Source organism: Danio aesculapii, chromosome 16 (assembly GCF_903798145.1).
Source record: "Danio aesculapii chromosome 16, fDanAes4.1, whole genome shotgun sequence".
Taxonomy (NCBI): Eukaryota; Metazoa; Chordata; class Actinopteri; order Cypriniformes; family Danionidae; genus Danio; species Danio aesculapii.
Window position 1 is genome coordinate 32,143,758 of NC_079450.1, and position 72,089 is coordinate 32,215,846.

A 72,089-nucleotide genomic window follows, 5' to 3' on the forward strand; every position below is an offset into this window, starting at 1 on the left:
GTAAAAGGGCTAATAATTTTGACCTTAAAATGTTGTTTAAAAAAAATAAAAACTGCTTTTATTCTAACTGAAATAACACAAATAAGACTTTCTCCAGAAGAAAAAAAATATTATCAGATATACTGTGAAAATTTTCTTGCTCTGTTAAACATCATCTGGGAAATATTTAAAAAAGTAAAAAAAGTTCAAAGGGGGGCTAATAGGGGGGCTAATAATTCTGACTTACACATTCTGACTTACTTGTGACACACACACACTCTCACTCACACGCACATAAAGTACAATAACGACATTGGTATATATATATATATATATATATATATATATATATATATATATATATATATATATATATATATATATATATATATAGGTCATACCCATGTCATTATTCTACTTTATGTGCGTGTGTTTTGTAAATTGTAAGTAAAGCAGTTTACTAAGTTAAATTTTACATTTGTCTTTTTTGTCATTAAATTACTGAAATGATAACTAATAGTACCAAGAGGTACTTCATGATGTATAAAAGCGATTCGGCAAGCAAATAAGCAAACAAATAAATAAAAAGATTTTTTTTGGAAACACAAACAGCTTAATAGTCATTTTCTGGAGGCAAATAATACAATGAAAGAGTGGAGACATTGCATAACACAGTACAAGAAGGTGAAAAGTGATCAGTGATTTTAGTTCTTTTCAAATCATTTTGAATTGTATACATTTTATTCATGTTTTTTTTCTCCATATTTTACATAACTTGCATTAAAAGTTCATAAAGTAGAGCCGCTTTTAAATGTTCTTTTTAGGCGTTATATTCCCAGAATATCAGTATTTTTTCATCAGTCAGTTTCATCAGTAGCCCGTTAAATCCTTTAAATTATTCAAATATTTCACTGGGCCATAACATGTCAGTGTATGCATTATAAGAGGTAGAATATCAAGCTCTTGTTCAGACTTGGTGTCAGTGCTTCAAAAAGATGCAGAATGTGTGTGAGCTATAACGGTCCGTGCATCAATGATATTTACATATACAGTAACTGTATTAAAAGAATTAAGCAACATTGCTACCGATTCAAAGCCATTAACTAGCACTTCAAAAAATTGACAACTGCAGTGATTCCTTCAGATGTTCATGCATTTCCAGAACACAACAGAAGTCCATGGCTGTCTTTCCAGTGTGTTGAGCAGAACTCTCCAGAACATTGTTCACATTCTTGAACGTTGCAGTTTGACAGTTTGTTCAGATTTGCAGGTAACTTCCAATACAAGGTCCCAGTTTCCTTTAACATTTCAAGGTCCACATAACTGTACAAGTGTTTATTGCCAGAGAATCATCTTTATTACAAAATCCCCAATTCCCTCACACGTGTCTTTGCATTAGTGACATCTAGCTTTGTCACAAGCATGTTTGTGTAGCTGTGTGTGTTTGCAAAAAGAGAAAACAAGCCTTCTTAATGCATGCAGAGGCATTCTGTAAGAAAGTATTATTACAGACTGGGAAGCTGGACTCCATCGTGAGAGACAGACAGACAGACAGACAGACAGACAGACACAAAAAAAATCTCATTTTCAATCGAATTAGTTGTTTTAGAAAAACCATGCACTTCTATGAAAAAAGCCAAGGAATCCAAATATATCACTGCGGCATAAACCTCAGCATTTTTGTCGATTTGAGGTTAAAAAACATCTATATTATATATGCAAGATGATGTTTGGGTTATTAAACTGGTCTGCGCAATATAGTCAGTTAGTGAAGGAGTTTAGTGGTAAAGGAGTTAGAACCACAATAGACTGTGGGGTCATGCATTTTGCATGTGGAAGTTGTGTAACGACCAAGTCATTAAAATAGCCCAATCGTCATCATCCAATATTAGATATTTGTTCTCTTTTTTTAGGATGTCAAAATGGTAAAAAACTGTTACATTCATAAGATGAACTAACAATGTTGGACTATGTAAAACGTTTTATACTGGCCAAATGAAAGGTGAGGTGGAGCTTTAATGTTAAAAATGATCAAACATGAACTGCAGCATGATGCTTTAGTTTTTAGTTAAGAATGTTAGCTAACAACTAAAGTCTGCGTGAACCTGAAGAACTGAAACTGAATATTGAGTAGGGGGAGGGGCTTTCTTTTTGCGCATCATTACCTCATAGAAAACTAATGGTAAGAGTGGCGTGGTTAAGAATAGTTTGGTTAAAGGCACCAAACTGATGTCAACAGAGAAGGACAGCCAATCCATGTTCAGAAGCAACTGCTCAGACTTTTCAGAAGATCTAAAAACTTTAAATAAACTTTTTTTTTTCAGTGGATTAATTGTTCACCTAAAGAATAACAATGTGCGATAGCAAAATAATCAAGGTAAATTTTGACTTTAAATTGTCTTAAAAACAACTTTTTACTGCAGTATAATTGAAATGTTAATAAATCAACAGTTGTTTTGAATTTAAAATATTTAGAATGATTCATGTAATTCATTATTAAATGTGACAAGAAACATTATGTTGTTAATTTGCATTTTGTTTACATTATTCTGCATTATTCAAATACAACATTGGATTACATGAGGCGTTCCCTCTGAAATGAAAATCTTATTAACCTCGAAGAAAAGTCAAGCAGATTCTCTTTATGTGAGTGCTGGAACAAGATTTCTTAATCAGTTAGGGTTGAAAAACTCCTGTAAGGTGAACCCAACATTAGATAATAAGATGAAAACGCCCCTCCTGGGGGTGCTAGTGAGCAGGTATGGAATAGATTGTGTTTTGGGTGAGCTCCGCTAAATTTGATTAACTTAACTGTATTTTGAGCGTCTTGTTTTTGAAGTTCACGTTATAACATTATTTAATACTTATTATTTAAAACATTCCTTTCTGTTTTTGTGAAATGAGTGTTGTCGCAAACTGAAGACTGGGGGGCCGGGAAAAATGGGAGTGTTGGCACGTATGTATAAAAACAGACACTGAATTTGTACGACAGATATTCAACGTGCTTCAAAAAGACATTTATTACTTACTTTCTATTTCAACTTTATGAAATTTTTTTTGTAGAAATGGTGAGTAGATGACAACTTTAGAATTTGAAGACGCAACGATGTTGTAGAAAGCAATTTTTTTTCTTTAAATATCCATAATTATCTCCCTTCTTAGTTTATTATTTTGTTGCGTAAAACAACCATTCATTCATTCATTCATTCATTCATTCATATTCTTTTCAGCTTAGTCCTTTTATTAATCTGGGGTCGCCACAGCGGAATGAACCGCCAACTTATCCAGCACATGTTTTACGCAGCAGATGCCCTTCCAGCTGCAACCCATCACTGGGAAACATCCATACACACTCATTCACACTCACACACTACAGACAATTTAGCCTACCCAATTCACCTGTACTGCATGTCTTTAGACTGTGGGGGAAACCAGAGTACCCAGAGGAAACCCCCGCGAATACAGTGAGAACATGCAAACTCAGAAATGCCAACCAGCGACTTTCTTGCTGTGAGGCGACAGCACTACCTACTGCGCCACTGCGTCGCCCTGTAAAACAACCACATTATCTTTGAGTTAAATATAGTGAAATAAGTTTATACGCTCTATGTCGATGTTTGGTTTGTGTGTGCCTGCTACACTGTGATTTCTCCAAAACAAACACTTAAATGTGTGGAAACTTTCTCAGTGGTGTTGGGAGTCACTCTGTTCATTCGACTGATGTGAGGGTGAGTTTAACTGCACCAATTTTACATTTTCTAAATTACTTGATGTACTTTTTCTTTATTAGGTGAGAGGAGGGATTACTGCTTAATCATTTTCAAATGATTAATAAAATAAATAGGTCAGCAGGCTGCAACATTAATATTATTAGCTGGAATGTTAAGTCCCTAAATCACCCTGTTAAGCTAAGAAGTGTACTTTTGCATTTAAAACAACATAAAGTAGGGATTGCTTTTCTTCAGTTAACGTGTTTGCTTAAGATAGATCAATTTAGGTTGAAATGTGATTGGGTGGGTCATTTATATCACTCTAATTTTAATTCTAAATCCAGGGGAACAGCAATTTATAGTATAGGCAAACTTTATAATATCTCAGTCATCTTAGCTAATGTGTATGCACCAAATTATGACGACAGTGTTTTCTTCACAAATACCTTCTCTAAACTAGCAAATTTGGACACACACCCCTTGGTATTAGGAGGAGATATGAATTGTGTAATGTCATCTTTAGATCTCAGTTCTGTCAAAACTATTCCCTCATCCAAGTCAGCTGAGGCCATTAAAACATTTATAGATACATATGGGATATCAGATATTTGGCGATATTTCGTAATCCTGTGTCAAGAAGCTATTCTTTTTTGTCCATCAAACATATTCCCGCATAGACTACTTTTTTCTAGATAACAATCTTATACCTTTGATTAGTTATTATGCTATTGTTATCTCTGAACATGCACTTTATTAATGACGCTGTGCATTACCAGTCAAACTTGACAGATATTGTCCCTGCCGTTTAAATACCTTACTGCCTTTAGATGAAACATTTACTTACTTTATATCCTCTAAGATAAAAATATTTCTCGAACTCAATCAAACACCAGACACATCTTTCTCAGTAATCTGAGAAGCTATGAAAGCATGTCTAAGAGGAGAGATAATATGCTATAGTTCCTATATTAGAAAAAAACAGAGTCAGGCTTGAGGAATTAACCAATGTTATAATTAAATTAGATGCTACACTAGCCCTTACACCATCACCCACCCTAAATAAACAAAGATTATCACTTCAAACTAAATATAATCTTTTAAGCACCAAACATGTTGAGAATTTATTAAATAAAACACGTTATAGAATATACGAACATAGTGAGAAGACGGGTCGAATTTTAGCTCATCAGTTGAGACAAAAAGCAGCAGATGGCACTATTACCCAAATAAAAGATAAATTAAGCCAAAAACATACAGAGCATCAGCAGATTAATCTGTTCTACTCAGAATTATACACAATCTCCTAAGGACCCACATTTGCTCTCATCTTTCTTTGATAAAATAACTATTCCTTCAACTGAAAGAGACTGCAGCCGAACTTGAGGCCCCCTTTTCAGTTCAAGAAATAAATGCCTCAATATTGTCAATGCAAAACTCTTAGTCACCTGGCCCTGATGGGTTTCCGAGCGAATTCTATAAAAAATTTATGAATGACTTAACTCCACTGTTGTCAAATGTATTTGGGGAATCCTTTCATTCTGGCACTCTGCCTCCAACTATGCAAAAAGCAATCATATCCCTTATTCTCAAAGAAAAAGCCTCTCCTCCACTCATGGTTACGGATTTGCTTGTTTGTATTTTCATAAGTGCTTTGTAATGAGCTGTGAAGATAAGCAGCAGTGTCAGAGGTGCTGCATTCTTTCCGTATCTACGTAAACAGTGAGAAAAAGAAGCCCTATAATGAAAGAAAACACAAAACAGAAGGATCTTGTCTGGCACAGACAGCAGTGGGTCTGAAATGTTATTGTTATGCAATGTTGAGTCTTTTTGCTATGGCAAGAACAGCTAAAAACTTTTGAGATTTCAAAAAGCACATCTGCTTTTGCTTTCTGTGAATTCCTCATCTCAAATCTATTTCCCACCTGTTAACTTTTCTTCAGGGATTTATTTCAGAATCACTCGCCCTGTTTCAGAGGGCAGATTCTGAATAAAGCGCTCCTGATGACCCGTGTGGTGGGTGAAGCCGGCGCAGTGAGACCACTGATGTGGAGCTCAGGTCTCCGCAGCTGCGCAGGTGGATTCCTCTGGCTCTTACAGGGTCATCGTCATGGCGACGGGCATTATGGCGACTGTCACTATGGGAGTGGTGATGTCCACGGCAGTGGTGGTGGACGTGCTGCTGCTGCCCTCTATTGGCTCCCATAGAGTTACGAAGCACCTTCATTAAAACACAGACGCGTAATGGATTATTTTTTGTATTAAAAGTACTACACTAAATTCTAGCTGAACATAAAATTTTTATTTTTAGATCTGCCAATGTTTCACCTGTTCTAAAGGCAGATTTCCCTCTCCTCCAGTCCTCCTTTTAGGCCCCTGAGTACAGTTTGCAGTATGGTCAGAAGCAGGGGCTAAGTTACGTTTGGATCTCTGCAGGAAACGCTGCACTAAAACTCGGGTGACCTGTGAGGAAAATTGAAAAAATAAAAAACAAAGTCAGTCCTGGTATTACAAACCTGAATTGAACTGACATGTGTTTATGGTGGAATGGCCACCGACTAAAGATTTTCCAGGTTGACTTTGTCAGCGTTTCTCAACTACGTTCCTAGAGGACCACCAACACTGCATGTTTTGGATGTCTTCTTTGTCTGTCACACTCATTACAGGTCTTTCAGTCTCTGCTAATGAGCTGATGATCTGAATCAGATGTGTTTGGTTAAGAATACCTGAAAAATGTGCAGAGCAGGTGGTCCTCCAGGAACGTGGATGAGAAACACTGGACTAGGTCATTAACAGTAATCAGTCGACTAAATGGATGTTCATTAATAAACCATAATTTAAATCATAATAGTGAGCATTTAATTATCTACATAACCTAATAAGCGTTCAAGTGCACACATAAAGCTTGTCATAGTACACTGGCAGAAGTAATAATTGTGAATGTGTAAGGGAAAAACCCATATGGAGACTGCATTAACATTTTAATAACTTATAGACCCTTTCACATTTCCGGGTTTCTCAGTAGCAGAAGGTGTCATAGTTGGGTAAACTCAGAGCGCAGTGAATGGGAGAATACAACAAATAATTTTATTACAATCCTAATTACTGAAATAATAAAAGAAAAACTCCACAATGGTGTAATCAAGACTTTCAGAAGAAGGAAAAAATAGTGTGAGACTGCCAGAGGAGAGAGTAACGTCAAATTTTCTCTCAGCCCCATAGACGATGCATTAGAAACACCTTACGTAAGCGGTAATTCGTTTGTTTTATTTTATTTGATGCAAAGATGATATACTACATACATAACTGCATATAAATATTCAAACGTTTAAAAAAAATTATTAAAAACTGTCAAGGATTTAAAATTATTTTAAAGTTAAATACAACATAACAGTCTTGGGAAAGAATCCATTGATAAACTAGTTCTTTTTTTGTTTTCAGCTTAAGAGATGAAGTCACTTACACTGATTCGTCATCTCCACAGTACAGGAGATGACAGTACATGTGCCTGTAATTTTAATATGAATTACATAATCGAAGAGGGTGATGCGGTGGTGCAGTGGGTAGCGCTGTCGCCTCACAGCAAGAATGTTGCTGGTTCGAGCCTCGGCTGGGTCAGTTAGCATTTATGGGTGGAGTTTGCATGCTCTCCCCGTGTTCGCGTAGGTTTCCTCCGGGTGCTCCGGTTTCCCCACAAGTTCAAAGGCATGCGGTACAGATGAATTGGGTAAGCTAAATTGTCCGTAGTATATGAGTGTGTATGGATGTTTCCCAGGATGTTTTCTCCATTTTAACATGCATTCTGAGGGATCAGGTTTGACTGCCTATGGGCAAGAGACTGTCGTTTCTCCAAAATAATACAAATGATAAGTTTTAGGCATATCAGATCTGTGATACTGTGAAATACAGTATCATGTCTCCAAAGTAATGCATATTGTAAGTTCCAGGCACAGCTGTGTCTTTTATCTAACAAATAACAAGATTTAAGTTATAAATAATAAGAAAACAAGATTTTCTTCTGTTTTTGTTTCTATAATAATTACTGGCCACTAAATTGTGTATTTAACTGAATGCCAGCTGCAGTAGTCGAGATTTTTCGATGAACAACACAGTTTAAGGCGAGTTCTTATGAAAGGATTCTGCTTTGAAAATACCCAAAATTTCTCCTGGTTTGTCTTTTCTTCAATTCACAATAACTGCAAGCAGAGAGATGGTTTATCTAATTTCTGTCCAACTTCAAAATGAAAATTGATAGCCTGATTCACCTCACCATATCATGTGGATTCAAATGATAATTCAAAGTGATTATTCTAACTGATTAATTCTAAGTAATTAATAAAAGTTTGGTCGATCAAGCCTCTTCTATTCCACTAATGGTTAGTCGACTACTAGGGGGGAGCCCTACTTCATTGTATCATTGGGCATAAGGAATCTTCAGATTTCTGCATTGATGACATTAAAAAGACTAACCTTGAGGTCTCCAAGAGAGCGTGCACAGTCTTTGGGCAAACGCAGCGATGTAGCAGGGACCTGTTTGATGGGCAACCGGGTACTCAAAGCCTTTATGCTACCCTTTCTGGGCAGGGAAGCAGGAAGTGCCAGAGAGGAGCGAGGCAGCAAACCAGCTCCAGACAATACTCCTGAGTGACACAAATAAACCAAAGAATTTAATTATAGCGGTAGGGATTTAGGTTAGTTAGTAAATAATTAAATAAATAAATAAATAAATAAATAAATAAATAAATACAAAATGTTTGTTAATTGTATAAGTCAGTATTGTTATTTAACTAGTTTAACTTTTAACACATTTAATCCATTATCTAAAATTAGTCTCAACATTTGTTAATTTTTGTTATTGTTAGTTAATAAAACAATGAACCATTTATTAGTTCACTTTAGATCAGGTCCATTAAAGAGTACTAGAAAGAGTAATACATTTATTGTATTTATTACAATTATTAACAATTATAGTTAACTGCTATTAAAAAATGCAACCCTATTGTGAAGTGTTGTTTTTTTGATACTGTCTCTTTAAAAATATTGCATGAGAAATGAACTCCCTCGCCTGGGAGGCAGGTTTGTTGTTGAGTGTTTCATACAGTAGTTTTTATCTGCTCTGTTTTTCAACATCAGCCTTTTTGCCATGCCAGCATAACAGCTCTGAAAAGATTTAATCGATCAGGGATTTTGTTAAAAATAAAGCTAAAAATTGATGACTATTTGTAACACAAGTTGTATTCAGATCAATGCGGTTTTGCTGGTGCTTCACAGCCAAAATAAAAAGATCTTCTCACTGCTCTTCTGTTGTTCAGAAATCATGATATTTATCAAATGTCCACCTGACTACCTCACTGTGACTGAGTGAGAAGTTGCTAAACAGGAATAGTGGTTGCTGACATAAATGCGGGTGGATAAAAGCAGCTGGCAAATTTTAAGCTCAGAAGCCTGGAGATTACTCAACAACTCCATAAACAATTCAATTGAAAGCATCATTTTGAACTTTAAATGAACCTATTCGTCAAGATTTGATGTGGTATCACGGTTTGCATATGCATCACAGTTTCTATATTGTTACACCCCTAATATAAATAAAAATAAAGAGCACTTTTTATTAATCTTTCCAGACAGTGAGTTATAGGATTTGTGATCATTTTCAGACAATTATCATGGCCATAAACTTCACACATTGAAATTTAACTGCATCTGAATGTGAAAAACAGCTCTTTGGCAAGCATTACGGTGCACTCACACTATGCCATCCGAACTGTGCCCAGGCACGTTTCTCGATTCATTTGAGAAGTGTGAGTGCTCTGAATCGGGCTTAGGCGCGGTTTCCATTGGCCGGCCCTGGCCTGGTTGGAAGAGGTGTGCCAGAGTGCAGTTCACTTGCGCTTTGGCGGGGTACGCTTGTAGTGTGAGTGCAAAGTGCACCTGAGCCTGAAACTGAAGACGCGACATCACTTTTTGGGGACTGTTTCATTTGGATTTATTAATCATTCTTAATTTTCAATGAACACAAACTGTCGTAGTTTATTAAAGACGCAAAACCCCTCGCTGCATGTCAGCTGCATCTTCAAGAAACCTTATAATATGTGCAGCACGAGGACTTTTATGATAATTTATGAGCGTCAAAAGTGGTGGATCTGTTCGGCAAAGTGTTTGACAGCGTCTCACTGCATCCCAAACGACTAAAAATAACACAAAACAATATAACTAAAGCTATCTCCACTGTGCTGAGCAAGATCGTTTCTCTTCCTATTAAACTGAACAGTCGCATTATCGATGATGTAAGCATGCTCAGGTCCGGTTGGTAAAAATGCAGTGTGAGTGCAGGCCGAGGTGGAGAGGGGATGGGGACAAACGCGCTTTGGCACGGTTCAAGGCAACTGTACCTAATGTGAGTGCACCCTTACTTTTAGATTAGACTCAGAACAATTAGCAAAACATAGGTGGAACAGATATAGTGCATCTGCACTCCTAAAACTCACACAGCCGTGTACCTCTTTGTCAGATCAACATTTCGGCTGGACAAATTTATGTTTTGTACATATTTATGTATATTCTGTCAAAGGTCTGATGGTCAGGTTAGCGTACTTAATGTTTTTACTCTGATCTTTCCCAGCATTGTATTGCGGCTGGAAGGGCATCCGCTGCGTAAAACATAAGCCAGAGTAGTTGGGGGTTAATTCTGCTGTGGCAATCCCTCATAAACCATGCACTAAGTTGAAGGAAAATGAATGAATGAATGAATTCTGCTGCTCCTTCACTTGAATTTTGGATGCAAAGATTCTGTACTACTTCAAAAGACACACAATCCAGAGCGAGCAGAAGGGCTGCCAAAATCACTCTGGACCCCTCACACCCAGCACACTGCCTCTTTGAACTTTTACCTTCTGGTCTACGCTACAGAGCACTGCGCACCAGAACAGCCCGACACAGAAACAGTTTCTTCCCTCAGGCAATCCATCTCATGAACACTTGATGATAATAAGTGTGGAACCAACATCACTACTTGCTATACACTTTTATACACATATACACTTATTTAACAACACACTCTACATGCCAATTTGCACATAACAGCTGCACATATAACGTTGTATATAGTAATAAACATGTACATACACTTGTCAATCTGCATATTTGCATTCACAACTCACTTGTATTTTTTTTTTTATATTTATTATCTGTTTTTTGTCCTGTCTCTGTTATCCTTTCGCACTGTAGAAGCTCTGTCACGAAAACAAATTCCTCGTATGTGTGAACATACCTGGCAATAAAGCTCTTTCTGATTGTGACAATACGTCAATGGCAGGAAAGAGTTGTGTGACAAATGATTGTAAGGAAAGAGTTAATCATAACAATAAACACTTACCTGTTTCTGATGAGGTCTGCGACCCCCCCTCACTGACTCCTTTACTGCCTCCTGAGAGACTGAAATCCCCTGAGAAAAGAAGATGCGAAAACACACCTGATGTCACCTTGGCTTGCAGGCTCTCATAAATCCCAGACAATGCATATGGTGATTTCATACCTGTGTCTGTGGAAGAGCTTAGTCCTGGTTCACTGTGTGACCTAAGGAGAGGTAAGAAGCCATCGCTGTCTTTTCGATCCCGCACAATCTGCTCACGGAAAACTGGCCGTGGAGCGTTTGCCTGTACTGTGAGGTCTGGACGGTCCTGAGCTGGACCTGATGGGGCTGTGGAAGGCGGGTTGCTGAATACGGAGGAGGAGCCCCGTCGGGAGGGGGTGCAGGGGCGCACTCTAATTTCAGGGATGGAGGAATGCTGAGATCCTGTTAAGAACTCCAACTGAGAGCAGCTACTAGCCAACAGGGCTTGGCGCCGCAGGACTGGAGACCTGTGGTGGAAACAATGAAGCTAATTTATAACTTATTTATACTTATTTTATTTATAACCAACAAACGCCCACAGACAGCAAACAGACATTGAACCAATGTGTTACCCCTTGTTACCATAGTGTCAGCAGTGTCTGTTGGCATCTGTCTAAGCTCCTGTTCACTGATTGAACATGCTGAATTCACACTTGCCTGGTCATGGAAAATTCATGTCTTTCAACTATGTTGGTTATGATGCAACTATAGGTTTAAATACAGTTGGCTAACAATGCTTTTGGGAAAAAAACACCCCACAAGAAGAAACTAACAATCAATTTATGGACCCTTATGTTTGTTAAAATTCAAACTATGTGGTTAATCTTGTTACCAGCAGGCTTTGTTGGCAGGGACATTTCCAGGGACAGCTCATATGAAGAACAGGACACCAGAAACCAGGATTACCCTTGTAAAACAGGGGGCATCTGCTCACCCTAGCTTAGGCAAATGCAAGCTACAATGCTCAAATCAGTTTTCGATGGACAAAATTAAATTGCCCTACATTCGCTTTGTGTGTGGAAGCCATTTACCTCCATATAACTGTCACAATAGGGAAGAAAATAGTATAGCAGCTTTCGTTTCATGCTGACTTTATTGATGCTTACAAACAGTGGCACTGCTAAAACCAGATCAGAGAAAAGCAAAAGATTCACATTATCAGAAGCTTGCTGGCAGAAGACCAGCAGACAAACTAATGGAACAGACACTTTCAACAAGTTTAGTTAATGCGCTAAAGACAGAAGACAAACTGGGGCAAAGTCATCCCAAAAAAGGTATTACTTTTTTTTCACAGACAGAAAAGGGAATCACTCAATATCATGTACTTATTCTTGTAATGGGAGTACATTACCAATGTCTCACTTCCCTTCCCAAATACAACAGTTGCTTTCACAAACTCAGTTAACTGTAAGGTTTGTCTCTATCACGCTACACTCTATACTCTATAAAGCTACACTCTATACGCTACCTAGTATCACTACAAACTTCTACCTCATCAAAATAGTCACTGGTGCATTTCTTAATCTGAAATTCATTACAAAATAAGAAAATAACCTGAAAGATGTAGCAAAACCAATGATCTCTTGTGGGAGTGTCAAAATTAATAGATTCTATTGTGCATTGTAAGCTGTGTCTCTATCGAAATAATTCCATGTGCTGTTCCCAAGTATCACTACAAACATCTACCTCATCAAAATAGATTCTACAACCTGAAAGTTATGCCACAACCTGGTTTATCATCCTTTGAAAGTCACCAGTGCATTTCTTAATCTGAAATTCATTACATATTAAAAAATTATTCCGAAAGATGTAACAAAACCAATGATCTCTTGTAGGAGTGTCCAATTTAATAGATTCTATTGTGCATTGTTATGCAGAAGAGGATAATTTGGTATCGGTTTAGTAAAAATCCATAACCGTTTATGATGCAACAGTTTTCTGAAGGAATTTGTTGTGGTAAAATACATTGGCGAGAAAGGCAAGATGCACAGCCGAGTAGCATCTTGCGAGACGAGATGCAAGTGAAAGCATCATACTATTTTGGGAAAGGTGATACGCAAGTTTGAGTAATTAACCTTCCTGTTGTATTTGACCAATTTACAACTTAAAGCAATCTTAAATTTTGTGTTTTACATCTGATTGCCTCAAGGTCTTATGATACCCTCTATGCTACGCACTTGAACATATAAAAGTGATGATTACATTTTTCATTGAATTTTGAGTGTTTTAGTCAACCTTGTTACAAGATTGACAAGACTATATACATCCATCAGACAGAAAACATCCCAATATACTGTACTCCACCCCAACTCACTCACTCACCATTTGTATTTTCACTGCAGTTATTTTATGTCTAATTCTATAAATTCATTTTAAAAACTACTCTGAGACATTGTTCACAGCTAAAGAATGTTGAATAAAAATTTTGATGTGAATTTCTTTTTTGTGCTAATTTAAGAGCAGTTAAAACCAACCGGTTAATGTTGACCATGAACATTAAAGTAAGTGGCGGGAGTTGAACAAGACAGGAGGGTTAAAAATGTTTAAAAAACACATGTCTTTAACTCACACTGAAGGTACAGTAGAACCCAAGAGCCCCTGTGTCACTGTTAAGGGCACATGTAAAAACCTTGAATCTCTTCTACTCAGCATGTTTTCATTGAGCAGGTAAAAAATTTAAAGGTTTAGTTCATGTAGCTGACTACCTGTATTTAATATCAAAATTGTATGGACGTAAAGTGAAATTGAATACTGTAGATGCATTGCATTGTCAATCCATCATGATATCGAATTGAACTGAAGCAATGACATGGTAATTATAACCAAACCGAACTGTGAGACCACTGTAAGGTCAGTATCCTTTCAATAGGCCAAATTCACTAACAAGTTTAGCAGCACCTATTTGGTCTATGCAGTCATCAGTTCAATAAAGGGAAAACACATCAGATTTAGTGATCTGATCTAACACGGAAGTTGTTCCCACCTGTAGGTAGAGGTGTTGTATGTGCTCGGAGAGGAGCAGGAGTTGGACCTCTCGCCTCTGAAACAGCGTCGTCCGGTAGCAGCTGCCACCATTCCTTCAGGATGTTGTGGGGAAGAGCGGAAGTTGGCACACTCTCCCCCCTCCCCTCCCTCGCTGACCCCCCGCGATCGGGCCCGAACACCAACGCCAACCTCCATGAGGCAGGAGTCCTCAGACGGGGAGCTGTCATCTGGAATATCCACAATCTCAGACATCAACAGAGAGCCACTGTCCATTGACACTGAGAGAAAGAATATACAAAATATACACATATACACACAGATTCGTACATTCATCAGTACTCATATAAACCTGACAATACCTCATGAAAGATGTTACATAAAATCTGAACATTGGTGATTAGAGACTCATATCTTTGGAATATAAATCCTGCAAAGGATTGTTAGGCTGCATTAATCTGGGTAACCAGAGCCAGAAACCTGGAATTTCCTAAAAAGACACTGCAATTTGAGTGGCATCTATGCTCATTCTCATATGTCTGTTTCTGCTTAGGTCCACATGATCATTAATTCAACCTTTATACTGAGCAGATGGCTATTTTGGTCAATGATGAATCTAGAGTGTAAGACTGATTACTGCAAAGACCCAATTGGCAGACAAGTCTCCACATCGATCCCATCAACTAGTTTGAACACCCCCCCCCCCCCCCCCAAGTAACCTATTTGAACCTGCACCTTCTCTACAACTGATGTCCAATATATTCAAGCCTCCAACATCCAGACTGCAGCTCTGTCCAGGACATTTGGCCAGGGAAAACTGGTTGCAAACAGCTGAGCCTGGCTTCTTTCCAGGTTTTTTCCTTCACTTCTGTCAATTGGTGAAGTTTGGTTCCTTGTCACTGTCAGCTCTGGCTTGTTTAGTTTGGAATGATGCAGCTGCGCATCAGTGTAGTTCAGCTTAAAGGTTGATTTATACTTCGGTGGCGAGTGTCCAAGGCTTGCGTGTAGCTGTGCATTTATAGTTCTGCTTACTGTTTGTGTTGCTCTGCAATAACACTTCCGAAAAACTAGCTGGCAGTAGGCTTTTATGTTCCTCTGTGTTAAGTTTCTTCACGGGTGTTTTGTTTTTTCTGAATGCAACAAAGAGCTAAAATTCCCTCATTCAGAGGTAGGAGCTGGCAAACGTGCAACAACTTTAATCTTAAGTTGAACATAAAACAAAAGTTTCCATCTGGAGCTCCTTTCACGGGAATCGACACTTCTAAACACACACTCCATCGGGCTCGCAGCTCTCAGCACCACCCACGCTCATCACTGGTACCAAGCCGACCAATCGCAGAGCTTGTGCTACGCGTCGTTTTGATTTTTTGAGAGGTGTGCGTCAGCATTGGTGTCAGCCATGGCGAGGGCTACGCATTCACGTGAAGGCTGCGTCGGACCATACACGTGTGCTTGATGCAGAAGTATTGATCAGTTTTAAGTGGATTGTCCTTCAGCAGTGACATTTGGATTATACTGATCTGAACTAAACTCAACTTGAACAACAATGACATTTATACTAAATTGAACTGAATCAGTTTCGATTAAACTAGAACTACACAGGCATTCTACACTACTTTCATGCCTGCCTGAATTACTGGAATGTTCCACAATGTGAAAAATGATGGCTTTTACTCTCTTCTTCATCTATGTTCAGCTGTTTTAAATTGATCTACATTGTAGAAAGCACTATAGGAATAAAGATGAACTGAACTGAATTGAATATTTGAAATGCACGGTAATACCATGCACCTTGTGATCAGATTTTCTAAAATCACATCTTAAAGGACACCTCCATTTTTTAGGCCATTTCTCACAAACATTACATGAGACCTGCTTCCTTCGTGTCTGTCACTGTGCTGTTTATCTGACAGAGACGAAGACACACTGAAAGTCATGTGGGAACAGTGGGTGGGAAGAACTAGTATTAAAGGCACAGGCAACAAAAACAGCTACATTGTGTTTAGAGTTGTAAATTTCAATATTCTGAAAGGTCTTATAAATAATCTGATGGGTGTTTTGAGCTGAAACTTTACAGACACATTCTGGAGACACAAAAGACTCCTAAGAGAATCTTAAATCTTGAAAAAAGGGTTAAATAGGTGCCCTTTAGAGCCAGATGGAAACAGAAAAAACTCACCTTCACCACTAAAAGCTGTGGAAGTTCCTCTCTCTCCGGAGAGTTCACCAGCTTGGGTGTCATACACTGTGGCCTACGGACAGTGGTGGTGTCAACATGATGACAACAGTATTACAAATGATGATGGTTATAAAACAAAACAAAAGCTGAAAAGTATTAAACTTTGAAAGGTTTGAGGAGGCTCGATGCTTCTTTGTGTTTAAAGAAATTATTTATTCAGCAAGGTTGATCAAAAATGACAGCAACCACAACTAATGTTACAAAATAGTTCTATTTCACTGATCTGCTGTCTAAACTTTCTTTCTATTCATCAAAAAATGAAAGAAAGTTTCTTTATTTAAATATGTCTAAATAATAATAATTATCATAAAACATAATTATAGCCTATAATCACAACACATGTACCTGGCTAGGAGCCCTTTGACCCATCACTGCCTCATAAGGAGGAGGGCAGTCGGTTGGGTAGAGAGGCACTGGACTTTCCATTGATCCATTATATGTGACACTGCAGAAACATGCAGAAAAATCAGGCATGCAAAACAGCAGGAGACATAATATTGAATTCAGCAGCAGACTTCTTACACAAACCCAGAAAAACACTAGCCATTTTCTAGCTGAGACAGGAACAGTTGTGCTTTAAACATTAATTTTACAGCTCCTACTGCATCATATAACCATGCCACTATAGTCATCAAATAATCTGTCAGAGAATCTCTAGTAAGTAAGGAGCAAATACTATTTTTTAAAAAGTTTTCTTTAAAGGTTACTTACTTATTCCCAGGCCATCCACGAAATTGACTCAAACACAAACAATGTATAGAACAATGACCACTCAGTGTTTAGACAATGACTATGTTTTCATGGACATCAGTAATCTAATTATTTGCCTTAATCTGAATAAGACAATAGTATGATTAAGGTGTTAACATGAGTTGCCTTTTCTGTTTCCAGTTTAATGTTTCTTTCATGATCCCGTTTTACATGTTATTGTCAGGATTCTGCCACTTCCGTCTTGCTAACTCTTGTCTTGGTGACAGAGTCCAAACACTAGTTCTGTCTTGTCTAACATATTGTGCTCTGCTCGCGTATTCTCAGGTCGAGCACTCATTTTTTGTCGTTGTATTCGTCTTTGTACGAGTGCCTTCTCGTCCTGGTGTTTGTGTTTGTTCTGTCTGCAGTGAGGTGTTTCATTCTCTGCGTCTCAGTCTAGATGGTTTCGGTTGGCACTGGGATGAAACATGCACGTAGCATGTGTGAGTGCATGGTGTGTGTTTTTATTTAGCGTGTACTCGTGTCTTGCATTCAGTCTTCTGTTGGTGTTGTGTTTGGCATGTGGTTCATGTTTACATGCGCTGCGTGCTTTAGTGTTGTGTTTCATATGAACACACGGCTAATAAGTTCCCTCGTTGGCTTTGTGTTCTAGTCCTGTTTTATGTGAGCACATGGCTTGTGTTGTGTCTGTGTGTCATGTATCTCCTGTCTTTTGTCTAGTCCCACCCTCCTTGTTGACCCATTATTAGTTTTTCCTGTTCACCTGTCTGTTCATTAATTATTTCTCCTTTATAGTGTCCTCATATCTGTTGTCCTGTGCCAGTTTGGTGTTGATTATTGCCTTGACCTGTTGTGTCCAGCCCTGCTCTTCCCTGCCAGCCCAGTCTAGTCTGTTTTTGCCTTTTTGTTAATGTTTTCCCCCTCTGGGTTGTTTTTGTTGCTTTTTGTTTTTTTATAATTAATAAACCCATAATTTACTTCATTTAAGTCCTCACTTCCTTATCCTTCCTGAGAATGTGACATGTTATAGCACATAAATTGAATATCGTCATTGCGTCACCACCCTATCCACGTTTTCTGCAGAGTTTCTGCAGTTTGGCAGTTTCACTTCCATTCAGGAACATTTCATTCATGCCCCCGTGACAAACTGAGGTATTGGAAATGAGTACGAAGTAAGGGCTGGTGGAAGAGTGTTTTAATGAAATTTGATGGGAGAATGGGAGAGAAAAAAACCTCCGCATTGTCTGTGGTCCTTTACTGACTCAGTAGGTAAAGAAAAGAGTGTCAAACAGCCGTGTGTGCATACTGTCCTGTCGCAAAATGCAGCAAAAAGTCCTACATGATGGTAATAGTTTGATTGCAGTGTTTACAAAAACACTAAAATCGGCATACTCCACATCTTAATTCAATTTTTGTTTAGTTCGATTATGACCTTAATTGGATTAAAGTAATCAAAGATTTTTGTTTATGTGGTAGACTCTTAATCAGAGTTGTTGTCTTAATCATTTTAAAATCTGATTATTGGTGTCCATGTAAACATACTCAATGTTCATTCTCCACACCTTCCATCTCATAAACTTGCATGACATGGCTGGACCAAGATGAGAACTTCAGAAACTTCAGTGGAAATCACTGATTCTTACACTAGAGAACACTTTATTTTTCTGCTGGGTTAGTGTAGAATACTCTGCAGCTGCCAAATACGGAATTTGAACTGTATACATGTTTTATATAGCAAATATTATGGACAAATCCAATAAATGATATAGAAAAATCCTGAAGTGCTTTCATACAAAATCATAATTTGTGAAAAAAAAAACAGTTGTGTGTGTGAGTGTTTTCACCTCTGTGCATCAGTCTCAGAGCTGCAAGTGTATTCAGGAGGGTAGTAAGGTGGCGGAGGAATGGGTGGAACAAACTCCTCGAAATCCATCATGTTACTTAGAAATGCATCTTGAGGTGTAGTGCATTCTGGGTTGACAGAGCGAGAGCGATGAGGAGCCAGCTACAAAAAGGAAAGAGTGGAATGAGAGAATGGGTGAGGAGTCTATCTATGCACTGTAACATATGAAAGGAAAATACTATTTCAGTGTTTTGTATTTTGTCTCACCAGGTGCAGCAGGTCAAGAGAGAAGATATGAATGCTGCAGGTGACCGTGGACAGAGTGCAGATGATGGTGGACAAAATACTCAGGCCACATGCGCTAAACAGCAGATCCTGCACAAATACACAGTAGTTAATGTTAATAATAATGATAATAGTTAATCATGTTTAAATGAATGGTTCAGCCAAAAATTAAAACTTGCTGGTAATTCTATCTTACCCTTGGTGACTTATGAAATGCAAAATATTGGCATTTTTCTTCCAAAAACTGTTCGTTTCAAGAGCCATGGGTATTCATTTTGGGTAGCCCATATATATGTTTTTTTTACTCTTAAAGTGCTGGCAACTGTTGTTTTTTAGGAATCACGATTTCAGCTAGACATTTTCTTTAAAGGGCACCTATGATGCAAAATTGTCTTTTGGAAGCTGTTTGAACAGAACTGTATAGGTTTAGTGTGTCCACTGCTGTCATATTGAAGTGATATAAAAACAACAAGTCACTTTTCTTTTAAATTTCCTGACGTTAAAATGGGAGTGTGGTTTTTCCACCCACCAAATTGATTGACGTGCCCATTAACATGTCTCCATGGTAACGTGTATAAACATGTCCACAGAACAGGATTTACAAAGAAATTGGGATTAAAAGATCTGTGCCAACTCTCTGTGATCAGCTGCACCTCAAGAATGGGTTTTACAAGTTGAAATCACAACAGCCGTATTGGTGTCAGTAAACGTGCATTTGAGTCTCTTTGTGTGTACCACAAACATTGTAATGGCAGTTGTGTGTGACTTATTGTAGAAAGGCTTGAATAAACTTCAGCACATAAGCAGGATTTCTGCTTCATCCGCGTCTGTCTCTGTCACTGACTGCTGTTTATCTGACTTAATGCAGGAAAAGCAGACATGTGCGAATGGTGGGTGGGGAGAACCAGCTCATTTGCATTTAAAGGCACAGGCTATAAAAACAGCTACACTGATCCGAGGCCAAATTCATGTATTCTGCTTTGTATGATGGAATAAATAATCTGATGGGTATTTTGAGCTGAAACTTTACAGACAAAATCTTGTGAAAGGGGTAAAAAAAAGCCCTTTAATGATCATCTTGGATGGAATTAGACTTAAAAAGTTTACACCATTTTTCATTTTTGGATGAACTATTCCTTTAAACTCAAGCATATTCAGACACCTGAATGCAATGTATGATATGATAAAAGTTTAGATATCCCCATAAATACAAAAAAAATACTCTAAACACACCAAAACATTTAGCACAGTAAAACTAATACTGGAGTGTGTTTTAAAATAAAATACTATGAAGTTTGATGTATTGGAATGTATTGATGATATATATTCAAAATTCCATGTTGAATTCAATGTTTTAGTTGCCCTTTGTCTGTTCTTATTTGCAAATCTCAGCTCCAACAGAATAGTGGTCAGTACGTCCACATATAGCAGAACTGTGCTGCACATATCACAAAGTTTGAATCCTGATTCGCATGACTTTCAATTCTATGTCTGCGAATTTGTTTCCTGTCACCTTGCATTTCTGTCATAAATAAAAAGTAAAACTTCCAAAAATATTTTTTATATCAAAAAGAAATGTTGGATATGGCTGAATAATTCCCCACAAAGGCTCTGGAACAGGCTCAAGTAAACAGGTTTTCAAGTAAACTCATTGCGTCAGCCAATTAGAAAGCTGATGAAAGTGAGAAGTTGGTATGAAAGTGAGTTATAATACATTGCAACACTATTGACAATCAACCTTTTTTGCCCAATAAATTTTGCTGATGTGAACAAGCTGTTATAAGTTGTATCAAAGGCTCTGTCACTTTTCCCTTTTGTGTGTAAACCCACTTTTTCCATTTTTCAACCTTTCATTTGAGCCTTGAAATTAAATTTTCTTAAAGTTGTTTACAATTTGTCAAAGCACAAACCTTAAGCTGGTGGCGCACAGCATGGCAGTCTTTATGTTGGTAGAGCACTAGAGTATCATCTTCCTTTAGAGAGCACGACTTGGGCTCACAGCAAAGACACAGACGATTCTCCACCTGGAACAAACACGCGGATATTATTTGATGACAAGAAATAGAACAACAAGAAGAGCACGGTTCCCACTTTAAGCCAAATATCAAATTCCTTATTCCCTTATTACTACTGACTAATGGATGGAAAACAGGCAGCTATTTGCATAGTAATAAAACGGTTTTACCTTGAATAACATTGGATCACTTTAATAGCCATTATTAAAACAACAATAGATAATTACCTCAGATTAAAACAAATTGTTTCATGTCTGCAAAGTGCTTCATCTTCCATATTTGATTGCTAAACAGCAGGTTTAAAATTTTACATTTACCTTTTCTGCCATTTACTTTTAAAGTGCCCATTCTTTGAAATGGTCATTCTGAAGCTAAAGCTCTTAACATTAATATACAGGCATGATGGCCTTAAAGGTGCAGTAGGTGATTGTCTTCAGAAACATTTTTTGTTGTGCTAGTTGAAAGTCTCTTCACATTCTAATAGTAATGATTAAAGTAAATGATCTAAATGTATTTATATGTATTTTTATATTCTGGGTAAGACATAAAACAAAAAAAGCTCATCCAATTAAAATTTGTCAGACCGACAAATAACGCAATTATGACAGGTAACTCAAACTGTGTCAACAAATTTAAATTTGAATTTCTGCGCAGCCTCAAACAGATACGCCACTCGTGTGCACACGTGAAGCACGGATCTACCGCTGACAGAGGGACGTCATCAGGCAAACTCTACATCAACCTGAACTTCTTTCTGAAAGACCAAAGTGGCCTTGTATGCATGAAAAGAAAGATTGTTTCTGAAAGGGCTTTAAAAATGCAGAATCAAAACTTTTCTAAATCCTGAATCAATTACTTTATTACACTGGAGAGCAATGACATTATACAGTTCAAAACAACGATCTGAAGGGTGACACCACAGCTGAAGTATTACTGTTAGACAGGTATGTTTTTAAACTATTTTAGCCACACAAAGCTTATGTAGATTGTGTTTTTTGTTTATGAATGAGTTTATATGCACGGAAGTGTTGTTCAGCCACTGAAAATGTTCGGTAAAAGATTGGCTATTTTCAAGTTCATGGAGTACCTTTTACAGCATCGATAATATAGTCGGTTAAAAAAAGACCTAAGCATTCATTTAGCTGTTCAAGTGAAAAAGAAGCTCAACGAGCACATTTAAAAATGAAAAGTCACTCGTTGTATTGGTAACGTAAACGTAAGTGTAATGTAAAAAGATGACAGGATATTTCTGTTTTTAGCACTTCTTTTTTTCTGATCTAATTTTTATTTAGTTTAATAACAAAACATAAGTACCTAACCAGCTTTACTGAGGTGAAGTTTGACTTATATTCACACATTCGTTCATTTTTGAACTGCTTGTGACAGTTTTGGGGAAATATAATTCCTGCACCTGTGGCCTGTCAATAACAACGCCTGATAAGTTGAGTTTTCTAACTGGTGAATATCATGATCTAGTGTTATATCTAATCAGTGCACGTTCGCACGTTCATGACTTAAGGAGGCATGGCTTTGGACGGCAGGAGAGGATCATAAAATTTCTAAGCTATTATGCTAATGCTAGCATTCTGGCAGATCACCTACTGCACCCTTAATTAAAAGGTCCAGTCTGATGACTGCATTAAGGGATTTTCCTTGTCAAAATGCAGTTGATGAGAGTGAAAGGAATAAAACAGTGCTGAAATTAGCCTAACCATAAAACTATGTGTGAAACAGTGTGACATTAAAAATAAACGGACATTTTATGATTAACTAACTAAAATTTAAAAGAAAACGATACACTTTTTAATTGGACCAAAAAAAAAAATTGACTTTCGACATCTGAAATACACTATAATTCCACAATATTCCAGAAATTCCAGACTTTTGGGAACACAGGGAGAAGAGAAGGGAAGGGAAGTGAAGAGCAGAGCAGAGCAGAGCAGAGCAGAGCAGAGCAGAGCAGAGCAGAGAAGAGAAGAGAAGAGAAGAGAAGAGAAGAGAAGAGAAGAGAAGAGAAGAGAAGAGAAGAGAAGAGAAGAGAAAGCGGAGTGTACCTTACAGTCAACATAAGATTTGACCATCTGTGCATTCTGACATGAGAGCATGGAGCCAGCCAGACTGAGAATCACACACACTGCAGAGAGCAGCATGAACAGCGACACCTGAATGAATCAAAAACAGCATCACTGCAGAATCTAAGAGGAGCAGACGAACACACACACACATCCTGAAAGATGATGAAAGCACATACTACAAGAGTGAAGGGCCTCCTCCATGATATCACACCCTACTACTCCTGACGCCACTACCTGTTTGACAGAGAGATAAAAAAAACGATTTACTTAAGGAGCAGATCATTTATTAGCACTCATGCTACCATGCATGCTTTGAAGTTCCAAAGTTCCAAGTTCTTTTCATTGTACACAATCTATTTATTAAAACATTATGACATATAGGTTATGGGATTGACAGTTTTTTTTTGTGCAACAATGTTAATAGCTGATATCTCAATATAAGTGTAAATCACTGATACAATACTGCAGGCACAAAACAAAAGAATACATAAAAAGTATTATTAAAAAATCTTAACATCGCTCTTTGATTTACTCCCAAATATTAAATGATTCAGTCATTAAATTGATCAAATGGAAAAGCTGTTTTGACAATATTTGAATTTAAATAAAAAGCCAATGTTCTGAGATTTTCAGATCAACATGAGCTTGATGCTCTGTAGCCTATATTGTTTGTAGCTCATTAATGCATTCAATGTTTTCAAAAATAAATCTACAAAAAAGTAAATTTTTTTCTTATTTGTACAAATAATTAATATTTAATATTTTAAATAAATATGAAATATATACTTTTTAAAATACAATATTTTACAACTTTTAAATACATCGTATAGCTTTTATTCATTATACTAGCTCTTTGACATACATGTCACCTTTAAAGAGTTAATTCAACCAAAAAAATTGTACTTATCCACATATCAATCTTCACATCTAATCACTATTATATTTGGTTACCGTTTTTTCTAAGCATTTCACACAAATAAATAAATAAATAAATAAATAAATAAATAAATAAATAAATAAATAAATAAATAAATAAATAAATAAATAAATAATCTAACCATTTGAGGGACAGAAAAAAATGAACAATTAAAAAAAAAAAAAAAACATTTTAAATGGTCCGATGCGATTAATGAGAGCAAAATATAATGACGTAAAATATAGCATGCTTTACAGAAGGACACATGCAGCTGACATTACATGCTAATACGAATATTCACCAAATAAACAGTTAAAGAAACTTACGAAGAAGCCAGCCCAGAAAGGGCAGGACTGTCTGACCCGGGGTGATGAGGTGAAGGCGAGGCTGGTGAAGCTGAAGGCCAGAACCATTGCCCCGAGCGCAAGGTGACACAAGCCCAGGTACAGCAGCACCCGCGCGCTGGTCCTGCCAGACATTCCTCTGCGGCTCCCAGACAGAGCCCGAGAGCCGGACATCGAGGCCACGCTGCTGGAGTCCGATGGAGAGGGCATGATCTTAGACTAACTCGGTTATTGGACTCAGTTCAAAACATATACAGGCTATCTTGTGGAAGATGCTACTTTAAATATATGTGGTTAGGATCTGTTCAACAGTAAGCCCAGAGCTGATAAATCTGAACTCGGTGCACTTATGTTGTGTCAACATTTATTCTTGGCGTAGTACATCTGCATTCTCCAATATCCCCCGATCCCGCTCGTTTCATCGCCCCTGCCGTCTCTCTCTCCACATCCCCGTGGCATTGCGGTACCCGGAGCCTCAGCAGGCCGAGCGGCTGCCGCATCCGACACTTCGGCCTTCAGGCAACTCCGCGCGGAGCAGGACTAAACAAACAATCCCAGTTCAGCTCACATCCAACTGTATCTTCCCCGGGTTTCCACTAGAGAGCCGCTCGGCTCCCACCTGAGCCCGGAAAAGCCGTTTCATGAAGCAAAACAGAAAAAAAGGAAACAATCTACAGGAATGGGAAACGAAAACAGAGTCGCGGAGGCAGGCTGTGGAGCAGAACTCGCTACGGTAATGCCATGCTGTTTTGGGTAATAATCATAAAGCCAAGGTGTTCCCTGTTGAGGGAGCTTTATCTTAGATCCGGTCTCCTCTTTTTCCTCCCGCAGTCACGAGGCCCCCGTCCCGTCTGTATCCCGGACATGAGCATCACTACGTAATCGCGCCAGACCTGAAGTGTATTAACGTATGCCTACGTGTGTAATTCCTGACGTCATGGGAACGTTTCCCGATGGCATTTCAATTTTAAAAAGAAAAAAAAGGAAGGAAGCTCATTATGGAGCACGTGTCCGTAATAGGCTATTTGTTCAATGCGGCACCAAGAGGTACAGTATTGGTGCTGATGCTGCGCATGGCAACCTACCTCGACAGTCACAACGGTTGGCGACCTTTTTGCGCACGCGCAAAAGATATGACTTCGGTTTGTGACACTCACTAACAATAACTGAAAGAAACTAAGAGAAACTAAAGAAATATATTGTATTTAAACACGTATGGGTCTGCCACTAAATAATGAATCAAAGACGAAAATGGGCTTTTGTGCATCTATACAAAAACGTTCTGCAGATTTGACTCTGATTTACACTAAAACGCAATTCAGTAGTTTTACACCAGGGAAATTAAAAACAAGAACACTTTTATGACCTTAAAGGACTATTTAAGGATCACAGGCCTAGTGCAGGTCCAAAATACTAAATTATCATTCATCTTTATGTCAACATCCTTTAGAGATTTGCCATCAAGCATTCAATCATTTAAAATATAAAATTATGTATAACAAGTTTAATTTTTCAATTACAATGAAACACTGTTTTATCCATATTTTCATTTACTTATTTGTTTTTTTTACAAAAGTTATTTCAAATCCCGTCTATTGACTCTGAGTGCGACAGGTGCCATTCTGGTTCAGCTGTTTTGGTCCTGTCCTACCCTGCTTTGTTTTTAGAGGCAAATTTTTCTCTGGTTGACTGTTATTACCACTGTTGATATTCCACCTTGTACAATTATTGGTCTATTTGGGGTTCACCCATGCACCCGGCCACACTTTCCCCTTTCATTTTGTAGACTTTGTAGCCTTCTTAACCCTTCTGGCTAGGGGGTTAATTATTTTCAACTGGAAAAGCCTGTACCCTCTTTTTCACACTTGTTGGATAAGAAATGTTCTTTGTTTTATGAAATTAGAGAAAATTAGATACTCTTTTCACTGACCAAGCACTATTTCATTTACCTGTGGGAACCCCTTCGCAAATATGTCTAAACTTCCAGCTTGGTACTGGATACTATTTCTATAAGACTGCACTAGTGTTATTTATTTATTTATATTTGTTTATTGTTACGTTTATGTTGTCCTTTTTGTGTATTTTTGTAATGTGTTTTACAATGTATGAATAAAACGCTTTAAAAAAAGTTATTTCAAATAACATTTGCATCTAAGATGCTTTATATGTATTCAGAGTCAATGTAGTACATTTAATTCGACATGCAAAACACATGATCTCTTTTGACCAAATGCAAACACAATGTTGAACATTTTGAAATTTATTCAAAGCAGTTTGTTGTACAAATTCTGGAAAAAAATATGCTGTGAAAAAGATTATAGAAAAGTGAAATAGGAAGAAATAAAGAAAGTTGTTGCAAAAATGATGCAAAGATGAGCATCATCCCTTTGGAGAAACACACTGTGAACTTTCAGTAGAACATTATAATTTCCCCATTCATAATCCACCAATTACTTTCTCACACCACTCATCCGACATCCTTAACTCTCGCATCCATCCTTATTTTTGAAGTTATTTACCTTTAATAGCAGCGAACATACAAATCATTAACACAAAGTGCTGATTGGCTGACAGACAGGAATGTATTTTCGTTTTTATTTTACCTGAAGTTTCCATCCAGATCTTGTTTTACCAATTTGAAAGGTTTTTTGTCAACATCATCACCTGAAATCATGCTAAATGCTGAAAACATCTTGTGCAAGCAAAACCAACACTGTAGCCTAGTCACTGTTTCTGTTGTGTAGTGCAAAAATATAGACATTAAGAAAAATTGATTTTCCTCCAACTACATGAAAAGCTGTACCCTGATTGATTTTTCATATCTTACTCGTGCCATCATTCCTTATAAAACCACTTTCTAATAACCTCTCGTGTTCACTTAGTAAATGACCATCTGGCATTAACACTGCAGTGCTCCTGTATGTACTGGAAGTGTGTGCAATGAAGCCTGTCCTCTGGAAAATGGCTTGTCTAAAGAAGAAGACATTTGGAGGAGGACTTTTTCTCTGTGCTGGTAAGTCTGACCTCTCGTCCTAATGGACCCTGTAAAAACAGCAAATCAAAAGCTAATATGAAGTACGCAGCCTCTCAGGTGTATGGTGTTCTTGTTAACTTCCTTTTTAGGCATGTCTGCTTAAAAAAATCATGTGAGACTAGTCAAGATAAATCTGCAAGACGTTAATTACATCAGCACAGTGTGTAAATATGAACAAACAGTGATTAAATGCGTTTCAGGATGCACATGATGAGTGATCATGGCTTGTCACAGCAAAATTATCCGGCCCTGTTGATCTGGACAAAGTTTTATACACATCCTCTGGATTATTTTGATTTTATTTCGGCTAAAAGCAGTTAAAAAAGCAAAAACATTTTAAGGTCAATATTATTAGCCCTCTTAAGCAATATTTTTTTGATTGTCTACTGAACAAAAAATTGTTATACAATAATTTGCCTAATTAACCTAAATTGCACTTTAAACTGAATACTAGTATCTTGAAATACATTCAAAATCATCATTCATTCATTCATTTTTCTTCAGCTTAGTCCCTTATTTATCAGTGGTTGCCACAGTCGAATGAACCGCCAACTATTCCAGCACATGTTTTACGCAGCGGATACCCTTCCAGCCACAACCAAACACTGGGAAACACCCACACTCTCTCACATTCATACATTGGCCAATTTTGTTTACCCAATTCATTTATAGCATGTGTTTGGAATGCAGGGGAAACCAGAGCACCCGGAGGAAACACATGCAAACACGTGGAGAACATGCAAACTGTGTGTGTGGGTATTATATACTATCTTGAAACAGATCTACTTTAACAACAATTATATTTGCCTTCTTTTTTTGTCAAAAAAAGTTCATAAAACATGAACATCTGAAGACTGAATAACATGCTGTTTTTGTTTAAAAGCTGAGGCTTGGTTCTTTAATTTGATATATAATATGGTCATATTATATCAAAAATATTCTGAAGGCCTTAAAATGCTGAGAGTGGCTGACAACCTTTTTCTTTAAATGGTGGTGGGGTAATAGTTAAATGCTCTGCTTAATCCAAGTAACCTGCTATACTCAAAAAAACATATATATATTTTTTTTACAAACTACTTAATTTCAAACTACTTAATTAAAATGAGCTAAAACAACACAATTCTTGAGATTTCATTGGGACAACTTTATTTTCAATCCACATAAATTTGTTAAAAGTGTTAGGTTAAGTTAACTTAATCAATTTGTGTTGGGACAACATGAATGAATTGTGTGGAACCCTGCATTTTTACAGTGTACTACTGTTCAACAGGATATATGGTAACACTGAATGATAATATATATGATAAAATGATATATGCCACTGGCTTGCTTGGTTTGGGACTTGTAGAGTTGCGCATTGATGGATTTGCTCTTCAGTGTATGGACAGTGTTTCAGCTTTGAAAGTTAAACCACACTGAACTGAACTAAAGTGATTTTCAACTCTGAAAACTGGACTGACACAGTTTCAATGTCCTACAACTGTTAAGCAGCTTTGACACAATCTACATTGTAAAAGCGCAATAGAAAGAAAGATGAATTGAATTGAATAATACAAGTAGATTATTAATCAATTATTAAGTGAGAGTAAGGTTTAGAAGTAAAATAATTATTGAGATAGTTCAAACAAAAATTACATTTGTTTCCAAACGTGAGTAAAGGATTTTTTTTTCTGTTGAACACAAAATAAAATATAATGTAATATGTTTGAAGACTGTAACCATTGACTTGATAAGTAGGAAATACAAATACTATAGAAATCAATGGTTAAAGGTTTCCAACATTCTTCAGAATATCTTCTTTTGGGTTCAACAGGAAAAAAACAAACAAACAAAAACAAAAAAAAACCCAAACTGGTAAGTAAATAAGTAAAGAGTGAATTAATTATAAGAATTGTCATTTTTGGGTGATTCTCATTAAAGAATAAAACCCTTTCAAAGTACAACATGATGCCACAGGACTTTTTTAACTACCATTTCATTTGAACAAACAACTCCATCATTCCATACAAAACAAGTCTTATTTATTGCTCACACACATTGTAAAATAATTTAAATAAATAAATAGTAATTGTAAATCTAATCTAAGATGTTTTAAACAACTGAATCTTGCTAAAATGCAACATGCAATGCATTTCCTGAGTCCTGAATGAACAGCAATACGAGATCCACTTCACAATACTAATGATGAGCATAAACAACTGAGAGAATAATGAAATCAAGTGCTTTTATTTACAACACACGCTCACTCATGGCTGTATTATTTAATTCACATAAAGTTACATATTTAATGGGAGAGTATACTTGATGGATTTTCTTCCTGACTCTGCAGGTTTATTTCTATTTCTTGATGCAACATGTTTACAACATGTTGTTGTCTCTTCTCCCCCTAAAATTCTCAAAAAGCCCACAAGATAATGTGGATAATAATATCCTATTATGGTAAATCCTAAGAAAAGTATTGGTAAACCCATATATTGGCTGATATCTTCAAATCATAACAAAACACCTTCATTGTCGTTAATCTCTCAGGTAAGGGCAGGCACTGCCATTGGAACCTTATTGGCTCCAAACTTCCAGTCTCATCCACTTCCATAGCCATAAAAAGACATCTTGTTTTACTGCTTAATGTCGCAAACTTTTATATTCTTATTTTATTTATAATGAATTGTCATAAACGCAATTGATTGTAAAGCAAGTCTCATTGATCATTTTCTGTCGTTTATTGTTCCTAGTCATTTCCTCATAGGTAAAAGAATGGGAAGTTCTCAAACAAATCGCAGAGAAGAGTGCACTTCCACATTGCAGAGTAAAGTCAATAATCAGCATTTCAGTCTACACTTGATGCAGGGCAAGCAACAAACCTCTGACACTAAACAAAACACTAAACTGATCTTGTTCTATTTATGACATACTGACAGATGATAACGTAACGACAATTTGCAGTGCAGCTTTTGAATCAAAAACAACAACTGCATCCAGTGTCTTTCATAAATAATAATAAAAAATCATTCAGGGAGTAAATTCCCATCTTAGTCTCCAAAAACATATTTATAAAACAAATTTTTGACAGGAGTAGACATTTCTATATACCTACTGGCATTCCAAGTCCCATACGAGAACCTTTTTATAATGGAGTATATGCACACAGACTTTTAATTTCAGTTAGCCAGCCCCAGGGCTTCTGGTTAATTGTCCTCCCATACAAAATTGCCGTGTTTAAGATCTGATTTCTTAAAAAAAAAAAACAGCGATCTTAACTGCCTGCTTGAGATACGATATAAATTGGGTATCAGACCAAACAAGAAGCACTGCATTAAATTATATTTTTCTGCGCCATGTCTTTAAAATATGGAAATTAATTTTACCCCAGTTTTTTCAATGGAAATTGTGTGCTAGCATGCGGCTAATGATGGTGCCTGCATTTAAACATGGCATCTTTTGTCACTTTTTACTCTTTAACAACTAAATGGATGCTTAAGTCTATTTAGCTGATTATATTTGAATTACATTACAATATCGATGCTGCAAAAGGAACCTCATGAAATTGAAAATGGTCACAATACAGCCAGGTTTATACTTCTGCATTGAGTGATCGGTGTGACCCACGGTGCAAGCCTTGTGTGTTGCTGTGCATTTATACTTCTGCATGCTGTTTGTGTTGCTCTGCAATAACACTTCACAGCTGGCAGTGAGGTTTTTATCTTCCTCTGTGTCGAGTTTCTTCGCTGGTGTTTTTCTGAATGCTACCTTAATGTAGAAGTAGTTCAATCTTGCTTATTTTGAGACGGGATTTGGCGGACATGCAACAACTTTAATCATGAGGTAAACACAAAACAAAACTTTCCATCTCGAGCTTATTCACGGGATTCAACACTTGTAAAAACTCGCTCTATCAGGCTAGTGCGGCTCTCGGTTTCGCCCACATTCGTCAGCGCTACCAAGCCGACCAATCACAGCTTGCGCTACACAATGTTGCGAGGGCTATGAGTCCACGCGCAGACTGCATCGGAGCATACATGCACACGTAACGCAGAAGCATAAATCAGCCTTAAGCTTTTACCAGAAGTTCATCATTGGCTGAAAAACACTATGGATATAGCCTATTTAAAGACAATTTAAGGTTTAACTTGACAGTATGGTTTGTTTGTTAAACACAATGGGGAGCACATCATATTGGCATTATGATTTGTTGAATCGCCTGTCAATCAGCTCTTGGCAAAGGGTCAATAAAGTGATGCATGAATGATGCCATAATGCTACAGGAATACTCTTATGACTTATGAACCTAGTTAAAGTATAGCCAACAAAATGCCATCAAGGTTCATTTTCAATTTGATCTACTGTAGGTATAGAATCATAGAAAACTCACCGGCTTCTTATTGGACTTCAGCAAAATGTCTCGAGCAAGAGAAGTAAAGGACTACAGAGAGAAAGAGAAGTCTTGTCAAAATGTTGACCAAACATAAAATGTAACATTAAAATGCACAAAACTCTAGATGTTAAAACTCTCAATTTAAAAAATGTGTAAGAATACTGTAAGAACATGCAACAAACTACAGTGGTCAACATTTGAAATGGAACAAAACCTTTCATCCAATTTGTCCTAAACCTGTTAAATAACATCCATTCTTGTCTTAGAACAATTTTGAAAAACTTTTTTGATCCACTTTAAATGGTGACTTCTGTATACTGAAACTAGAAAACTGAAACTAGAAAAGGCCATTACTTCGTGAATATATCTGAAGTTCATACCTCCTCAACGTTGATGCTCGATTTGGCACTAGTCTCAAAGAATCGAATACCATGTTCCTTTGCGAGCTACAATGAATGAAATGATAACGATAACTTTCATGAAAATACGATGTGTTTGTTCTAAACTTAGAAAAGAAATGTTGTATCATATGTAACCCATTTAACGTGTCAAATGTCCACATAACGAAATTAGAGAGGAAGGCATGTATTGTGAACCTTCGTACACTCACCTTCTCACCAGTCTCTTTTGAGACTTTCCTCTTGGCTTCAATGTCACACTTGTTACCCAGTAACATTCGACTTACACCTGCTGATGCATTCTTAAAACAGAAAACAAAAATGCACTCACTTCCTCATTTTCCTCATAACTGAGACTTGTTTTTTCAACAAAAGGCCCCACTTGTATTTACAATGCACCTTTGTTGTGCTTTCTATGGCATTGTATTTGAAGAACTGAAACTTGCTTTTAATTAAACATGTTTCATTTTAAACATCTTTTGGTGGTGGCACCTGAAGTAAATGCTTTTAGTTGTGTTGTAGATATTAAATAAATAAATAAATAAATACGCAAGGAAGCAAAAGTCAAATCTAGCATAAATGTATGTTATCATTAAGCTTTACTGGAAGAAAGTTCATTCAATCATAAAAAAATAGTCATTACAATTTTCCTTTTTCTCTCTTACTTCTTTGATGCTCTTCATCCAGTTCTGAATATTCTCATAGGATTTTTCATCAGTTATGTCATACACGAGAATGATGCCCTGAAAGAGATTGTTAAAATAAAACCCCATTCTCATCATCATAGGTGGAGCGTGTGTAAGGCTGGGGAAGGCTTAGCCTCCCCCTGGCCAGAGACCATGGAGATAGCAGCAAAGAAAAAAAATGCACTGAAAAAATGTAACAGGTGTAAGGCGTAATATGAATGTAATTTAATGTTGATGATTAACACAACACTTTAGCTATTGTAAGTTGTCAATCAAATTTAAAGTCCCCCTCCGCACAAGAATGAAACTATCCAACCCCGCATGTTGCACTGAGGAGCGCTGTTTATTACTGGAGTTTGCAGCAGCTCTGAAAACCAAACCAAAAGTGCTGGCCAGCCGACTATTTTGTTTTGCTGGTCAAGGACATAAGTAATAAAACGACAAATGAGTTTTACGAGAGAGGTATTATATATTATTCTGGTTTAATTTGTTTTCAGCATTAAATTAGTAGTTTCATTGTACGTAGTCTAGCCTATAGAGTAGTAATCTTGTTTAGGCAATCGTTTGGAGTTTTATATTTTAAAGGTCAAATATTTATTGCTGAATTACAAGTTTGGTTTTCGATTGGCCTTGTAAAAAAGAGAATGATTTCATATTCTCGAGGCCGGCGAATCCACAGGCGACCTAGGTGGCCACCTAGGGTGGCAAAATAGTGAGGGTTGCGTCCGCGATGATGAGTTTTCAGCTTTATTTCTGTCTTCAGAGTCACACAATCCTTCAGAAATCGCTCTTATGAAGAGTAATAAAGTTATTACTGGTAATAGTAATAAAAGCAACAAATAGTAATAATTTCATTTGAAACTGCATACAGTAAGTAATAAATAAATATTTAATGAATAAGTATTTAAATTTTTTTTTAGATTTAATAAATGCCACCTTGATGAACAGAATAATATTAATTAGATTTTTAAATAAAAGTAATAATAACAAAAAATAAATAAACTGACCCCAAACTTCTGACCGGTAGTGTAGATCAGTGGGTGAGTTTAATAAAATAATTTAATGCGCGTGTTAAATATAATAGACGTTTGTTGATAGGCGGTGCTTTTGTTAAAACCTCTTCTTGGTCGGTCGCAAATCTTTTTAAATGCATTAAAGGGCAGCACATATATTAGCCTTACCCTGGAGTTTGTTCACCCTCCGCCTATGCCCATCATGTGCATGAATGCCATACTTGATTAAATGTCATATTAATATTGGTTTCACAGTAATACGATATTATGTAGATTTAAATTATAATGTAGTATTTCTGCTTGTTGTCTCACCATGGCCCCTCTGTAGTATGCAGTAGTGATGGTCTTAAACCTCTCCTGTCCTGCTGTGTCCCTAATAAATACAAGCATTTGCACACATAAGACATTTTTAGCACAAAGGAGGACCGCTGGGAAAGAAAAGTAAGATAGGTGACTTATTTAACAACATTCAGTTGATTATGTGTAATTTGCATGTTTTATATCAGATGGACTTTGTACTTCCGGCTCTCAGCTCTGTTGGACTCCACCTTTGGCATATTGACACTGAGCTTACAGATTTCACAGAAACAGAAGCTGAAGACATGTCTTGTTTCTTTGTGTACACAGCATATTTACACAGACATTGTGTACACTTGTAAAGAGTTTTCACTGAATGGATTTAATAAAGGACAATTTCACTTCTCTGATTTATTAAATAAGCAGGGTGTACAGCCAAAAAATAAATAAATTGTATGTATATAAACATATAAACACACAATTAAAAAAAAACTGTAACAAATATATAAATACTGTTAAATACTATTTTTAAACCACTGTTTCTTAAGCATATATATTTTAAAATGCAATTAATTCTGGTGATTCAAATCTAATATGGCAGCATCATTACTACAGATTTCAGTGTCACAATTCCAAAGAAATATGATGTGCTCAGTAAACATTTCTGATTATTATCAACAGTAAAAAAAGTTGTGCTGCTTCATATTTTTGAGGAAACTGACAGCAATGATTATGAAATGAAAGACATGTATAATTTTACAAAAGTTGTGTTTTACATACCTGCTGGTATTCTAAACATTCTGTTCAATAAATAATGCTGACATAAGTCACATGTTTCATGGTTTTCACAAAAAAAATATGAGGCAGATTATTTCATTTAAACTAATTTACGTCAGGATCAGGGGGAGGCCAAGCCAGCCTCTCTCCAATCCCTGGAGCTCTGTGATGGTTGTGGAAATTTCAAATTGAACCAAAACAACAATTACAATTAGTTTAAGATTGGCAATGAAAATTCAAAAATGTGCTTCAAAAGTTAAATAACCATTTATAAAAAGATAATTTGCATTAATATTAAAGCATCTATTATATGGTTAATAACTACAAAATTGACCTAACGCTAAAATATGTCTTAAAAACATTAGGATATTGTTATTGTCTGTTTGTTTTATATATACACTGAGAATCAACTGAATGGAAATGTTGTTAAGAACTCTAAACTAGCATGAGTCACATTTATTAGATTACTGTTCTACAATCATATATGAGCAATCCTATGCATGTCAACCTTGCCATAAAAAAATTAAGTTTTCACCAAAACTTACAGAAACCGTTTTTAATTTTTTTGAGTAAACAACTATTTTACAGTACTTTAGAAATACTCAAAAATGTCTCATGTCAATGTTTTCAAACTATTATATTTGATTTACCAAAGTCACAAAAGTGGCAATTTCACATCCGTCACATCCATAACAAAGCTTTTTCCTCATAAATGCAAAAATCATAAATAAAATAAAGCCAATCATTTTTGTTCTATAGAGAGAGAACTATCCTTTTGATTAGCATTGTTTCTTTTGGGTTGTGGAGTTTAATTCAGAGAATGTCTACAAAGTATGTTGTATACTGTAAATTCGCTGACTTTTTTGGCCACATCCATAACGCATGTATATTTTCCTCATTTAAAGTAGAAAACATGTTTACAGACTGATATTTTTCTAATCCCAGAACTCTGTGGTTAGTTGTATAAACATGTTTCAATATAATGTTAACTTATACTTTCTCCGTGAATTTGTGTGAGCAATTGCAGCGTTATAGATGTGACACTTGCAGTAAAAACTCAAAACATAAATTCACAGAGAAAATCTATGTTAACATTATATAGAAACATCTGTTTATATTTCCCAGAACAACTCACCACAGAGTTAAGAGACCAAAAAAATATCAGTCTGTAAACATGTTTTGTAATATAAATGAGGTAAATAAGCAGGCGTTATGAATGGATGTGACCAAAAAAGTCAGCGAGTTTACAGTAGACATCATACTTTGTAGAAATTCTGTGAATTAAACTGCACAACCCAAAAGAAATAATGCACATCAAAAGGATAAAATATGTCTCTCTATAGAACAAAAGAGATTGATTTTATTTTATTTGACATTTTTGCATTTATGAGGAAAAAGTATCATTATGGATGTGACGTCTCTTTGTTATGGATGTGACCGATGTGAAATTGGCACTTTTGTGTCTTTGGTAAATCAAATATAATAGTTTGAAAACATTGACAAAGATATTTTTGAGTATTTCTAAAGTACCGTAAAATCCTTGCTTACAAAAAAAACTTAGAAACGGTTTCTGTATTTTGGTAAAAACTTAATTTTTTTCATGGCAAGGTTGACATTTGCATGGAATTGCTCATGTGTTCAGTTTTTACTGCAAATGTCACCTCCATAACTCTGGAATTGCTCATACTGTCATATAAATTACAGAATCTTTGCTTACCAGACTTGCAGCTTCACTTTCTTCCCTTCCACCTCAATGGTCTTCACTTTGAAGTCAATACCTAGGGAAAAAAGACAAAAAGGAAAGCGAGAGATAAAACAGGAGGGGCAGGAAGGAAAAGATGATCATGTTTTAACCCCAAGAGGAGCAATAAAAGAGCACTATTGAATGTGTCTACACTGTATAAAGTGAAAACTTACACAAACTATTTTGACTTGTTACAATTAAATGAATTAAGTTTGACAAACTTAATCTATAACAGTTTTTAGTAATAAATGATGTTGGTTATTTTAGGTGTAACAAGTTTTAGTAATTTATGGCAAGTACAAGTATTGTTCGCTATTAATAGCGAACAATACTTGTACTTGCCACAAATTATTATATTTATATAGGAAGGAAAATATTTTTACTGTAATAAAATTATTTTTACCATTATTATATTAATAACATATTGAATGACTTGTACTGTATGTACTGTTCCATTCTTTTTTCCTAAATTACTAAAACTTATTACACTTAAAAGAGCTAAAAAATTATATATTTATTACTGAAAACTGTCATAAATTAAGTTTGTCCAACTTAATTAATTTAATTGTAACAAGTCGAAGTAATTTGTTTAAGTTTTCACTTTTTACAGTGTACTACATTCAGAATACAGTGGCGGCCATGCTGAGATACAATCACTGCACTAATGATTTAATAAACACCCTGGCATGTTTTTATTCAGGGGAAAGGGGAGGAGGGGGTCATTTGGAGATCTGGTTGAATGAACTGAATTCCACGGAGAATGGCCTTCATCTGATGCAGAAATGAAGGGGGGAAGAGAGACTGAAAAACGAGACAGAGAGAGGGGCAGGCTGTGGCTGGCAGGAGTAAAGGCCCGGAAATGCAGTCAGGAAGAGGAGGAGGAGGAGGAGAAAAACACGGGACGATCCGCAGGACTGATTGAGCTCGACTGGGGAAGGCTGGAATGAGATGACGTTAAGACTAGTACTGACATGAACAAACACTTGGGGTAGCACTTGTTTTACAAGCTAGAAACTTGGCAGCACAGAGAAACGCCGCACTGTATCAAACACCAACAGAAAACTCATTCTGCACACTTACCGATGGTTGAAATGTACGTTGAGTTAAAATTGTCCTCCGCAAAACGGATGATCAAACAGGTCTTGCCAACACCGCTATCGCCAATAAGCAATAATTTAAAGAGGAAGTCGTACTTCTTTGCCATTGTTCGTTTCGCCTGGGTGTTTTAGCGAGTTTTAAAATACCTCTCCGCTGTTTTGTTCTTTCACAGACTCGCGCGGCGTTTTAAAATCCTTCCGAGTGATAAATGTCCTTCATGAGTTTCTTTCCTCTGGAAAACTGTCGCTGGTGAACTCGGTTTCTGCTTAGTTGTCTCTGTCCGAAAGGATGAAAGTTTTTTTTTAATTCCAAGAAACCAAAAGTGGAACGGTTAGTCCAGAACGCTTTAAAACGCGTCTGCGGTTTGTTTTATTGCGGATGCCACGCATTCGCCATTTCAGGCTCCTCTGTGCTAGTTTTCGCTCCTGTATGAGAGGCTTTCAGTATTCATCCATACATAGACAACAGCAGTTTTTTTTTCTCCCTAAACTTTCCCTTGCGCGAGTTCCCAAAAGGTGACGTCGATGGAGGGAGAGGTTTAATAAAGCAGTGTTGAGGAAAACCGCTAGCAGCGCTGGTCAACAGGGGGCGCCGTTGGCACACGACCTGCTGAAAAGAAGCACCCATTGAACCCATAAACTTAAAAAAAATCATATTTTGTTTTTAGGTCATTTTTGTTTTGTTTTTAAAATTGGAAACTGGCTTCCTGACGTCAGCTGGCTTTGTTTTCAGAATGTCTGAACACACAGATATATTTTTTTACTATTTTAAATATAGCTTATTTTAGGTCATATATTCTAAATATCATAGATAATATATTCTATTTGAGGTCTTCTCAGAAAAAAAGATAATAATGTTAAAATACTCATTTTTAAATTGTACATGTAATTGCCCAAACTATGAGTAATTTCCTAATTTATTTCCTAATATTTCAAAATAAATTAAAAACATTACTTTAAATCGTATTAACTGATGCAGTATAACTTTTTAAATGACAACTTATTGCAAGTAAAAAAAAACCCCATTTATAACACAGTGGAGTTCAGTGTTGAATACTCTAGTCAATCCAAATCTGCATTTGATTTACTCACCAATTTAAACAAATGTACACCATTAACTGAAACATTTATTTCAGTTAGCTTTTAACAATAATAAACAAAGGGTTACATTACATTTGAATTGACAATCTCTAAACCCTCCCCATCATTCGCTCTCTCTTCTCAGATGGGATGGAGGGTCAAATTAAAGGTTACCATGGGCCAACTTTGGTTCGCGGGCCCTAGTTTGGGCATCTCTGATTTAAAGGGATAAATTTTCTCAAAAATCAAATTGACTCACTATTGGTTTACTCTATTCCAAACCTTTTTTGAGTTAATTTTACTGTTTAACACACAAAAGACATTTTGAAGAAAGCTGAAAGGTTAACTATTGATACAGTAGGAAAAACAAATACGATTGAGTCAATGCTTACAGGTTTCCAGCTTTTTTCAACTGAAGAAAGAAAATCAAACAAAGAAAGTGTGAGTGAGTGAATGATAAAAACTTTGGAATTGTTGGGTGGGCTATAACTTTGAAAAAATGTACATTACATATTGTTATAGGTAAATGATTCTAAATTTTCTATAGCCTATTTAAACCATTGTTTCTACACATTAAAAATTCTAACTGAGTGCAAGCAGGACCCTTTTTGATTGTCTCCCTATGAATAATCTTTACATCTTTACACGTTAGCATATGCTTTATATTCGTATTTTATTAGCTAGCAGAACATCAAAGAAATTATTAGCAATGCAATGTTGATTTTTGTGTTTATACTATTGTCGTGTTTGCTACTTTGTTTAATTTGGCAATTTAATTTCCATTTTTCAGTTTAGTCATTAAGTATTTTTTAGCTTTTGCCAATTTAATTAGTTTTTGTTTAAAAACAGGCTATTCAATATTCATTTTCTTTTCGGCTTAGTCCCTTTATTAATCAGGGGTCGCCACAGCGGAATGAACCACCAACTTGTCCAGTATATGTTTTATGCAGCGGATGCCCTTCCATTGGAAACCCATCACTGGGAAACACCCATTCACACTCATACACTTCAGACAATTTAGCTTACCCAACTCACCTATACCACATGTCTTTGGACTTGTGGGGAAAACCGGACCACCCGGAGGAAACCCACGAAAACACAGGGAGAACATGCATACTTCACACAGAAATGCCAACTGACCCAGCCGAGGCTCGCAACAGCGACCTTCTTGCTGTTACCCACTCCGCCACCATGACGTGCTATTCAATTCTTTTTTTTTTTTTATTTTAATGCTTATTTTCTGTTAGTAAGATTTTACATGTACACTCTCAGAAATTAAGGTACAGGAGCTGTCACTGGGGCAGTACCTTTTCAAAGGGTACATATTTGTACCTGAAGGGTCCATAAGGTCCAAAGGTACTTTTTAGGTACATTTGTGTACTAATATGCACCTTTTAGATACCACCGTGGACTATTTGGGTACATATATGTATCTTTTAAAAAGGTACTGCCCCAGTGACAGCTCCTGTTCCTTAATTTCTGAGAGTGTAATATGCTTTCCTCAATTAGATTTTAATTGCTTAAGTTTTAGCTTATAATTAATGAAGTGGCAAAAAAATGCTGAAAGGATAACAAAAACATTTAAATCTTATTTGTATTTTTATACTTGTATGTATCATTTTATTTTCATTTCAGTAATTACAGTTCTTAAAATTATTTCATTTTAGTTCAATACAGTTTTTAATTGAATGCTTTATTCAATTATTTTATTTATTTTTAAGCTTTACTGAGCAATACAACATTAGTTATTATTATACGTTTGTGATCAAATGAAATGACAAATTTTATTTAAAAAATAAAATTATAATCAAATTATTGCAATAATACAGCCTATTATACATTATAATAACACACCAAAATATGAAGACTGAATGTTGCTTTTATTTATGCTGGTTAACTTAGTTTATAAACCATTAATAGCCATGCCTATGAAACACTTTCTAAACATTAATACTCACAGAAATCTCATTAGAAATGTTTTTCAATTTAATTTATTAAACAGGGGAGTACAGAATTATCCGTAAAACAGTACAATGGAATTAACAACAACAAAAATAATCTTAATAGTCTTAATAGCTTTGGTATTACTTTGTATAGAAATCAAGGAATCAAACATTTTTTTAGACGAATAAAAAATAGTTTACAATTTTACATTTTGTTTTGTGGATGTGGTAGTTTCCAAATAAAAGAAGAATTTTTGTTATTTTTTTTTTAAATGTTTCCAATAATTAGTTATAGAAATGATAACTAATAGACTAATAGAGTTAGAACTAATAGAGTTAGAAGAAATGCTCTTATTATTAAACACCATTTCCTGCCCCTGCACTCGAGCCCCGTTCATATGCGCCATGTATTTCCGGTAGCCCCCCCTTTTCGGCTGCTGCTCCGCTGTCGCCAACATGCCTGTAAGTGCGTGCTAACACAACCGAGCCCATTAAAAACGTAATCACGCGTGCTTTGTGGATTAAATCGCATCGATCGTGGAGGGTAGTTTTTGTTATTATAGTCTGACGTCCACGATATAATAATATCATCTATTTTACTGGTTTAAGTTCGTAGAAAGGAGCGAAGCGCGTGCTTTGTATATAGGAACGACAAGATGGCTGCGTACGTATGCGTTAAATCGCATGGCGAGCATCGTGTTTTTGTACAAATAAAGCGGAAAACGATGACATAGGGTTAAGAGTTAGAGGGTCAGTGTCGAGTAAACGGAATTACTATGTCAAAGGCGGAATATTAGACGTTTTCCCACTTACAGATGTGCCCCGGTGCAGATGCACGTCACGAATCGGTAGTGCCTTTGTTGTCTGTTCTTTGACAGTCAGCTGATCAGGGATACCATGGTGCATACGAAGCTCTTACAAAATAAACGTAATTATTATAGTAAAAAAGGATATACTAAAGGTGTTTTGTGTTGTGAAATTCTTGTTTTGTATTGGCTAACGTTACCTTTTTATAACCACTTTTACAGAACGTTATGGTTGAACTATGGTTATTAAAAACATGGTTAATTAAAGGCTACCATGGTTTAAAAACAAATGCCATAAAAACACCATGGTAAATTTTTCTAATGCAAGGGGACATTTTTCTAAAAGACACTCCCTTTTAGGATTAAATGGGTGCTTCTATTCTGTTAACGTATTTTAGTTGTCGTGTAATGACATGGCAAGGAAAATGTAACAAACTCTCAACTTAAGCTGATGAACTGACCCTCATTTCACCATCTCTCATCTTAAGCTCGCGAAGGATTTGTTGCACCCGACGCCAGAGGAGGAGAAGAGAAGACACAAGAAAAAGCGTCTTGTACAGAGTCCCAACTCTTATTTTATGGATGTCAAATGCCCAGGTAACGTCTTCTGATGAACATGACCACTATGAGAAAATAGTTATCCATAGAGCCATCCTCATTTGAATTCATGGGTCCCAGAACAAAACTTCATGCAGCCCTTGTTTTTTCTGTATGTTTTTTTGTTTTAAGAAATGTCTTTGAGTTACCCACTGTGAAGCAAACCAATTATCCAGGAAATGCACTTTTTAAAGTTTGGACAAAATGACAATGGTACAAGAATCTTTAAACATAGTTCACTTTTTATTTAATGTTTAAAATGCAAATCCAATTAGATTCACTTTATTTGGTAAACAAAGCAAGTCTCTCATATAATATTTCTACTAAAATATTACTGTACTAACTGCATTGTAAATAAATCAGATGAACATTATCATATTAGTCAATAATATTACTGTAATAAATTTAAAAACTGAATAAATATAGATTTTTACACATTTACTCAAGTAAGTAAACAGAATTAAAGATGGGCTAAAAATCTGCGGACTTCTGCGCGCGCAGATTCCGTGTGGGCCAAGTTATAACTACTCTACCCTATATAATGTACATTGAATATAATGCAAAAAAATTCTGATAATGACAAATGTCTCATTTTACCAGTGGAAAAAATGATATAATAATACCATTAATAAAAGCTTATGTCTTAAACATAATAATTCAACTTCAGAATTATGACTAGTTGTATTCTGATGCCATCACTTTACTGTGAATTAACAACCAGGACATATTTAAAGTCTGTTCAAGTCCACCATTCCAAGTCTAAACAAAATGTAGCATTTTAACCAACAGTAGACCTACACATAGGCCTAATATTAATATGGTTGTCTTACCATATGTTTGAGAGAAAAAACAATAATAATAGCCTACACATATTAACCTTTATTTTGCATCTACAGAATCGTGAGAAAATCATGATCTTGATTTTAAGCGGAAAAAAAAATTGTGATTCTCATTTCAGCCAGAATCATGCAGCCCTACCATGAATACTTCATCACATACATCTACTCTCATAATGTGCAAGTGTATTACATTTTCAGTTTGCAGGCATGTGTGGTTTACTTGCCAGTTAAAACAATGGAGGATTAGAAGACTGTATATAAAATATATTTTATGACTCCAGTATAGTTTTGATAGCTGTTTTAAAGGTGATCTCTCCTATTAACAGCTTAAAAAAAAGATGGAAAAATTATTTTAGAATCAAGGCTGCTGAAAAAGTGTGAACTCCATTGGAGCCCATGGTGTGTTTACATTCAGAATGGACTTTGATTAAATATTTATTATTTATTAGCTATTACATTTGCTAGTCCTGCATATGAATTATAAGCTTCTATGTTTGAGACTTTGGGCCATTCTCTTTTTGCAGGCTGTTATAAGATCACTACGGTGTTCAGTCACGCACAGACGGTGGTCTTGTGTGTAGGATGCTCCACTGTTCTCTGCCAGCCCACTGGAGGAAAGGCTCGCCTCACAGAAGGTATCACTTCATCATTTACATAATTTGAGTTGCCCAAAGCCTGAAAGAACCTAGCTTATCAATCTAGCGGTCTGCGCTGTGCTTTGATAAATGTGATTCCACAAGCAGAATCCTACAGTGGGCTTTTCCTCTTTCCAGCAGCAGTCAGAACATGTCACTCTAGCGCCTTAAAATACGGCCTTTAGAAGATGAGTAATGAATTCATGGTCCTGTGTGGGAGAAATATGGCTGGAAGTGCACTCCTAGATCAGAGATACACATACATGCGCTTGTAAATGTACCAGCGCCATGGCAACATGCCCACGCAGACCACCCTAGTGTTTCCCACTCGATCATTGTGCTCTTCTTGAGCTGAAGCTTGATGATTGGTTGAAGCTCTGTAACCCACTGTCCTGCTGGCACAAAGTTCAGCAGAGGTGCAAGCAGACTGTTTCTCCTCAATCAGCAACATCTAATTATTTAGCTCTTTGCTCACAAATTGACACTCGTATGTATGTATGTGTGTGTGTATATATATTTGAGTGCGTGTATATATGCTGGGCATGGGCTGGTGTAAGATACTGACAGTATGACAACCCTGGATAAAAATATGACGGTTCGATGGTATTGTGATTACTGCTCTAAAATATATTCTTTTTTATTGTCTGGGTAAAAAAAACTACAACTTTTTTTTCCCTTTTGAACACAATATATTTTATTTTGAGAAACATTTTAAATATTTTGGAACAGTAAACATGTTTGGCTAAATAATTAAAATGAATTATTGACCTCTGCTGTTATGATTAGTTTTAAAAACCGTGATTTATTTGACAATTTAAAACAACAATTTTGCATCTTTTCTGCTGGACGTACTGTTGTCCTAAAAACAAACAAACACCAAAAAAACTAAAATGAATTCTTAAACATGCCTTAGGAACGATATAGCAGAAAATGTTGGCGGTTTTAAAACCTTGACTTTTCCAAACCGTGATATACCTTAAAAATGGTTATCCCATGCCTAATATATACAGACGTGGACAAAATTGTTTGTGTCCTTCCAATTGAAGAAATAAAATCCTCAGTGGTAACTAGGCATGGGACAATAACTGTTATCAAGGTATACCGCGGTTTGGAAAAGTCAGGGTTTTAAAACCGCTAAAATTTTCTGTAATACCGTTCTTAAGTTATGTGTAAGATTTATGTTTTTTTTAATAGGAAAACAGTATCTCCAGCAGAAAAGATATCCAAGATGCCATTTTAAACTGTAAAGAAATCTGTGTTTTTGAAACAAATGAATTCAGTCAATGATTCATTTGAATAGTTTAGCCTGATGTGTTTACTGCTCCAATATGTTTCTCAACATAAAATATATTGTGTTCAAAGGGGAATAAAGTCAGACATTTGAAAAGAATTTATTTTGAGAGCAGTTATCTCAATACCGTGATATTTTTATCCAAGGTTATCATACCGTCAGAATGCATGCATTGAAAAAATGTAAACTGCTTGGAAATTCATTGTTTTTCAAAATGCCAATGTTTAACTTTAGAAGAGTTCCAATATCAACATGGTGGGATAACCCTGATTTTACAGCATGGTCTGACAGCATGATTTTATTTTGACCAGTTTTTACTTTTTGCTCTAAATGACTTTTTGTTATGTGAAATTAAGAATAAATGTTATCAGACCTTTATAAAATAAATAAATATTAAGTTTTTTTTTTCCACATGCTTGACAAGTCTAGAAAAACTGGGACTTTTCAAGTGGTCTTCTATTTCCTTGTATGAAGGTTTTGAACTAAGTTTTACCCTTGCAATGGTCCAGAAAATATAGGATTTGTTACATGCACAAGAATCATCCCTAAAATGTTCAGTAGAAATAGGTCCAACATTACTCCCCATATTTACACACACATCATGGTTTGTGGAAAACAAGTCACTATCAAAATTGCATTAAGAGATTGAGAAATAAAAGATGTGCAAGTGCAGTGAATTTTCTAATTTCATTCATTAATAATAAATATGCTTCAAAATGTCCTCTATAAACATTCTACGAAAATTTTAGTGTGCTTTCACACCTGTAGATTGATTGTTTTGTTTTGAATTAATCAAAACTAATTAATTTTTACAATGTTGCCTTTTGTTTTTGGTGCGGTTCATGTTCACACAGCAAAGTTTCTAAACAGACCAAAATAGCTAAAACAAGTCACGTGCAAGTAAACTCTCCTCAAATAGAGAGGTCAGAGACCCGCTTCTCAGTCATGCGTCCTTATTTCAATTTATGATGATGAGCAATAAGACATTATAAGCAAAAAGCTGTGCTTTCATTTTAAATGGTGACACCCAAAGATATAGTCACCAAATGTAAATCAGAGGCAAGACTTTCTCATTTATAGCCGTTGAAATCAAAAGTCTGTGTGAAAGCACCCTTTGGGGCCGATCACACCGAACATGCTTTTTGTGTTGAGGCACATTTTTTTAATAATTTACCTATGGTTGCAAGCGTTTTGCACACTGCTTATGCGCCCTGTGTGCCTCGCGTTTTAACCACTTGGGGGCTGATCACACCGAATGCGCTTTTTGCATTGAGAGGCACCTTTTTTAAAATGATTTATTAACAGTCGCGACCGTTGTGCGTGCTGCTTTTGCTTCCTGCGGCCTCTGGTTTTAACCGCCTGCTGCGCCTTGCGTTTTACCCTTGCGCCATGCACTCGCCGTTGAAAAAAGTCAGCTCAGAGTGGAAAAAGCGCATTACGTCAGTTGCATCTCAAAAGCAGAGGCAGGGTTTCTGTTGAGGTGCCTGCGGTGTTTGTGTTGTCAAGACAACAACGGAGACCTTTGAAGATTGAGGAGAGACTTGTGGTTGATGTTTTGAGTTATCCGCTGCTGTATGAATCACAAATCTTGAAAACCACAATATTATTAAATATTAAAATTAAACCAATATCAACAGCAACACTCGTTCACAATACACAGCTGATGGTCATTGCCTAGCAACATAAAAAGCGCACCACGCTGCTTTTTTTCTTGTCAACAAAAGGCAGTTTTGCGCGCCTTGCGTTTTTGGAACGTAAAATCGCGTTCGGTGTGATCGGCCCCTTAGTTTCCTTCACATCACAATAAATTAACATGTTTTGGAATGTAAAGATAAATAAAAAGGAGAAGGATAAAACAAATAGAATTTATGCTGGCTTTCTCATTGAACATTGTCTAAATTAAAGACTAATGTAATCAGAGCGTGTGAACATTAATCGTATTTCATGTTGCATTTCATATGATCAAAAGATTATGGTATATGTATACAGTTCTCTGTTCGTCCCACTCTTTCACTTTGAGGACTTGAAGTTTAAGCTGTTTTATTAAATGAAACTAAACGCATAAATTTCTAACATTTATAGATGAGAGAATATTTGTACAATGCAAATCATGTGCTGTAAAAAACACCAAGCACATCAAATGAACACCTTACAGTAAAACCCACATAAAACGATATGCCTCATAACCTTATTTAAACATTAAACAAAGACTCTGTTTTTCCTTGCTCTGCTTTTAAGTGCATTTCCCATTTACTATGAAGTGTGACGAAATCCAGAATTAATTTCAGGGTGAATTCTAAAAGCTTTGTTCTTGTTCTCTTATAACAGGATGCTCGTTCAGAAGAAAGCAGCACTAGTCTCTCATTAACCAGTATGCAAGGATGAGGGAGACGACGGGAGGAGAGACAGGATTGGCCACTCCACGGGGATTTCAGGCCATGTTTCTGATCTATAATGGGGCAATGGAGATGAAAGCTAAACCGAGAAGAGTGCAGAAAACTTGAAATGTCGCAGTGCTGTCTGAACACAGAGCATGTGAGGTGTAGAATCACCAAACCTGTCTCTCTCTCCCTCTCTACTTTAAATAAAGGTTCCTTTTTCATTTAGATGTCTGTTGTGGTACATCATTTGTCAGATATTCAACTGAAATACATAAATTATTTTTAAATATCGACCATTATGGAGAATATACAGTATTTTTGAAGAGGTTTGGGTCAGAATGTCTTATGGTTGATTATGAAATAGTACAGTCTAAAATGTTTGCTGTTTTAATCATACAAATATGCCCATTCACTGTTTGGTCAAGGTTTTTAATGAAAACTTGGAAGTAGGGCTTAAATTCCACAAAAAAAAAAAAAACATATATATTTTTTATTTATTTATTTATTTATTTGTTAGAGCACATTGTTAGCTCTAAGATGAAAAATTAATCAGTGCAAGTAATCCAATGTAAAAATAATAATAATAAACTATTGGTGTACACTGTAATGTCTTCTCTGATGACATCAGTTTGATAGCTTGGGTGAAATATGCGCGTGAAAGATGAGAGGAGTACTAAAATAAAACCCTACTCCTTGCTCAATATTCTATATTGAAAATGTCATCAAGATGAAATAAAAATCCAGTGCACACAGACTTCAAGCTTCTTAATCTTTGTGAAAAAGTATTACTTTTTTTTCTGGATGCTTTGTGAAAGTTTAACAGAAAATATTTTGTAACATTGCAAATGGCTTAATTGTCATATTTGACCATTTAATTAATTGTTGCTGGCATTTAAATCTTACTGGCCCCTAACCTAAATAACAGAAGCCTTAACAAAAAAAAACACTATTTTTGATTGTCATATGTAGGGGATTCACGTGCTTAAACACACACACATACATACATGTATAGTTAAAATCAGAATTAATTACCCCCCTGAATTATTAGCCCTGTTTATTTTTTGCCCCAATTTCTGTTTAACAGAGAGATTTTTTTTTCAACATTTCTAAACAGTTTTAATAACTAATTTCTTATAACTGATTTTTTTTTGTCTTTGCCATGATGACAGTAAATAATATTTGACTAGATATTTTTCAAGACACTTCTATACAGCTTAAAATGACATTTAAAGGCTTAACTAGGTTAAAGTAAGTTAGACTGGTTAGGATAATTAGGCAAGTTATTGAATGATGGTTTGTTCTGTAGACTATCGAAAAAGTTAACTTAAAACTTAAGTTAATCGAAAAAAAAAGTTAACTTAAAGGGGCTAATAATTTTGACCTTAAAATGGTTTTAAAAAATTAAAACTGCTTTTATTCTAGCCGAAGTAAGATAAATAAGACCTTCTCCAGAAGAACTTGCTCTGTTAATTATAATTTGGGAAATACTTAAAAAAAAAAAATTCAAAGGGGGGCTAATAAATCTCATTTCACCTGTGTATATATATATATATATATATATATATATATATATATATATATATATATATATATATATATATATATATATATATGTATATATGTGTATATATATATATATATATATATGTGTGTGTGTATATATATATATATATATATATATATATATATATATATATATATATATATATATATATATATATATATATATGTGTGTGTGTGTGTATATATATATATATATATATATATATATATATATATATATATATATATATATATATATGTGTGTGTATATATATATATATATATATTATATATATATATATATATATATATATATATATATATATATATATATATATATATATATTAGGGTACTTCAGAGCAGGTGTCCACAGGGTCTTCAATTTCAAAAACAAAATTGAAAATTAACTGAAATAGAGTTGTTGGTCTTAAATCGTTTTAAATGGGTCTTAATTTTTCTCTGTCAAAGTAAAGCTACCAACATCCATCCATTTACCAACAATCCATCTTAATAAAATCAGGGAAAGAAAACTAAAAGCAATTACACAGTTCTTTATAATAACACAGCAATATATCCCTTTACATTATCTTACATTCATGCAAAAAATATATTTATAGAAACGGGACTCCTGATAGTCAGGAACTAAGCTGAAAAAAAAAAAGGATTATCAGTAATAATTTTTTGGGCTGCAAATTGTAATTATCAACTTTGTTTTAATAGGAGTCAAGGAAGAAGAATAACAATATGCTAACTAAATTTAAATATCAAGATGATTCTTCTTATGTTTGTGGAAAAAAAGGTATAAAAAACACAGCATTGTTTGGTAATGGTTCTCAGCCAGGGGTTACAACAGCTCCAAGATCACAAAAAGAATTCAAATGAGTATTTTAATATAAAAATTTAAATAATCAAATTATTATTATTATTTAATTATACATTAAAATGCTTAAAAATGAAAGATAACTCAACTGAAATATATTTTTATATTATAAAAAATACAAAGAAAAATGTTTCTCAAAAAAAACTTGTATTATCTAATAAACTGTTATTTAATTCATTTGCAATATTGTAAAATATATTCAGTAATGCAGTCATATAATTTAATATTTTAAAATTAAATAACTGATTGTAAATTAAAGACAGTTATGGTTAAACTGAATAAACGTAATGTCAACATTTCTGTTCATAAAAAAAGTTAAAGCAAACAGCTTCATCACAATTACAGCAGAAAATATTGCAAATCACTTACATAAAAATATTGTAAATGATGAAAAAAGCCTCAGCGTCCTGATTTTAGAGTATTTCGGGTCATGTAAAGCTTGTTTCACCAGTGTCTACTGTAGTAAGGTGTTATGTGAACGATGCCCGGCAGTTTTCTCATTTCTAGATAGGGGGCACCAAAGATTAGCAAACGCAGCAGCTCCGCCTCAAGATGTAGATTTTTTTTCTATGGCCTCCAACTGGTCCAGATTGCATTGAGCAAACCAAAGAGATTGAGAGAGAGAGCGAGCGAGAGTATGGAACAAAAACAATGACAGAAGTATTTGAAACTGAAAAAACTTGTTGAATAACTGAAAAAATAATGGATTGAATTAACAACTGCTTGCATTTTAATGACTTGAATGGCCAGAGTTAGCATGCAAGAGAGGATGTGAACCGCCAATTCTGGCATGGGAGACAAATGCTCTAACAAGGAGGCTAAAGACTGCTGACTGTAACGTCTGTCGCTGGATCACCTCTTGGAACCTGAGGAGTGAGGTTTACCTGCACAGAACATTACTATAGGCTCAATTACATTAGAGGAAATGATGTTGCTTTTGTGCCTTAATTAGCTTGTTTACAGTATATTTACTTAATTTTTTACATAAAAAATTTGCCTTTTGAATATTAAACATTGTATTTTTAAACAGAACTAAATATTTTTAGAGTGAATTCTGGAAGGTAAATATTGGGTGTTGAATTAAAGCATAGGCGGCGCGGTGGCGCAGTGGGTAGCGCTGTCACCTCAAAGCAAGAAGCAGTTGACATTTCTGGGTGAAGTTTGCATGCTCTCCATGTGTTCCCGTGGGTTTCCTCTAGGTGTTGCCCCACAAGTCCAAAGACATGCGCTCTAGGTGAATTTGGGTAAGCTAAAAATTGTCCTTAGTGTATGAGTGTGAATGAGGCTGTATGTGTTTCCCAGTTATGGGTTGCAGCTGGAAGGGCATCCACTGCGTATGCTACAATAACATTTGCTGGATAAGTTGGCGACTCATTCTGCTGTGGCAAGCCCTAATTAATAAAAGGAATAAGCCGAAAAGAAAATGAATGATGAATGATTGTAAGGATGTGTGTGAAATATTTTAGTTGAAATATTTACAACTTAAATAAAGAGCAATGTTAAGTTTCAAGACCTGAAAATACAAAGTCTGGAAATTCAAGTCATTAAAATGCAAGCTCTTGTTAATTCAATGAATTATTTGTTTTCAGTTTATGCTATTCAGCAAGCTTTTTTATTTCAAATACTTTTGTCATTAACTTTGTTCCATAGTCAGTAGAGTAATAGCTTCATATTCTATCTTCCCTCTCTCTGAAAGTCCTGCTCAGAAATAAAATCTCTGCAGGTTAAATAAAGATGAGATAATATCTCTTCCAGCCTTCTACATTTTAATTACACATATTAAACACATTAGGATAATCAGCACTAAGAATCCATTCTAAACTAAGAATTAGGCATTTAAGGGATTTAAAAAGGATCTGAAGATCCTCTAGACAGAAATAATTATTTGGGCTATAATCCATTTACTTCCAGTCTAATTATTCTTTAATATTATTTGTACAGTGGAATTAATGGTGTATCAGGTGTTTTGTGTGGAGGTGTGAATGTACTCGCCTGTGTTTGCAGCAGAGGTGTTAACATCTACTCTGTGTATTCTGGAGCTTCAGGCCGGTAGTGAGGAGCTTTGTCAGCAGGAAGGAAACGCCCATTAATAAATGGAGGCTCCACTGTTACCAGCATGATGCCACAACACTACTTTAAATATATTATTTAATATAACATTCACAATGGGTCTGTTCTAAAACTGCACCCTGACAGAGATGGAACCCCATAAGTGAACAATTTGGATAGCTCCAAAGTGGTTCCCAACCTTTTTAGATTAGGTTAGATTAGACTAGATTAGATTAGATTCAACTTTATTGTCAATACACATGTACATGTACATGTACAATGCAACGGAATGCAGTTTGGGCCTAACCAGCAGTACAATAGCAGCAAGTGCAGGATATAGGTATAAGTTATAACGTGCAGTTATAGAAAAAACTATGGTGATATTTACAGTTGGATGTACTATGAACATTATATACAGGTGTATTAGCTATGAACAGAGATTTACAATAAATGAATATATAGTAATCAGAAGTGTGCAGATAGATAAACATAATTACAAATGTATATGTACAGTGGGTGTGTATATGATTACAAATGTCCATGTGCAGTGGGTATGTACAGGTCAAATAAGTGAATCAGTGCAATGTAGTGCAATGAATACCCACACGGAAAGAACCTATATAAACATATATGTACATATAGGAAAATGGCCAATTTTATATATGTCACATATATATAACATATATGTTTATACAAGTTCTTTTCATGTCGGTATGTGCAAATTTAAATGTGCAAATGTTAAACAGTGCAGTGATTGGGAGGAGTTTAAGTTAGAGGAGAGTGGGGGGTGTATTGGGGGGGGGCAAAAGAATCAGTGAGTGGCAGAGTTCAAAAGGGAGACAGCTCTTAAAGGCACAGTACTGTATGTTATACAACATCATACTTTTTTAGGGCGACACGGTGGCTAGAAGAAAGAAGGTCGCTGGTTCAAGTCCCAGCTGGGTCAGTTGGCATTTCTGTGTGGGGTTTACATGTTCTCCCCATGTTCGAAGTGGGTTTCCTCAGGGTGCTCTGGTTTCCCCCACAGTGCAAAGACATGCCCTACAGGTGAATTGATTAAACTAAATTGGCAGTAAGTTTCCCAGTGCTGGGTTGCAGCTGAAAGGCCATTCGCTGAAGATCACGCTTTTTTAGATTTTGTCATTAAAATAATGAAAAACACTATAAACGCTATATCTTTTGCTGACTTGTGTACTTACATTATCTCAAATGTTCCAAAGAGTATTCAAATCCAGAGAAATAAGCAATTTTAACTAGTGACACGGACCATGTCCTCTCAGCATGTATTTACATCTGCTTTTGTGTCACATACTCTGCTTTGTACTATCATGATAATAAGTATTGAATATTTTAATCCATGAGCGTTTGCTTCAGGAGTCCTGCAGAATGAATTGTAGACAACAACTCCCGTGATGCCACACTCAGTCAGGGGGTGCTTTTCTTCTCATTTGTGCATCCTTGTTTTCTCTCCTCATGTCTTCTCAGGTTGTGTCTTCATGTCAGACACAAAAAAAAGACAGAGGAATTCACCTGTGTATCTTTGCACATGAGTATTCAGGAAGCCTCTTTTCTTCTCTATCCTCCATAAAAATCATAAAAATTATAAATCGGTTTTGTAAAAATATCTGTATTGTATCTAATAATAATAATATAAAAATGGTACTGCCAATCTCTATAGGACCCAGAAATAAATTCCAGTAGTATTTCTGTTATAATTAAACCTGCTCATTATTTTATCTTTTATTTTAAAACAGAAACTAGAAACAAACAAAAATGAAGAATAAAATTACTTCATTATACGTATTTAGCATGTTAATGACTTAAAATTATTTATTTGTGTTTTTGTTTTTCCTTCATTTATAGATGACAGTAAGGAGGCAGGCATGAAGCCGACTCTAACGTTAAACATCAAGAGTAATTTCATTTATTTTGTGAATTATATTAATGATTTAATAATATTCAGGACTCTTTTTATCCCTCTTTGTAAGTTGTGTGTCAGGAACCTCTGCTATACATGGTAAAAACTTGTTTTACATTTGACTCCCATCAAATTTTATATTATTAGGCAGCTAATTTAGCAATCATCCTATCAGGCACAAAGTGAGGCACCTTTCTGTGATCTTATCACTGTGCACTCTGGGGTTTGCATAACTTTTAGAACAACCTCATGAATGTACCAATGAATGTCTTAAAAATGTGCCCCTCCATAGGTAACTTATTAGGTTTTGGAAAAGAGTTATGTTGTATAACATGAAGATAATGTAAGTAAGTCCCATAATTCTTCACAAATGCTGCTAAAGTTAATTTGGAGGATCTAAGTCGATGACACATTCCATTTTCCTCAACTTAAAAGAAGGAAAATCAAATGCAAAAATTATAATTAGAAAATAAAAATATTATTAGTTTTCCCAGAGATGGGTTGCAGCTGGAAAGGCATCTGCCACGTAAAACATGTGCTGGATAAGTTGGCGGTTCATTCCGCTGTGGCGACCCCGGATTAATAAAGGGACTAAGCCGAAAAGAAAATGAATGAATGAATAATTAGCTTTAATGCATACTTTGGGGTATAATTTCAATAAGCCTCAAGTCCTGAGGAAAACCAGCTCTAGATTAATACTTTTGCTTTGTGTTTATTTCTGATTAAAGTTGTCGAACGTTTGCTGGTTCCTGCCTCTCTGAATGGGTTTGAGTTTGAGCTACGTGCAAGGTATGTGCCGTGGGATACGCAAATCACTCAATGCAGAAGTATAAATCAGGCAGCATCTGACTTGTTGCTTCACTGCCTGTCAAAATACATTGCGAGCAGCATTTGCCACAAAGGTACCTCACCAAAATGATTATAAACAGACTTCTGAGGCAGCATAAAGCACAATTTACACTTTCTGTGATGACAAACAGCCAAAGCCTATTGTTTTTAGTTTAAAGAATGGCTCTGTGCTGTTCTACTCCAAATCAGACGAATTCCTGTAGGGCCAGTGTACTGCAGAGTTTAGTTCCTGCCCTAATTAAACACAGCTGAACCTGTCTGCAAACCTACACGACAAGTAAGAGCTAATTGGAGAAAAAATGCAGGACAATGGTAACCCAGGGGCAGTATGGTACACTGCTATTCTATTAAAAAATAGGCAAAAACACCAAAAATAAATCACGATCAGAGGAAGTTATCTCTGTATATGACACGATCACTGGTTTCAGACATACCTTGATTCCCTCAAACTGACTCAGCATTTAGCTGCTTTTGCACACAGCTACTTTGTTTAGTAATAATAAAAAAAAAAACATCTGGATATATGTAATCACCTGTTAGTGGTGACCAGAGCTTGTATATGATAAGAGTGGAATTGTTGTCATAGTATAAAGCCTTATAACTGATGCTCCAACCTACAGGGAAGACAGGAAGGATCCCTCCACCGTTACTTTTCACAGATGACACAGTCAAGAGACGTACAAACTACACTGTTGATACCCAAGGCAAGAAAAACAGACATGAGGAACTAAAATGAGGGTTATCTGCAGTAATATACGGACTTTTACTCTGGATAGTTATAGGAACTTGTAGAAACTAGCCATTAGACTATTCCTTGGGGGTAAAATTTCCACTTGGGAAAATTTGACTGATGACAAACAACTCTGAAGTTTGTTTGTTAGCATTTATTGTGGATCAAGGCAATATTAATTTAATATTTTCTTTAAATATTTCATAATTAACAATGTTAGTGCAACTGGTCAACAATCAAATAATAATCTAGTCATCTTTTTTTTCGGCACTGGAACTATGTGAGACTTCTATATATTAGGAACTTTTGCGTATTTTGTAATGGACTCCACAAATTTGTAATGGAAAATGACATGATAATTTTGTGACGTAAGCCAGCTAACAACAACAACAACAACAACATCATGTAAGAATTCAACAAAATCAACAACTGGAAGATAGAGGACAACATGATCAGAGCCATCCTTTTGTTGTGTGTTGTGGGCTTCAGAGATGGAAAACAGACACAAAATTATGAGATTGAAGGAACAAAAAGGACAGCAGAGAGATTAAATCACCTACTACAACTAGGCAGACAGTAGATGCAGCTAGTTATCAGCCTTCTGTATGCGTGTTTTATAACACTTTAAAGTATCATGAAATCCTTAACCTTTTTGAGATTTTAACAGACTACAGTGTGTTGAGCATCAATTAAGAAAATGTTAGCATTTGTTAGCTCTAACTGTATTGAAAAACCTTTTTTCCTCTGATTTCATTTTCCAGGTTTGAAATCTAGATTGGGGTGACGTCACACGTTGTTAATGCGGCATTAGGGATGAGTACCAAAAACCAGCATTTTTTCCATAAGGAATTGGGTCAATCCCGGAGTACCAATAAGTTTTAGGGCAAATGGTACTGTTAACGATACTCATGCTGATTTGTCTCCATATTTTGTGTTAATAGCAACCTAGAAGTTGTAACTTATCATTTTACATCCCAGAATGATGTCATCACATGGCTGACATTTGTTCAACTTACACGGGATATCCTTAAGCGTGTGTGGGATGTGTTTACGGGCAACAATCCATCATGGTTAAAACGGTCAAAAGTGTGGAGTTGCGTAACAAAGCTACGCAAACCCAGTGTAAATTGCAAACCTCCCATCTCTGCTGGAAGCTCCCGCGTCTTCCTAGTGGATATCGGAGGGTGGGATATCTGAAAAGGCAACATATTCAGTAGTTTAATAGTGAAAGTGGAAACATTAGTCATGTAATAAAACATTTATTAACAAAACATGCCATCCAACTGAAGCGATACACCCTTAAAAATTAAAGTGCTTAAAAGGTTCTTTGTTGGTGTAGATGGTTTTTTGATGGAACCTTTTAAACAAATAAAAGGTTCTTAGTAGCACCAAATGGTTCTTTGCACTATAAAATGGCTCATTATACAATTTGAACAAGCCAAAAGGCAACTACTCATCCAGTGCAACGGTTCCCGATGATGATATGAAACACTCAGCGTCTCACTGACCAATAGGATTTGGTTGATACCACAACCGTTCATAGATAAAACCTCCAAAAGTGCACCATCTGTACACTCTCAGATATAAAGGTACGTGAGCCGTCACTGGGATGGTACTTATTCAAAAGCCAAGGCAAGGCAAGTTTATTCATAAAGCACATTTCACAGTGGCAATTCAAAGTGCTTTACATAAACAGGAATTAAAGAGACAAGTATAAGTAAATAAAAACAAAGAATACAAATGATTAACAAAAACAGATTAAAATGTGTTAAAACAGGTTATAAAAGAATGAAAGAGAAAATGAATAAAGGAACAAATTTGTACCTAATAGGTCCATATTAATACCTTAAGGGTACATGTTAGTACCTAAAAAGTACAAAAGTGTTCCTATTAAAATGTTTAAGTACTAATATATACTTTTGAGGTACCATTATAGAACCTTTAAGTACAAATGTGTACCATTTTGAAAAGGTACCATCCCAGTTACATCTCAAGTACCTTTATTTCTGAGAGTGTATCAGACCCTGTCTTAACACACCCCATGATCATTAAAAGAAACAAGCTTAGCTCCTGAGACAGACCGGCTGAGGGTGTAACAGACTGGACACACAGATTCTCTGAAACATCAGTCACTCATAACCAGGATATTGACTAAATAGCTAATGCATGTTTCTTCTGAGATGACATAAAACGTGCCATGGGAAGGGAGGGTGGGGGTGTAAATGTAATTTTAATCAGGCATATTATTCGTTCAAGTCATCATGAAAACTGCAGTGAAGCAAAAACAGAGTTAATGGAGTGCTTGCTCACCTATTTTTTTTTTCCTGAATGAAAAAACAAACATTTTTTGACATGAAACAGGCATACAAACCCACTTATTGCTCTGCAGGGTGTACTGAGAGAGAGGAGACAAGAGAATGGATCCTTAGCTTCCCGCTGTTAAATTCATCTCTTCGAACACCTGAGAAAAGAAAGAAAACAAGAGGAAAAACACAGCTAAATTTAGAGTGAACAGGAAATATACTGTATGTAAGTATTTCTTTACATTTGCTTTGAATACAGTATTTTTTTTGAAAGAGAGAATGAAAAATGTATTTTCATTTAGCAGCAAATGTTTATGACTGCTAAAACAGGAACACATTAAATCTGTTAATACAGGAAAAGGTTATTTCAAATCTTATTCATAATTTTTGACCTAGTCTGTTTAGCCAAGGGGATCAGTTCTTACACTTCATTCAAAAAATAAACCTCTAAAGTACTATTATATTGTACATGGGTCTCAAACTCAATTCCTGGAGGGCCGCAGCTCTGCACAGGTTTGCTCCAATAACCCTAATCAAACACAGCTTATCCAAATACTCAAGATGTTCAAAAGAGTCTGAACACCTTGAGTATTGGGATCAGCTGTGTTTGTATAGGGTTGGAGCAAACCTGTGCAGAGCTGCGGCCCTCCAGGAATTGAGTTTGAGACCTATGATATAGTACATGCATCACGTTTATCTCAATAAGGCAAGGAAATAACTGCTTCTTCATGATGACGCGAGTCTTTAAATACCTAGTCATTAGTGGATCTTTGTGGAGGATGTGTTTACCAGTTTCTGTACCTCATCAGTGTGATATCATAAAGTGACGTGTTGCTGATGTGTATCTGTTCGGTCTGCACACACACTTGTCCTGCTTGGAGCTTCAGCCTTCACCAGCACAGAGAAACTGTGAAAGGGAGACCCACTAACACCCACCTGAAACAGACAACACAATAAACCTGCAACTGTTCATACGAGTCAGCTTACACTATGTTTATGCATCTTATGTGTGCATGGTTGTCATTGATCTCCAGCATACTTGGTTTGCTCAGACTCCAATGGAAAGTGAAGCCAGACTCGATACTGCCCAGAGATAGAGGATTCTGACGGCTGTCACTCGCCATCACGAAAACTGGCATCTAAAATGAAAAAAAAAAAAACATGGCTGCACACCAAGATACTGAAAATGACAAACCTCTGTTCCAACAGATAGAATGACTAAAGGAGCCTGTATCCACACTGCTGTCAGGTTAAACACCTCCACCTCGGCTTCATCCTGATAATATTTTTTTAGTTAAATCAGCATTATAAAGTCTGTGTACTACTGTGTCTTTTAGAAATTTATAGGTTTGTCTCTTAATTTTAGAGATAATGTGTTAAATTTAAGCGAGGTGTATGTAAGAGAGCTTATAATACATATATGTACACACAGGGATGATTTGACACTGCATACCATGTGATGTGACTATTGCAGATTCTCACATTGTGATGTAAATGCTGAAATGATATATTGTGCAGCCCTATTATCTTTATTAAATCACAAGTCAAAGGGCAGAAGAGCTTGATGCCTTCCATAATGGACAAAAACACCTTTATCTAATGTAGCGATGTTATGAAAATGTGAACTCGCGAAACAAGAATAATTCAAATGCATCTGGACTCCACAGAACTAATGGATGTAGAAGGGATGAGCATGAGGTTCATGAGCAACAGGAAATGATATGGATCAGATGGAAATAGATGATTCATTGAATCCAGAACACACACTCGCACTACAGCAGTGTGTCTGACTTTAATCTGAATATGCATCAACGTATGAGATAGAGAATATATATATCAAGAGAAATAAGGGGTGTGCTTATATCGCACAATATTAATGAAGTCAACGAAGTCAATCTGGAAATCTATGATGTCGGAAATAATAGATGCAATAGCAGGATCAGAGGTCAGACACAGATGTCGTGTTAAAAGAGTTGAGAAACCAGGCTGATAGAAGGGTGAGATAGAAGGATTTTAAGTGAATTTGTATTACTTCACATGTTCTGTATATTCTCATTTTGTGAAGAAATATTTGAAGCTCAAGAATTTATCCATACCACTTGCTTGATATGGTTGAACTGGTCACCTTCATGCCAATCTTGTGAGGCCACTCTATTATTTTAGCTTTGTGCTTAAGGTCATTGTTTAGTTGGAAGGTAAACCTTCAACCCAATCTGAGGTCCTAAACACTCTGGAGGAGGTTTTCATCCAGGAATTCTCTGTACTTGGCCGGATCTTTCCCTCAATTGCAACCCGTCATCCTGTCCCTGCAGCTTAAAAACACCCGCACAGCATGATGGTGCCACCAACATGCTTCAATGTTGGGACTGTATTGGACAGGTGATGAGCAGTGCCTACTTTTCTGCCACTAAGAATTAGAATCAGACCAAAAAATCTTATTTCTCACCATCGTCCTTCGGGTGTTTTTTTTTTTTTTTTTTAGCAAACTCCATGTCTTTCATGTGTTGGTCAACTCTGCCATAAAGTGCCAACTGGTGGAGAGCTGCAGTGATGGTTGGATTTCCACAACTTTCTTCAATCTCCTGACTGCATCTCTGGAGCTCAGCCATAGTGATCTTTGGGTTCTTCTTTACTTCTCTCACTAAGGCTCTTCTCCCAGATAGCTCAGTTTGGCCAGACGGCCTGCTCTAGGAAGGGTTCTAGTCGTCCTGAACGTCTTCCATTTAAAGATAATGGAGGCCACTGTGCTTTTACGAATGTTAAGTGCAGCAGAATTTTTTTTGTAATCATAGTCTTTGAGCTCTTCAGGCAGTTCATTTGACCTTGTGATTCTCATTTGCTCTGACATGCATTGTGAGCTGCATTGTCTTATGCTGTGGTCACACTCTGACACATTCGCGTGCATATGACTAAAAGTCTGTGGGGAGAAAAGTTCACCGTGACCGCAGCTTTATATAGACAGGTGTGTGCGTTCCTAATCAAGTCAAATCAGTATAATCTAACACAGCTGGACTCAAATGAAGGTGCAGAACCATCTTAAGGATGATCAGAAGAAATGGACAGCACCTGAGTTAAATATATGAGTGACACAGCAAAAGGTCTGAATAGTTAGGACCATGTGATATTTCAGTTTTTCTTTTTTAGTAAATCTGAAAAAATGTCAACAATTCTGTATTTTTCTGTCAATTTGGGGTACTGTGTGCACATTAATGAGAGAAAAAAAGATTTTAGAAAATGACTGTAGTATAACAAGTGTGAACATTTTAGAGGAGTCTAAATACTTTCCATACCCACTGTATATATTTTATTAGTTATTAACACCATTTAATTAAACAATTCCAACGTTTTAAATGCATTATTAGGCATTAACTAATAAACTATCATCATCTAAGAATATTAAATGCTTTTGTAGTTTCAATTACACTGACTCAGTTAAATGAACTGATGGTAACAAAAAGAATGAGAGTTAACACACAAAAAAGATGTCTATAAATAGTTACAGAATGTTCAGGAAAAAAATATTTAGTGGACATGCAACCTTACTCTCTTCAAGCATTTGATGCTGTGATAAACAACCATTCCCAGTGCATTCAGATTTTTCTTAAAAGGGCACTCTAAAAGTCTGTTCAATTAGGAATATTGTGTGTATTCACTACTGATTGTCAGCATATGTCTAATCCTTAGTACAGAATATGAGTGAACACCAGGTGGTTTGTATAGGTGGCTTTGGATGAGCTCTGAGCTGCATTATATGGGCTAGAGACCAGGGTCAGAGGATGTCCACCGAACTGAACAGAAAGTGAAATGATCAAACTGCACCCTCAATTGGTCAAACACAGCCTGCTGCAGGGTAGCATCTCGAGGGTTGAACATAGATAGCTGAAAGAGAAAAAGAGCAATGACATGAAAGAATATGGTAATGTGATATTTAATTACATTAGAGTAATTCTAGGAGAATAATGGCAGTCCAAACATTAAAGAGATAAAGCGTGACCTAGTTAAATAAATAATGATAAAATCATGCTTAACCTATCTCACCATGAAAGGCTTGAAGAAAATAATGCTTTCGCCATAGCAATAAAGTTATGATTTGGTGCTCTAGAATCATGAAAATAAAACTATGAACTGATAATGTGTGAATAACCTTTTTGCCACAAAAGGTGCAAAATGAAGATATGTGCCACACTTAAATGGTAATGGGGCAAGAAAGTCCATTAATAGTTATCCTTTGCCATCCATGACATGACCCAGATAGCATGCATACTGTACGTCATGAGACATATTTTAGTATTTAGAGCACATGTAATGTTATAGCCACATATAGGGCCCTATCATACACCCCGCGCAATAAGGCGCAAGACGTGTTTGGTGCAAATTGTTGCTATTTTCAGACCAGCGCAACCCTAATTTTCACGTTTTGCACATCATTTTCAAAATAGCAAATACATTTGCGCCACTTGTGGTCTGATAAGCATGCTGGTCTAAAATAGAGTGTGTTAAGGCGCATCGTTGGTGCATTGCTATTTTGAGGAACTGAAGTAGACCACGCTATTAACCATCTAAAGAAGGTATAAAGTCCAGTAAAGAGCATGTTAGTTATGCACCTATGTGGGTTCAAACACTTACACATTGCTTAATACAAACAGGATGTACAGAAATACACAAATATCTTTACATCTAAAATGCCTCATCCTGGGGGGCTTTTTCAATTTTTTTTCGTGGCAATTTGCATTTGTATAATGTTATTATTAGTAGTACTATTATTTATTATATGCATATTTCTATTTGTTTTAATAAAATCAAGTTTAGACTTGTCCACCTGTCGGTTTTGGAGACATGTGTCACTATATGGAGTGTTAGGATTTAACTTATAAAACCTGTTATTATTGCTCATTTATTAGTTTGCTGGAAATTAGAACAAAATGTAGAAATAGTTTTAAAGAGTCCCTATTATATATTACAAAGGGTTATATTTTGGTTTTAAGGGTCTCCAACAACAGGCTGATATGCATGCAATGTCAAAAAACACTTTCATTGTCTTATAATATGCATTTATTTTTTACCTAGTTATCCCAGCGACTCCCATGTGAATCGTTCAGCAATTTATTTGTTCCCAAACCCCTCCTTTGCGTGAAGCTATTTTGCGCTGATTGGACTGATGACAGCCTGTTGCGATTGGTCGACAGCGTTCAGCATGAGACAGAACGAAATGCCCACCGCGGCTTATCAACAATATTGAAGTAGTCAGAGTGCAGAGTGTATGAGTGAGCATACCTGCCAACACTCCTGTTTTTCCTGGGAGTCTCCCGTTTTTCAGATCCATCTTCAGCCACCCACCCATTTTGTTATTTATCCTGGAAAACTCCCGTAATCCTGTCGAGCTCTGTCAAAGTCTCATACATCAATAGTCTGTCAATAGTTCTGATCCTTCCTTTAACAAACGTCCGGCGAATCCCCCATTGTAAGCGTGTAGATCGCAGAAGCATTCATCAGAAAATTATGCACAAGGCTGGGCTATAATGCTGAGGTATTTTTGCAGAAATAAACCTCAACCTCTGACTCTTCACAGCTTCATCTTTGGGTAGAGAAAATAACACTAACTTTCCCCACAAACTTCCAATATTATCAAGCTAAGCACAGCAGCTTCATGACTTAATTCAACCGGCGTCTGCTAAAGAGTGTGTCTTCCTCTTTTTCTTTGCTACTGTGCTAGTGGGTGAGACTGAAGGTTTCAATTTTCCCGGGTTTGCGCGTGCAACAATTGGGCAGGACTTATGATTCGTATGGACATCATGCCGAAACGGCTAAAGACTCATTATCAAGACGATTCATTTGAAGCACTATGAGTCGACTCTTTTATAAATGAATCAATAGTTTTAAACACGGCGCACTTTCAGATTTAAGCCTTAGCTGGATATTTCATTTCTGTGTTACACACTACATGGAAGGTCATTTTCAAAAACCCATAATAGGGGCTCTTTAAAACAAATCTTAGTGCTTAACAAATGAAATTAAATATGTAGCCTAATGAATGTCTTTAGTGGAGTGCGTACAACACTGTTTCCTTATCCACAAAAGTGAAGGAGTAAAGGGTAGATGTAAAGAAAAAGAGAAAATAAAGAAGCTGAATGAAGGAGGCTCGTTCTTTATCCTAGCGCTGCAGATGGTCTGTTTAACTGTTTTCTCATATTGAAGCATTCAGCTTTTCCACTTACAAAGTCCGCCATGTATAGAGCAAATGCGCCATGGCTCATTACAACTGACTCTTAAAGGGAATGGGAGATGACATTGCTGTAATGCATGCTATGCTCAAAACACACCCGTAACTCATTAAGAGAACAAGCCGAGCGTATTTTTCCATCCTTAAAATAGCAAAAGTGGATTCGGACACACCCTTAATGCTTTTCCGTCATTCACTGTAGATTTTGCGCCTAGATTGTTAAAATAGAGCCCATACTGTTTAGTCTAAAAAAACATCTGCTGTGTATAAACATCTGATAAATATTTTTAAAATATCTGTTTTATGAAAATTGCAAATCATAAACATCTTAAAGACATATTGTACATGTCTGTATAACATCTGACTTGAGATGTTTTACAGATTAGCAAACTATTATTACTATTATAACACTTTTATTATTTCTAACACTTTGCTACCATGTTTTAATATAATGGGATGTCTGCCGTTTTGGTATATCTTTTAAAAAGTGACAGCATGTTGCTGATATTTATAACATTACATTAGCATATTTTAGCATGTTATAGCACAACTAACATGTCTTCGCCTGTCAATAGCAATAATTATTTATTTTTCTAACAATTTTACCATTTTGCTTGCATGAAATATGTTTCATGCATATATTTCTGGCAATAGCAAACATCATGGGTCAAAATGATACATTTTTACTTTATGTCAAAAGTCATTATAAAATTAAGTAAAGAACTTGCTCCATGAAGACTTTTTGAAAATATAATACTGTCACAAGCATTACTAAGAACCTAATTTGGACAATTTTAAAAGCAGTTTTCTTAATATTTAGATTTTGTTAAACCCTCAGATTCCAGACAAATATTATCCTATTGTAACAAACCATATATTAATAGAAAACATATTTATCTGGCGCACAGGTGATGTATAAATCTCAGTTTTCAAAAAGCAATAATACTTATGACTAATTTTGTGGTCCAGGGTCAAATGGTATGTTCCTTAAAGGGCCATGAAACCCCCTGTCTCAGCAGGGTGTTTTCACACCTCTAGTGTGAAAAAAGTCAGGAAAGTGGGTGAGTCCATCTTTATTTAGGAGGGAGTGTTGCATGTCGAAAAAGAGAAGGGTTTGCATGAAAAGGGGAGTTTCAGTACGTGCACATGCTGATTTTCACAGCGTCAACACAAACACAGACGCAAGGGAGATAGACAGTGACTACATTTACATAGACATCAGTAATCAAATTATTTGCCTTAATCTTAATAAGACAATAGTATGATTAAAATGTTGACATGAGTTGCTTTCTGAATGTTCATGATCCCGTTTTATAGCACATAATACGATAAACGTCATTGTGTCACCACACTATTCACATTTCCTCCAGAGTTTCATGTAACTTTGGATGTTTCATTTTTAATTTGTTGACTTTAACTGCAGTTTGGTACTTTCACTTCCATTTAGGAACATTCCACGCATGTCCCCTGCGACAAACAAGATATTGGATGTGAGGAACTGCTGGAAGAGTGTTGTTATAATGGTATTTTTGGTACCCCATTCCATATGGGAGAAAAAAACCTCTGCATTTCTCGGTAACTTAGATGCAGAGACTCCGTAGGAGCAGAGAATAAACAGCCGTGTGTGTATAGACTATCCTGTCACAAAATGTGGCGAAAATCCTACACGACGGTAATAGTTTGATTAATGTGATTACATGTTTAGATTCAAACAGCAGCATTTACAGTGGATCCTTCAGTCCATCATATTGTTATTGTTATTGATATCAATGTAAACTTAGTAACTAAATCAGGTATGTCTTTAAAAACTGAAAGAGTACTGCTGACTATACTAACTAACTTTGCCATCTGAATAAATATAAACAAAAAACATTGATCGCTTGCTTACCAAATCCATAGAGACAGAACAATCAACACAAACTGGAGCCATGTCTTTTTAAAAGGAGACGAGTGGCAAATGCGGATTTCACCATTTCCAAACACGAAAAGCTCTCGGATAAAAAGTGTTCCTTACAAACATATTTTTGTCACATGTTAGCAGACCACTGTAATGGACACAAAAAGCCTTTGTTGTGGTACATTTATAAATGCAACACTGATGACCCATGTCTCCAAACAATTTCTCCACTTGTTTTGGCATCTCTCTGAACAATGTAACAGTAAAATAAATGTAAAATGTAAATGTAAAATAGTCTTCGAAGCTATATCATGAATATTAATGAAGTTGCACCTCATTTATAATAGAGCGTGCTGATTGGTCCGAACCAAGTCTTTCTCATGAATTAATGATTAGCTCAAAGACGTCACGTTGTACACGTGAGTACCATCCAGTCTCCACGCAGGAATATACATAAGGTTCTCATCGCTGTGACATTGCTTCAAAATTTATTTTCAAACCAGAAGAATGAATTTACTCGAAATAACGCAAAAACAACCAATTTTTACTTTTTTTTTGTGAAATATATGTGTCCTATTAGTGTTTTTAGCAACATGGGACTGTCAACATCTAAAAAAAAATGCATTTTGGGTTTTTTTTTTCGTGACGCTTTGACATGCTTAGAATGTTGCTACCATTAATTAACATGGTTTTTCTAGCATGATTAGCTTGTCCAAACACATTTGGTGTCTGCACACATTTACACACCTCATTTTTGTGGAAGGTAAGTAAATGAGCAAGCAATCATTGGCATTCAGCCTGCTTGTAATTATTTGTTCCATTTTATGAGTGCGTTTCGCTTGTGGCTAATGATTTGCTTCATTAAATTGGTAAATCTAATGCAACTTCTGTTTCTCAGTGTGCCGTGACCAAACAAGAAGCATTTATGACCAAAAATCAGTTTTCTTCATTGCTCATGGCTGCTCTTAGGGTTCAATTAGTAACATGATGTAATGTTTCACTTTCAGAGATGGTGTTTTGATTCAAATGGTTGACATTGATCAAAGACTTGCTTTCTAGAGCATCTGTGTCAGGAGAGGAAAAGCCCTCACACAACCCTAACACACACACACACTGAGGTCCAATGCATGCGGTTACTATGGAAACTGCCATAACACTTCACCCTGCATATCACACATAATTGCATGGCAAATGAGAGCAGCGGAAAGAGGGAAAGAGAGAGAGATGGAGGTCTGGTGTGGGTGTAGGGGTGAAACAGAAAGAAAGAGAAACACCTGGAGGGTGAGAAAATGAAAGAACGAGAGGGAAAAAAAGAGAGGTGAAGGGAAAAGAGGAAAATGAGTGAATCATAAAAGAGTTTGTGAGAGGATGTAACAGCAGGAGGGGGCAAAAAGAGAAAGAGAGAGGATGGAGTGGGCATTACTCACCAGTCCACAGGGCTACTGACGCTGAGTGCAAGAATACTGAGGGAAAGATGAAGTTGAGGAGCAGAGAAGAGAGATGGAGAGACTTGCAGGAACCCAACACTCCACCTGAACTCTGCTCTCCTTCACTGCGGGAATCTCCTTTAACAGACTGGGAGAATTACCACAACCGGAAGACCAACCACTGCACACATAAACACACACATTATACAAAAACACACACGACTGCAAGGCTACAGCACTTCACCCACTCAAAGCATGAAGAGCTTATGCAGCAGAGATACTTGAATGAATGCAATCTGTCTTTGTGTTCTGATGTGCAGAATACGTCTGGTTTGATTTTTCCATAGAGAAGCACAGAATGTCCACAGCATTGTTTTCAGACTGACATCCAAAAATATATGTGTAGGTCAAAGACTAAGGGGCTTTCAAGCATCAAAACAAGTGATAATACAGTAATACAGCTTTTTAAAAATTATTCTGTGAAATAGAACGTATATCCAGTTTAATGCTTTTATTTTCTCAGCCAAAAAAAAAATATCACACACGTTTATCCCCATGATTCACCCATTAAAATGTAATTTGGTGTAAAACAATATAACAGTGCACATACCTAAACCTAATTTTCAGCATTTTTCTAACAAGAAATATTTGATAGCGTATTAAAAGACTCAAAGTAATTATTCATAGTTGTTTGAAATACATTAAAATATTCACTACTTTGTTTTTAATGTATTTAATTGACTAAAAATGTAAAAAAAAAAATTATTATACTACTTCTGATGTTATTTGAATCAGGGAAAGTTCCCCCAATAATGAAAATTTTGTCTTTATTTACCCTCTTTTCTTTTGTCCCCAACCTTTCTTTTTTGAACACAAAGCAAGATATTTTGAAGAATGCTTTAAACCTTTAACTATTTATTGTATTTGTTTTGTCTACTTTGGAGGTAAATGGTTACAGGTTTTTCGCCATACTTCAAAACATCTTCCTTTGTGTTCAAAATATGAAAGAAACTCATTCATTCATTTTATTTTCGGCTTGTTCCCTTTATTAATCAGGGGTCACCACAGCGGAGTGAACCGCCAACTTATGCAGCATATGTTTTACTCAGCGGATGCCCTTCCAGCCCTAACCCAACACCGGGAAACCGCCATACACTCTCATTCACATACGTACACCACGGACAATTTCATCCATTCATTCATTTTTTTTTCAGCTTAGTCCCTTTATTGATCAGGGGTCGCCACAGTGGAATGAACTGCCAACTTATGCAGCATATGTTTTATGCAGCTATGCCCCTTCAGCCGCAAGCCAACACTTGGAAACCCCTATACGCTCTCATTCTCACAAACACTACAGCCAATTTAGTTTATTCATCCCTTGTCTTTGGACTTGTGGGGGAAACCGGAGCACCCGGAGGAAACCCACGTGAACATGGGGAGTACATGCAAACTTCACACAGAAATGCCAACTGACCCAGCTGGGGCTCAAACCAGTGACCTTCTTGCTGTGAGGCGATCGTGCTACCCTCTGCGCCACCGTGCCACAGAAAGAAACTTATAAAGGTTTAAAACCACTTGAGGGTACAATAGTATCTGCAGACTTGCATATGCAAGCTGACATTGCATGTCTCAGAGATGCAATGTCAGACATAATGCACTCAAAGTAGTGTGGTCACTGTGAGGTGTGGTAGGGGTGTGGGTAGGTGTGCACATTCTCCTCTCATTTTTGCATGAACTATCTCTTCAAATCATAAAATATACTTGCATTTGCATTTACTTACTTTTGTCAATAACCTAAATACCTACTCCTTACTGTATAAAAAATAAGCAAAACAATAATTATAAACTTTAAAACAAAATAATAATTAAAGTATGCAAGTACAATTATTAAGCACATTTTAAATGTGCTTATAAGTCAAGAATAGAGCATTTGTATATGCAGGTATAAACTGCTTGTTAATGTCTATTAATGTAGAGTTAATGCTTAACAAATAATGAATTCACTATTTGCTAATGTTTAATAGATAATTCATAGTATGTAGCTATTATAAAGTGTTACCCAAAAGTCTAATATAAAAAAAATCTAAAATCCACCTTTAAATTAAATATTTGTACCAAAAACAATAAATACAGCACATGACATTTTATGCCATGACTTCATGAATTTAAGATATTTATAAGCTCTTTATTTGTGGAGTGTCACTTTAAGACATGAAATCAGCACACATGCATTACACATGCATTTCAGTGAAGGACATTATCCAACCTGTCCTCCCACGGTAATACACATGACCTGATACGCATGCTGAGTTGTCCTTGCTTCAGTCGGACTCAGGGTCTCCACAGAAACACCCCCTTCAGGCAGCATCTTGACATCCCAATAGAAGTGTAACGGGGCCAAAGACCAGTGCAGAGGCCCTCCGTCAAAGATAACCACACTGGACAAGCCCACTGATAGTAGAACCTCGGAGACAAGCAAAAGAACAATGTCACTGGGAGTATATGTAGAGTGCAAAGCTCACAGTAATGTTGTTGTCTTTCATTAGTGCCTGACTGACGAAAGCTAACAACGGATCCATCAAAGTGTACTGTTAAAGTCCCATGAGTGGTGCTTGGCAGCGTTTGCTCTAGACCTGCGCTCTCTGTGTCCCTGACATGATTCACAGTCATACATCAGTGATCAGGAGCGCTCAGTTTCACATTCATCTTCTGTTGTACAGTTCATTATCTTAATAAATAGCCAGCATAGGGCTGATAAATCACCCTTTATAAAGACAGGACACTTGCCACAAATCACACACATGTGCACACACACATGCGCACACACACACGCACGCACGCACACAAATGGCATACTTTCAGAGGGCTGTAGGCCACCAGGGTGGTTTTTCAGTAATGTTGCATCCCTCCACTGTTTTACAATAGTGTCACCCTGTGAAAGAGCCTCCAGATGGACTCCTCAGCAAAATCCATCACCTGTGGACCTGACAAAAATACAAAGATATTTAGACACAGCTAGAGAATGTCTATGTGATGTTCTTGTTGGTTTAAATTAGTCTGAATAGCAACAAAAACAATATTTAAATACTTAAAATAAAAATGTAGTGAATTCATTATTAAAATCAAGAACAGTCAATGGAGCAATCTCAATGGCCATTCACATCGTATCTCCTTCAATGTTTTATTTCTATAAAAACACTTATTATAATACTTTTGTATTATATTACTTTTAAACCAAATTACAAAATAAAAATGGGCGTAAGAACGTATGTCCACCAAAGCGTTTCTGCAGCGCTGTTGTAAAAACGCTCAGCTGTGAGCTTTTCTCCAAGTGTAGGAGTTTAACACAGTGGGCTTAGCGCTGCATAAAATGCATGGTCAACATCTCCCTATGCTACCGGCAATTTAGAAATGAGGCGCTTCCATTGACAATAACAAAAACAAGGCTTAGAACAAGAAAAAAAAAACACTTCGGTGGACGTGCGCTCTAATGTAATGGTATTTCAAATACAGGGTCTATGGGAGGGTCAGTAAATTGTTCTGTCTTCTAACTGCCGATATCAGTATCTGTCAGTTTTGTATTTTTATATTTTGAAAGACAAGAGAAGAATAATGTTTTGCTATTTGAGCAAATGAGAATGTAAAAATGTGTTTGTGGTACTCTCCCATTCACTGCTCTCAAGTTTTACCCAACTAAAATGACTTCCACTGCTGAGAAACCTGGAAATGTGAAGATGGTCTAAGGGCTCTGAATAATCAACTTGACTCAGAACTACATTAAAAAAAGCACTGGCATGTTTTTAGTTTTGTTTTAAGTGTAAACTCAGTTAATTGTCTTGCATTTTTCAGAAAACAAGTTTCAAGAGTTCACACTTAGATGCTGTCCCGGGAGAGAACCCTGAGCTCGGAGATAGGTGAGCCCAGGGCTCCCGTCTGGTCCATAGAGCATATGCGGGGAGTACGAGATCAGGTGGTTCTCGAGAGCTCCCCGTGGTAAGAGGTAGAAAGGAGGAGGAGATGGGGTGGATGGGGGGTTTCTTCGGAAAACGAAGATAAGAGAGTAGTTCTAGCTAGGCTACTTATAGTGAGTTGGGGTTAATCTGATTGGCTAACTAGTGAATGTAGATGAGTGGCCAGCTGCAGTCAATCATATCACGTGCTCCTCTCGAAATTAGTTTGAAAACTTCACTTCAAGAGTTCACACTTAGATATTGTTTGACAACTGTTAGCAGGTTTGGCATGCTGTCCCGGGAGAGAACCCTGAGCTCGGAGATAGGTGAGCCCAGGGCTCCCGCCTGGTCCATAGAGCATATGCGGGGAGTACGAGATCAGGTGGTTCTCGAGAGCTCCCCAAATGCAGGAGACTCGGGACAGCAGCCGTGTATTCGAAGAAACTCCCCAAAAGGCTTGGAAGGCTATATCCGGCTGCTGGATATATTGGTTTTTCAGAAGGAAAGGAAAAGGGGGCTCCTGTGGGAGCAAAGGATGATACGGACTCCTGCGGGAGCCCGAGCAGGGTTGGCATGGGCTATGAATACTCCTGCGGGAGTAGATTCGGGGAGACCCCTGCGGGGGTTAGAGCCATGGGATGGACAGGAATCCTGCTGGGGTAGTTAAAAATGGGGAAGGGCAATTGAGGACTTCAGCTGGATAGGGGGGGGGGGGGGTGAAGGGGGCTGGGGTGGGGCAGGGACTCTAAAGGAGTGGATTGCTCAAGGAACACTCCTTGCGGAGATATAGCTGGGAGGTGGCAGCGCTATATATAAATATATATGTATATATGAAAATATATAG

General features: G+C 36.4%; 3 protein-coding genes across 3 annotated transcripts; 1 reads left to right on the plus strand and 2 right to left on the minus strand.

The window, feature by feature from the left end:
- Positions 1–708: 708 nt before the first annotated feature.
- Positions 709–25,558, minus strand: fam189b (family with sequence similarity 189 member B). The gene is given in 15 exon segments (XM_056476083.1): positions 709–5,907; positions 6,015–6,149; positions 8,157–8,326; positions 11,062–11,130; positions 11,221–11,546; positions 14,063–14,342; positions 16,241–16,313; positions 16,646–16,745; positions 18,856–19,016; positions 19,122–19,229; positions 21,050–21,163; positions 23,209–23,316; positions 23,406–23,441; positions 23,443–23,463; positions 24,472–25,558. Coding segments are annotated over 15 exon segments (2,178 nt in total). The 5' UTR covers positions 24,700–25,558; the 3' UTR covers positions 709–5,658.
- A 1,175-nt stretch (positions 25,559–26,733) lies between these two features.
- Positions 26,734–38,448, minus strand: rab13 (RAB13, member RAS oncogene family). Its single transcript, XM_056475489.1, has 8 exons — positions 37,891–38,448; positions 36,784–36,844; positions 34,305–34,365; positions 32,959–33,036; positions 32,506–32,595; positions 32,276–32,341; positions 31,893–31,943; positions 26,734–27,531 (listed from the first exon to the last, which is right to left on the minus strand). Exons 1-8 carry the CDS (start codon positions 38,012–38,014, stop codon positions 27,460–27,462), a joined length of 603 nt encoding a protein of 200 aa, XP_056331464.1. The 5' UTR covers positions 38,015–38,448; the 3' UTR covers positions 26,734–27,459.
- Positions 38,449–41,305: 2,857 nt separating this feature from the next.
- Positions 41,306–47,704, plus strand: rps27.2 (ribosomal protein S27, isoform 2). Its single transcript, XM_056475800.1, has 4 exons — positions 41,306–41,392; positions 42,225–42,333; positions 43,697–43,807; positions 47,427–47,704. The coding sequence occupies exons 1-4, from the start codon at positions 41,387–41,389 to the stop codon at positions 47,453–47,455; spliced, it is 255 nt and encodes an 84-aa protein (XP_056331775.1). The 5' UTR covers positions 41,306–41,386; the 3' UTR covers positions 47,456–47,704.
- Positions 47,705–72,089: the final 24,385 nt, after the last annotated feature.

Excerpts from the sequence above, each read along its gene's own strand:
- rab13 (XM_056475489.1), bottom strand. The coding sequence starts at position 38,014 with ATGGCAAAGAAGTACGACTTCCTCTTTAAATTATTGCTTATTGGCGAT. Across the intron at positions 32,596-32,958 it reads GGATGAAGAGCATCAAAGAA|AATGCATCAGCAGGTGTAAG; the intron begins GTAAGAGAGAAA and ends TTCTGTTTTAAG. Across the intron at positions 31,944-32,275 it reads CGAGCATCAACGTTGAGGAG|TCCTTTACTTCTCTTGCTCG; the intron begins GTATGAACTTCA and ends TTCTCTCTGTAG.
- rps27.2 (XM_056475800.1), top strand. Across the intron at positions 42,334-43,696 it reads TATGGATGTCAAATGCCCAG|GCTGTTATAAGATCACTACG; the intron begins GTAACGTCTTCT and ends CTCTTTTTGCAG. Across the intron at positions 43,808-47,426 it reads AAAGGCTCGCCTCACAGAAG|GATGCTCGTTCAGAAGAAAG; the intron begins GTATCACTTCAT and ends CTCTTATAACAG.